This window comes from Haliotis rufescens, unplaced genomic scaffold (genome assembly GCF_023055435.1).
Source record: "Haliotis rufescens isolate VD_foot unplaced genomic scaffold, xgHalRufe1.0.p SCAF_44, whole genome shotgun sequence".
Classification (NCBI taxonomy): Eukaryota; Metazoa; Mollusca; class Gastropoda; order Lepetellida; family Haliotidae; genus Haliotis; species Haliotis rufescens.
This window is the reverse complement of record NW_025964157.1, coordinates 3,451,699-3,523,787: the sequence shown is the minus strand read 5'-3', so window position 1 is coordinate 3,523,787 and position 72,089 is coordinate 3,451,699. Positions and strand designations below refer to the sequence as shown.

Sequence of the window (72,089 nt, the reverse complement as noted above, 5' to 3'; positions counted from 1 at the left end):
TTTCCTTACTGTCTGGAACACTGACAGCTATCTGACTCTCACTTAACTTGGCTATTTGCCAAGGATAATTAGAAAGCAGAAGCTGATTATCAAAGGATTTGAAGTTTGATGTGTAATATGTTTTGAGTCTCTTGTTATTGTAATCTGCAACTACCATCACTTTCGCGCCATCAACAGTCAACACTGTGACGTCACACAACCAAGGATCCTCCCCGTCCCCATCTTCCATGCAGTCACACAGTCCTCCATCTCATCAGCCATCCCTACAGCACAGCAGATGGATACAATACGATACATGGGACAAGTCTAGGGACAGCTAGAGTTATTTTTCACACACTGAGCAAGTAGGCTGGTCCAGTATGAAGGCATTAATCTGACAACCACATGACAACAGCCACAGTGAACAAAGAATTCTTGGACTCATTTGGTCGTCTATTGTCTTTAAATTCAAGAAACTGTTAACTACTACCTGGGTCACTTGCACAGAGCGACCATTGCGTGAAGACCATCGTCATCGTAACTCTCATACTTTAACACAGACTTACAATGGTCTTAGGGCTAAGACAAACGTAACTCTCATACTTTAACACAGACTTACGACAGTCGTAGCGCTAAGATCAATTTGTGGATCGGGACCCAGGACTGTAACAAGACACCACACATAAAATATCATAACCAAAATGTATCCTTGACAGTACATGAGCTCTGTTCCACATGTCTACTGGTCTTAGTCACATTACAACAGTCCAACAAAAGTCACGATATTAACAAACACAACGAGCAAAACACGGCGACTCCAAATCCAAGTCCTAGAGGCAAGGGCGAACATTGTCTTCTCTCAGCGTTAATTCCTACCAAGTTGCCTTGTTTTGTTATTCATGACAACAACATGATAACTATGAAGATACACACACTTGAACTGGAGTTAGTTCAACTAAATCTGATTGTATGTAAAAGTATTCGGGCTGGCTATCGATACAGATCATAGAGATCGATAATTGTTAACGAAATATTGATCAATTATCGATAAATATAAGTAACTTTAAGCAAATACGCAAAAAAGAGTCTGAAAGAAATCAACATATGTCACCCTACTGGTGAGTGGTGGCACATTTATGCAGGGATTACTTTGTGGACATTTGAGATGAACAAAACAGTTACTTTCCATCTTCAGCAATTGACATTATTGACAATAACAAGTCTGTTTTGGTAAATCTAATCTTCTTTTCATCCAAAAAGTTTTTGTTGATTTTATCAATTTTCATATCGATAATCATTAATATTTTTTCTCTTCAATTATAATTCTGATTATTGATCTTTTTTGCCAGCCCTAAAAAACACACCATTTTAATGCAATTGTACATTATTTGAAATCCATTTTCAAACTGGTTTGGTGCTCTTTAATTTTCTAATCTAGCATTTGGCACCTCTTGATCTCAGCTTGTATCTGACCTGAGACACTCAGAATATCGGTTGTGAAATGTACAGTTCAAGGGTCATCATGAGGTCACAGAAGCAAGACCTGGAAGCAGTTTTGTCTTGTTTCAGCCACGATGACCTGTGGTCAGTGTTGACCTCTCAGGGGGAGGCTGTGATCCCCTTCAGGGCAAGCTCCTCCTTCACTCCCTTCAGGTAGTCCGGGTCAGGGTAGCCGTACCTGGAACAGATGCACCTTAGAGCTGCAACACCAACTTACAAACCTCTAACTGTGTCACTCTGTTATAAATACAGGTTTGACTTTTCTGGGGTAAACCTGCGAAGGAGTTATTCCCTCAGTATGCCCGGGTAAGCAGGCATTCTGTGAAATTTAACGTTTTATAAACTTGCCTCTTGATGTGAACACAATTGTGTTGATGATTGGTTAAAAGTCAGAAATTTGTTTTAAACATGAAAATTCCATGAGGTGAATAGAACCTGCAACCTCACATATCGTGTCAGGTTTTGTAAACCACTGTTTTCCCACTGAGCTACTGGGGCAGGTGATGAGAATTTGTTCAGATTATCCTGTCATGACTCTAGTTAGTCCAGGCTCCGCGTGTTTTTTCTCACGCACGCTTTGAGCGAATTCCTTTTATACCCTGCTACACTGTAATGTTTCACTATAAGATATGTCAATGTTTTCTCATTTTTCCTGGTATTTCTTGCATTTAGACGGTTCATAAGTAGGATATAAACTCCCCCCTCGGTCTTGACGGAGAATGTGAGCCCGGGGAGTCAGGAAATTGGGTCAAGCCGAAGACCCGGATTCGATTCCCCACATGGGTACAATGTATTAAGCCCATTTATACACTGAAGCACATGCTACATGTGGTGTCTCCTTAGGAAAGTGACTTATCTAAAAAATATGCCTCTGTTCACCTGCAGTGAATGGATACACGGTAGGATGAGATGGTGATGTGACTGTTAACCAATCTAGCACCTCATTAGGCAGCTTGGTTGTATTCTCCCCAGGGGGCTGAGAATGTAGTTTGAGTGCACGCTAATCCAAGACCTGGGTAATAACAATGCAGTGGCATTAGGGCTCACTAGGTGAATGGAAACTGGCGCATTATTGATGGACTTTCCATTATTCTTAATTATGACCTCCCACCTAGTGGTGTAACGATACATCGAACTATCGATTGATTGCGATTGCTCGTCTCACGATAGTACACTATCGATTGCAACTTGAAACAATCGATACTATTGGCGATAGTTTGTCTAACTATCGATAGTTTCGATACTTAATTTGTTTGGTACATTTACTTTCTTAAAAAAAACAGAAACAACTCCTATGATCATCTAACCTCTGTCGTGCTTTCGTTTGGATTGCACTACTTTGACTGCTTGATTTAGAGTTACGTCCCTTAGCTACTCGTCGTTAGGCAACATTGACAAGATGGCGGACGCCACATGTCAGTTTTTGTCAACTTTGTTTCCTAATTGATATGTTGAATTGCATTTAGTCATTCAGTGAATGTCAATGTGACAATTAAAGAGTTTTACAGTTTGTATAGTCAAATACAAGTCATTCAATCACATTCATACGCATTGGTACTAAAACACTGCAGTAACCTAAGACTTTACCAGTTACATGAAGTGAAATTTTGTATTAACATGTTTTTGAGAGGTCAATTTGAACTTGTTTTCTTCTCATTTCTTGTTTTCTTTACAAATAGTATCAGAAAGTTATAATTATTTTGATGGTGTCAGTCAAAATGCTGAAATATATGCTGCTAAAGCCTGCTATAATTGCAAGTGAAAACTATCGCAATAGTATCGCAATAGTAGGGCCACTATCGCATTAGTATCGCTATAGTTGTTATAACTATCGCAATAGTATCGCAATAGTAAAAAATGCCTCAATAGTCACCCCTACTCCCACCCCCATGTATATACATGCCACCGTGCCTCAGTGGATAGATTGAGTGAGTGAGTATGGTTTTACACCACTTTTAGCAATATTCCAGCAATATCACGGCGGGGGACACCAGAAATAGGCTTCACACACTGTACCAATGTGGGGAATCAAACCCGGTCTTCAGCCTGACAAGCGAATGCTTTGACCACTAGGCTACCCCAGCATGCCTCAAACACATGATCAGTTATACTACACTTTGCAAATCACCAAAGTACCCCCAGAAAATAGACTTCCAGTGTGATTACCTCAACATTCTCATGGTATCACAGCCTTTTTTTTTCTATTTTGATCTTTATCAAGTTAATCATGACAAGGGGTGGTCTGGTGGTTAAAGCGTTCGCTCATCCCGCCGAAGACCCGGGTTTGATTCCCGACATGGGTACAATGTGTGAAGTCCATTTCTGGTGTCCCCTGTCGTGAAATTGCTGGAATATTGCTAAAAGCAGCGTAAAACCTCACTCACTCACTAATCATGACAAACCCTTCCCAATGAAGCCCTGAATTGTGAACAAAAATCTTTAAAGGAATCATTAGTTAGGACTTACTCTGAAGACCCCCCTTTCATACTCGTCTTATGATGTATGTCGTTCCAGGTGATGACGCCACAGTGGCCTGTAGTTCGAGAGTCTCCGATGGTGAAGGTGACACCAGCATCGAACGCCTTGTACAGCAGCCTCAGTACCTCCCATCCTTCATCATTGTACGGTAGGTAGGCTGTTCTATGAATGCCGGAGTACCTCCTGCCAGGATCTGGGTGATCGGACTGCAGTGACATAAAATATTGTCAAGGCACTAGAGCTCACCTGGATGTGTAGTCTAAAAAGTCACAAAGCCAGCCACTCAACGAAAAATGTTGTAAACATTGATAATAAATATTTTCTGCATAAATACCGTGGACTAAAACCATAAAATGTTTGAACAAAATATGATGCAGATATGCTTTGTTTGTTTGCACTCATCAATATTCCAGCTATATATGACGGCGGTCTGTAAAATAATCGAGTCTGGACTGGACAATCCAGTGATTGACATCATGAGCATCGATCCACGCAATTGATGACATGTATCAACCAAGTCAGCGAGTCTGACCACCCGATCCTGTTAGTCGCCTTTTACGACAAGCATGGGTTGCTGAAGACTTAATTCTACCCCAGAATCTACACAGGTCTGCAGATGTGCATTTTGATAGACATAGAACTTAATATCAAAGTTATAAACACTCCCGTTTAAGTAACATCCATCTTCCTGAGGCAAGGGAGTTAGCGGACTGTAAAAGTCCTGTTTCCACCCTTGCCGAACTAGACTGTAATTATAGAGTTAAATTTTAGCTGGACTAATGAGCATGATGAGTCCATGCTAAGTCCAAAGTGATATGAGAGGTGGAGTATGATTGGCACATAGAAGGGACATAATTCGTAATATCCAGTGGTGTTCCTACAATCGAGCTCAGAAGTTCCAGCCTAGTTCAGCAAGGGTGGAAACTGGACGTTTATAGTCAGTTAATTCCCTCACCTCAGGAAGATGAGTAACATCATTTCCGGTCTGGGAAACTATGAGGACAACTTTGAAACAGAAAGTCCAAAGCTTCAAGCTACCATAGGAAAAAAAAAGAATTTAAAATAATATCTGTCTTCACCCATTTCCCGATAACAGCGGCTGTCTGCTAAGTAACATAAAGAAATACCTACGTTTTCGAAGCTTCGTTTGAATAACACGTACATCGAAGCCTGCCAAGTGACACACCATTAGAAAGCTAATTTTTTTATCTACATGACAGTTACCTCTCTCAGAGGGTCAAATTCATTGATTTTTCCGTAATCGCCAAGAGATAATGTTTTAAAATATTTTGTTGCATTTCTCAAACTTCACTCGCAAATGCAACCAAATCACTCACAACTTCCAGCCCTGATAATGAATCTAAAGTTTTGTCAAATTCCATTATGACATTGTGTATACTAAGTTGTGTCAAATTTCAATCATAAATACTGTGGGACCTTGACCTTTTCACCCTATCATATATCAAAACATTATCCAAGAGGTACACAGGCATGAAGTCTCTCACATGTGTCATAGCTAAGTGGGGGCGGTCGGGTAGCCCAGTGGTTAAAACGTTCACTCGTAAGCCAAAGACCCGGGTTAGATTCCCAGCATGGGTACAATGTGTGAAGCCTATTTGAGCTGTCGCCCGCCATGATATTGCTGGAATATTGCTAAAAGCGGCGTAAAACCTCACTCACTAACTCATAACTTAGTAGCTGAGATAACCAATTGCGAAGGTAATGACAGCGGAACATAGATTCTAGCCAACAAATTAAACAGGGAGTATTTCAGTATAAAAATGCCTGAGTTTTCTGAACACCAGACCTTCCTGTTGTAGGCCTCCTGGAAAGTCATAAGTGATGGCAATCACTCCTCAAGCATCTTCATATCCTGGAAGGGTATCGTGGTGTATTTTATGAGCCATCTTCCCACCTTTGGGCTGGTTCCCCTTCACAATACCATACAGCTTCCCACATTCAGGACAGGCTGGCTTCACCTTGAACGCCCGTCTGATACAGTCTGCACAGAAGGTGTGGCCACATTCCAGTTTCTTGGGGACAGTGATTGTGTCCATACAGGTGCAGCATGTGTCATCTGTTGCCGTGGCAGCGCCAAGAGTTCCTGCTCGGCCAAAATTTGTTGGCAAGCCCTGGAACTTATTATCATCATCACCATAATGTCCTTGTCTGAAGATTTCACGATCAACAATACTCTTCCCTCTGACTTCCACATCCTTTCCCATCATGGGTTTGATTCTTGGACTGCTGCTTCCTCCAGAACTGGTCCCAGTTCGTGATTTCAGTTTTACATCCAGTGTTGCCCCCATGCCTGACCTTTGCCTGTGTTGAATGCCTGGCTGTTCTGCTCTAGATCTTGTTGTACCCATGTCCTCCCCTCTCAGAGTCCCCTTCCTTTTATCATCCAGCCATTTCTGGATCTCATCAAGTTCTTCCTTTGGAGATCTAACCAGATCTCTTAGCATAGACTTGTAGTTAGTGGTGTGATGTAGAACAGGGGAAGTCTCGAGGTCACTCACATCATGGACGACTTGAACCTCCCCCAGCTGTAGCTCATCAACTGCTTCACTCAGCTTGTCCAGGTCGCGTGTCAATACAACCCTTCCTGCTGCTGGTCTGTTGTCCGTGTCTCTGTTGTCTGTAGACGTCTCACCCACTGACTCATAGACGGCATACATGTCCATCTCACAGTTGGACGTCACAGCATTGGCTGTTAACTCATACTGCTGCTGGTACATCTGTAGCTCGATCTCCTGGGATTTTATATCTGCTTGTAACTCATGTAATTGTTCATCAGTAGCTTTGTCGATGTCATGAAGGAGTTGCTTCTCTTTTCTTATAATAGCACGCATCACTGTTTCCCGTGCCTTTGTGACTTGATCTTTGAGGGTTTGTGAATTACTCTTCACATCTTGAATTGTAGATTTTCTCCGGGTTATGTTATTATTCGTAGCCGCCATGTTGATTCTGAGCTGCTTTATTTTGCTTGTCAGTTGTTCCTTCACAAGAGGGGTCATACTCTCTATTGTATCAACATCCTTACATGCCCTGTGTTTTATACTGCAGCATATCGTGCATATTGCCTGCTTGCAGTCTTTACAGAACAACTCTATCGGTTTGTCTCTGTGGTCTTGACACATGAAGCGACGCTTGACCTTTGTCTTGGTGTGATCAGACAAGTGAGCTACTTCATGGTCACACAACAATGGCATCATGTTGTGCAACTGGAGACATCCTTCACAGTACACAACATCGCAGACAGAGCACCAAGAAGAGGCGGGAGTTGTCTTTCCTTGTTTTGTACAAACACTGCACACATGTTCCTCCACAGCTAAAACAAACAAGTGTGTTTTTATTTCATTTGTCAGAAACATGATAAGAATCGGACATTATCTAAGGATACAATAACATTAAACACATTAGTTTTGTCATAAACGTACACGCACATAATGTAGGTGAATATATCACATAACACAGGTTGTAATTAGATACTATTGCTGTAGGAATCCCTGGTCAGTATCTGAGCTAGTGTTTATCATAACCAGAACGGGTGTATAGCGCCATTTAAGTTGGGAGTCCAAAATGACAAGAGAGTCTACAATAAGATGTTTATAAATGTTAACGTTAGAGGTGCTTTGTCACAGTGGAGGGTCAGCTCTGCGAATTGCACCGTCTTAATGACAGGGCCAACCGTGTGTCCTCATCGATTTGAAAAGATGTCAGAGACCAGATTTATATTAAATAGAAACGCAAGGTGTTTGTTTCTTGCTGTTATAACACGTTTGGTTTATGAAATCCGACACAGACAATAACGATATATGAGCTAACTTCTGTTTTAGGTTCGAGAACAACCCACATAGCCATTGCTCCTTTGGTTTTAGAACAAGTGGAGCTAACAAAAGGCCATCAGAGTTTGAAAAGAAGTATAACCTTTCCGGCGCTTGGGGTTAATTCAATTAACAACTTTTTTTACATATTTTTTATGGGGCTACGATGCGACAATGTGACATACTTTCACCTTGAAAATCTCGCGTTGTTGCATTGTCACCCTTTAGTAAAACTGTATTCAATGCGGGACGACAAATGGTCAAAATGTGGCATTGTCGCGCTTTTGGTAATTTTGACACTTTTGCTTGTTTTTGGTAGGACGACAATACGACAACGACAACGTGACAATGTCCATTCTGGTTTTCCACAGAACCGATCTAATATCCATAAGTCCAAGAATGTGCTCTTTTGTCTTGGTATTTGTTTTGAACACTTTGAAATAATTATCCGCCTCAACACCTTGGATTTTATTGAAAAAAATAAATTGTCCCAGAAAATTATTGACAAAACCTTATTGTGCTTCTGATATACGCGCAACTAAGATCAACTCCACATATGAAAATCATACAAAATTAATTACTAGCTTGTAAACAACATTTACAAGGAGTGACGAGTACCAAGGAGTAGGTGAATACATTGTATGTAATTATATTTAGTTATGGCACTATATGTTTGAGTTACATTAGATTTCATCGGTAGGTCAGGCTGTAATTTGTTTGTCTTTGTGAGATACTTACCCTGCATTAAATCTGTTGACATGAAGTCATAATAAGCCATTCTATGAGCGAATTCTCGTTTATGTCCGCATGTGAGTGTGTTTATATATTTCAAACCAAGGTATATTAGTCAGGCAGTACAATACTAAGCTGATTACCCTTTGTGCCGGGTCCAAAGTCATCCATCAGCCCCTGCATGACGTGGCTTGGTTTCAGCTGACTGACCCACTCCTCTACTGGACTGTCAGGGTTGGTCACACTCGTCTGTTGTCTACAGGAGGGACATGGTATGGACTTGGCTTGTACTGCTTCCGGCTGTGTGTAGGTGTATTTTAGCAGACAGGACTTACAGAATGTATTATGACAGTGAAGTGTGGCTGGGTCTGTGAACACCTCAGAACAGATGACACAGGTGAGGTGGTTCTCTGTTAGCTTCTTAGCGGTCGCCATCTGAAGCAAATCGGACAGCTAAATGAAGTATAGATGGAAGTGTTGTAGACATAATCATAAAACATGTACATGACCGCATTAACCCCGACGTCCAAAGACGTAACATCTTTACAAGTAGTGAGACGGGAGAGAAAAGGAGACGACCAACTGCATTGTATATCTGTGGTGCTGTCTGTGGGTAAAGGGGGGTAACTCTTGTTGTCATACTCTACCCTGAGCAGTGAACATGAGGAATGAATACTATGTTTTGAAAACTTGATCAACTGTCGTTTCTGTTATGGACCAATTTCCACAAACACAAAGGCATTTTTTATGTTAGTGAAATATCAATAGTGTCACACTCTTTGTCATAGTAGGGTCAGTGGAGGATAAGTTCAATATTTCGTTATAGCACAGTGACTCTTTTTTTCACTATCATATTTAATAAGATACATTTTCATATGAACTTCCATAAGCATTTAATAGATCTTTCATTTTGTATTCTGTCCATGGAGGTTCTGCAACATAATTAACCACTATAATTCTGTGCTTGGTAAGAAGCAACTAAATCGAGGATTGGATGGCGTGAACACAGCTTTGTGTCACACTTTCTGTCTGAATTATTGCTCATTCCGGGCCGAGACAAGACTATTTACAGATCGCCAGGCTTGAACATTGATGAATGCCTTAACGGGGGACACAACAATGGCGTACAGGATTGTGTTGTGTACAACTGTTCTTATCACAACATGGACCACGGGATCGATCACTGCATCATCTATGGAACATACGATGTCTACACTGGATTCTGTTTCAAAGGTGAGATATGTATGAATGTACAGGACAGAGCAACCTTGTTAACATCCCCCAAACTGGACAGTATCCCGAAGTTAGGAGACACCCGTTTGTTTCACTGCTATTGGTTGCCGGTGTCACAGATTCGAACCCGAGACATACTAGTGGGGACTTCGCAGGATTGGAATCAGCAATTATACATCAGATTAAGGAATCTGAAGACAGATTATCAAGAGACATACGATCTTTGAGAGAAGAACTTCATTCAATCAAGGCAGAGGTGAACTGAGAACGGAAATCAGAAGTCAGTGTGAACAGAGAAGAACAGGTTATTCTCAGACTAGATGTTGACGAAGTATCCAACAAAGAAGATGAACTGTATTACTGGTCTGACAGTATTTGTGACCTAGATTCCAGAGTAGAACATCAGGAAAGACAGAGCAGACGAAATAATTTGATTGTATTTGGGGTTCCAGAGGTCATAGAGGAATCTTATAAAGTGTGCAAGGAAAAGATACCAGACATTTTTAATAGAACCAGACATCAGAACACTTTTCTGAGGCCGAGTTACAGGATCCAGACACCCACACACGGAAGGCACACGTCCACAAGGTCATCTACACATTAATAACAATGATTCCATAAAAAAACACGGTTATATGATCATAGTCCTTGTTTCACAAAGCAATCTTAGCGGTAGGCAGGCACATACACACAAACACGCACACACACACACAAACACACACAAACACACACACACACACACACACACACACACACACACACACACACACACACACACACACACACACACACACACACACACACACACACACACACACACACACACACACACGCACACACACACACATATATATGCCTACCGCTAAGATCACGGAGTCGCTCAGGACCCTAAGACTATCCAATAATACCTCCTGAGCATGCCCATACAGGTTACGACTACTGTACCAGTTAAAACCACCAATAACATAAAATGAGGAGCAAACGAAACTATATTTCCCAGTTATTTTTCATATGTTTGCTTTTCAGTTGAAAATATACTAAGTTAACGATATTATATTCAAAACTTTCTACTGGCACTTCAGCACACAATGAATACCTCTACATGGTTTTATTTAAAAAAATATAATTTGATTATAAATGTTTACAAATGTACAAAAGAAATCGCATAATACACAGATGCTGATGGGTATATTACACATCTTATCTATGAAAATCAATATATTTGCTTTTTCGGCTCAAATATACAACATTTCAAACATGGTGGGGGTCATGTGGTTGCAAATGTATTTGTTATCCCAGTCTTCATTGAACAAATGGCACTCGTGAAGAGCAACCTCCTCGTGGTGAGTGCTGGGTAATGCGAATAGCTCTTCCCCCGTGTGGAACCGGGGCAGAATATTTCCACAGCCTCCCATTGCTTGTCGTATGAGGCGACTAAAATGGGCAACCTGTTTGCCGTGGGTTGCGTCCCTGTGTCGGCGGAGGACGGGAGTCTGGTAGTTGAGGGCACTGGTTCCTGGAACTGTTTTCCTTTGCCCAACACACTACTTCGACCCTTACTTCGCCTAGACGGGTGGTAAGATGGGCCCGGTCTTATCAATCGGCTGGTCATGCCAGGCCCTGTGCGTAATATTGTGTATGCACAACTGTGTTGTATTTTGATGTCTATTTTGGTCTTGGCCGTGAATAACTTGTGTGAATTCTCCATTTTTGATTGACTAAATTGCCTAGAGTCTTCCGCCAGAAGGCGGTGGCTCATGGGCCAATCTGGTGATGTTGACCTCTGTATTCTGTATGTCTCCAGTTTCTTGTCATGGACTGAACCTTCCTGGCACTACATCTGGTAGATAAATATAGCTATTCACGTCATATTTGCTGGAGTATACCATCCCTGTATCCCTGGTGTTTGCATCCTGGATATCCGGTGCAATATAACACCGTCCTTGTTGACACTCGATGGGGGGTGGGGAACAGGGGTGCTGAATCATTTTCTTTTCACCATGGCTCTCCCACAATCTGGTTCATCTCGTAATGAAAAAAAGAGACGTCTAGAGGAAATTGAAATTTCAACTGGAAATCTTTCACAAACTATTGATTCCTGGGCAAAATTCCTGGTGATTGAGGCTACTGATAACTTACCTATCAAATTGAATCCTTTTGCTGTTTCTAAGGCTGTGTCCGGGATTTGCGGTGAAGTCAAGAACGTCACCCGTCTCCGTAGTGGTTCGCTTCTTGTGGAGTGTGCACGGAGACAGCAATCTCTCAATCTTTTATCTATCTCTACATTTGCCAATCTTGAGGTTGCTGTGTCTGTGCACAGAACATTAAATTCTTGTCGAGGCATTGTTCGTGACAGGGCTCGTTGTCTGTCCGACATGTCTGAAGAAGAAATTGCTACGGAGTTGGAAGACCAGGCTGTTACTGCAGTTAAATGTTTTACATTCAAGAAGGACGGTGTCATCACCAATACAAACACGTATCTAATGACGTTTGCTCGTACAACCCTTCCCCAGTCAATTAAAGCAGGTTATTTCCACATCGGAGTGGATGTGTATGTCCCCAATCCGCTCCGATGCTACAAGTGTCAACGTTTTGGTCATGGCTCCAAATCCTGTCGTAACTCGGTTGTTTGTCATCGTTGCGGTGCCAACCATGAGAGCACTGACTGCGAAAATGATTTGAAATGTGCAAACTGTTCTGGCCCACATGTTGCTTCATCTAAATCTTGCCCTGTATGGCAGATTGAATCTAAAATAATGAAACTGAAATGTGAAAGGAACATACCCTACCTGGATGCAAAGAAACTATTGAAAGATCAGACCACAACTACATCAACTATTTCTTACTCCGCTGCAGTCTCACGCCCCGTAACAACATCATCTATTTCGTGTTCAACCTGTTGCTACAATTCCAAATTCCACTATTTCCACACCTATTCCTGCCATCAGTCAATCAAGTTCAGGATCTCAGACTGAGATTCAGTCTGAGACACAATCCCAAACGTCTGGGAAACAACCAGCAAATCTGAAAAATAAGAGAAAAAGAAATTGAGTAGAAAACAGCCACCTATTGTCCCTTCACCTTCAGAGGTTCCTTTACAGAACTCCTTTGGGCCTCTGGACATGGAGGTTACTCTGTCCTCACAGGACAGTCGGGGGAGTAGTTCCTCCTCACATTCACGCGAGCGATCTCCAATTGAGCCACCATGACTCAATTGTCTAATATAATGCAATGGAATTGCAGAGGACTTAGGCATAATTTTCATGAACTGCAGTTATTAACAAGTGATTTAAATAGATCAGCAATTTGTTTACAAGAGACGTACCTTAAAAATACTGATAAGTTTGATTTAAAGCAATATAGTTCATATCATTCCTTCTCTCCTCCAGGAGATAAAGCTACTGGAGGTGCTCCTATTTTAGTGCGGCGGGGCGTTGTTCACAGTCCTGTTCCGCTTGACTCGACTCTGCAAGCAGTTGCAGTTAGACTTACACTGCATATTGCCTTCACACTTTGCTCCTTATACATTCCTCCTTCTTCAAGTCTTCAGCGAAATGATCTACAAAAACTATATGACCAACTCCCAAAGCCCTGTGTCATCATGGGTGATCTAAATGGGCATAATCCTCTATGGGGAAGTTCAACCATTAATCAAAAGGGAAAAGTGATCGAGGATTTTTTTTCCGATAACGATCTTTGCATTTTTAATGATGACTCCGACACTTACTTACACCCTGCTACTGGTACGTATTCATCTTTAGATCTGTCTTTGACGGATTCAGTTTTGTTAAATGAATTCTCATGGTCCGTCCACGATGACCTATGTGGGAGTGACCATTTCCCCACGGTGCTTAAGCCCATTAATCCAGCTGTTGACCCACCTTCACCTCGATGGAATTTTGTGAAGGCTGATTGGCTTTTATTTCAATCTTTATGCAAAGATAGATTACAACCTACGTCTTTTCAGAATGTTACTGACCCAATTCAGTTGTTTTCAGATCAACTGAATGAAATTGCTAATGAATCCATACCTAAGTCCTCTGTCAACCTACGTGTTCGTAAACCATGGTTTGATGCTAATTGCAAACAAGCTAGGAAATGTCGTAAGAAGGCGGAGAAGTACTTCCGTAAACATCCCACTGTCCATAATTTAAATACTGTTAAAATTTCAAATGCCAAGGCAAGACGTCTATTTAAGCTAAATAAACGTCAATCCTGGCAGACTTATGTCTCCAAAATTAACTCCCGTACCCCTATGTCCAAGGTATGGAACATGATCAAAAAGATCAAAGGCAAGGGATCAAATTCTACAGTTAACCATCTGAAGGATGGCGATACTTTGTTAACTGATAAATCTGCCATGGCCAATAGCATTGGTGAAACTTTATCTCATCATTCTTCTTCATCTAATTACGCTCCTGAATTTCAAAAATATCAGCTCCAACAGGAGAAGAAAAAAGTAAATTTTACATCTGATAATGGTGAAGATTACAATAAGGTATTTTCACTACATGAGCTATATACTGCCTTAGGGCAAGCTCATGATACAGCAGCAGGTGCTGATAATATTAATTATCAGCTGCTGAAACACTTGCCCGAATCATGCCTTGAAACTATGTTAAATATATTCGATGATATTTGGTCATCTGGGATGTTTCCAGCTTCATGGCATAATGCCATTGTTATCCCCATTCCCAAACCTGGGCGGGATCATTCTGATCCATCAAATTACCGACCTATATCTCTCACTAGCTGCGTTTGTAAAACTATGGAACGCATGGTAAATAATCGATTAGTGTGGTACTTGGAAACAAATAATCTTCTTACCAATATACAATGCGGTTTCCGGAAGAACAGAAGTACTATCGATCACTTAGTGCGTTTAGAATCATTCGTTAAAAATTCCATTGTAAATAGACAACACGCTGTATCGATCTTTTTCGATTTAGAAAAAGCTTACGATACAACATGGAAACATGGTGTTTTAAAATATCTTCATGATTTTGGATTAAGAGGCCGTCTGCCTCATTTTATATCACAGTTTTTAACAGACAGGCAATTTCAAGTCCGCGTGGGTTCTACCCTGTCTGATCATTATAATCAGGATCAGGGTGTCCCACAAGGCAGTATTTTGTCTGTCACTTTATTCAGTATAAAAATTAACAGTTTGTCAAAAGTTTTAAATGATTCAGTTGATGGATCACTTTTTGTGGATGATTTTAATCTATCTTGTCGGGGTAAAAATATGCACACAATCAAAAGGCAATTACAATTATGTCTCAATAAAATTCACAAGTGGTGTCTAGAAAACGGGTTTAAATTTTCCAAATCAAAAACTAATTGTATACATTTCTGCAGAAAATATAAGCCACATAAGGACCCTGAACTTTGGCTTTGCCTTGGAGCTTTTAGAACGTCTCCCATTCAGAGTCTCTATATAGAAGCAGATGAGCCTTCTCTTAAACAACGCCGTTTAAAATTATCTTTACAATACATCACTAAATTATATTCTAATCAGTCCAATCCAGCTTTTGAATGCATATTCCATCCTCTCTACGAAGATCTTTACAATAAGAAATCAACACTTACTCCACCACTCGGAATCAGAATAAAATCTGCAATATCAGCTTCTAATATTCAACTCCAAGATATAGCTCCTTCTAAACTTTTCTCATCTCCTCCTTGGCAAATGGTAAAGCCAGAGGTAGATCTTACATTAACAAAACTAAAGAAATCAGACACTAATGAATTAATTTACCAACAAGAATACAGTCAATTAAGAAACAATTATGACACTTATAAATCTATCTTTACAGATGGATCCAAGGATGGTGGCGCAGTTGCTAGTGCCACCGTCATTGGATCTAGAACAATATCTTCACGTTTACCTGATAACAGTTCCATATTCACTGCAGAAGCAAACGCCATTTTTACAGCACTTAAATATATCAGTAATCAAGCTAAACATAAACAATTCATACTGTTTTCAGATTCTCTTTCATGCCTTCAGGCGATTAAAAATATGTCATCAAAACATCCACTTTTAATCCAAATTCTCGAATTATTTAATGATCTTGCTACTGGCCAATATGACATCGTCTTTTGTTGGTTACCAAGCCATGTTGGTATCATTGGTAACACAATGGCCGATGCTGCTGCAAAAGCAGCCCTCAACAAATCTGTGACACCACTTCTGATCCCATACACTGATTTTAAACCCATGATTCGATCTTACATCCGAGATCTTATGCAACAGAAGTGGGACGCCCAAGTAGGTATCAATAAATTACATGAAATTAAACCAAATATCGGCTACACCTACTTGGGCTGTCAGTCCAGATTTGAAGAGGTCATTATGCGACGATGTCGTATTGGACATTCAAGATATACACATGAGTATCTTTTGAATGGTGAGGATCCTCCGTTTTGCATCCCTTGTGATGAAAGAATCACAGTCAAGCATGTCCTGCTTGATTGTATTGATTTTTCCATCACAAGGGATAAATATTATCATGTAAAAACAGTAAAGGACCTTTTTAATCACGTACATTCTCATTTAATATTGTGCTTTTTAAAAGAAATTGAATTAATTCATAAATTTTGATGTCCATAATAAGTTTTTAGACATTGGTAGTGCTAATTAATAACTTAGATTGTTAGTGGCTGTACCCTCGAGGGGGGTTGAAGTAGCGTAAAATTATTGTCCCCCTAAGAGGGTATGTAAGTCCCAAATCATTCGAAGTATTTTCATGCATGCCAGGCTTTTAAACGTAGTATTTTTGTCATTTTAATCTTAGGCTTAACTGATCAATTATCGTCAGTGACTGTAGGGTGATATAAATCCTGCCAGGGCCCATGCAGGAAGCAAAGGTACTATAAGTCCCCATGGTCCCTGGTGTGGTGGTCTCCCTTTAGTTACTAACGATCTCTAGCCCATTTTTATATTGTGTTGTTCCTTAATACTTAATGCTTTTAAATGTTCCACAACTAGTTTTAAATCTTATCTGTGATATTCTAGTTATCATACTGTCCTTCGATGACAGATTTTTATAAAGTTTAAATATATGTATATTTCATGTCTTACTTCTCGTCACGATATGGTTGAAATATTGCCGATGTGACGTAAAGCATTAACTCACTCACTCACACGATCTTTTTCGATTTAGAAAAAGCTTACGATACAACATGGAAACATGGTATTTTAAAAGATCTCCATGATTTTGGATTAAGAGGCCGTCTGCCTCATTTTATATCACAGTTTTTAACAGACAGGCAATTTCAAGTCCGAGTGGGTACAACCCTGTCTGATCATTATAATCAGGATCAGGGTGTCCCACAAGGCAGTATTTTGTCTGTCACTTTATTCAGTATAAAAATTAACAGTTTGTCAAAAGTTTTAAATGATTCAGTTGATGGATCACTTTTTGTGGATGATTTTAATCTATCTTGTCGGGGTAAAAATATGCACACAATCGAAAGGCAATTACAATTATGTCTTAATAAAATTCACAAGTGGTGTCTAGAAAACGGGTTTAAATTTTCCAAATCAAAAACTAATTGTATACATTTCTGCAGAAAATATAAGCCACATAAGGACCCTGAACTATTTCTGAATGGCACTCCTATCAAAGTTGTTAAGGAGGCCAAGTTCTTGGGACTTATTTTTGATAACCACTTAACTTTTCTTCCACATATTAAATACCTAAAAGCTAAATGCCTGAAGGCACTCGACTTATTGAAAGTAGTTTCTAATTCAAAGTGGGGAGGGGATCAAACAACTCTCTTACACTTATACAGGTCAATAATCCGTTCAAAACTTGATTATGGCTCCATCGTCTATGGTGGAGCCTGCAAAAGTAATTTACAAAAACTCGATACCATCCATCATCAAGGCCTGAGGCTTTGCCTTGGAGCTTTTAGAACGTCTCCCATTCACAGTCTCTATATAGAAGCAGATGAGCCTTCTCTTAAACAACGCCGTTTAAAATTATCTTTACAATACATCACTAAATTATATTCTAATCAGTCCAATCCAGCTTTTGAATGCATATTCCATCCTCTCTACGAAGATCTTTACAATAAGAAATCAACACTTACTCCACCACTCGGAATCAGAATAAAATCTGCAATATCAGCTTCTAATATTCAACTCCAAGATATAGCTCCTACTAAACTTTTCTCATCTCCTCCTTGGCAAATGGTAAAGCCAGAGGTAGATCTTACATTAACAAAACTAAAGAAATCAGACACTAATGAATTAATTTACCAACAAGAATACAGTCAATTAAGAAACAATTATGACACTTATAAATCTATCTTTACAGATGGATCCAAGGATGGTGGCGCAGTTGCTAGTGCCACCGTCATTGGATCTAGAACAATATCTTCACGTTTACCTGATAACAGTTCCATATTCACTGCAGAAGCAAACGCCATTTTTACAGCACTTAAATATATCAGTAATCAAGCTAAACATAAACAGTTCATACTGTTTTCAGATTCTCTTTCATGCCTTCAGGCGATTAAAAATATGTCATCAAAACATCCACTTTTAATCCAAATTCTCGAATTATTTAATGATCTTGCTACTGGCCAATATGACATCGTCTTTTGTTGGTTACCAAGCCATGTTGGTATCATTGGTAACACAATGGCCGATGCTGCTGCAAAAGCAGCCCTCAACAAATCTGTGACACCACTTCTGATCCCATACACTGATTTTAAACCCATGATTCGATCTTACATCCGAGATCTTATGCAACAGAAGTGGGACGCCCAAGTAGGTATCAATAAATTACATGAAATTAAACCAAATATCGGCTACACCTACTTGGGCTGTCAGTCCAGATTTGAAGAGGTCATTATGCGACGATGTCGTATTGGACATTCAAGATATACACATGAGTATCTTTTGAATGGTGAGGATCCTCCGTTTTGCATCCCTTGTGATGAAAGAATCACAGTCAAGCATGTCCTGCTTGATTGTATTGATTTTTCCATCACAAGGGATAAATATTATCATGTAAAAACAGTAAAGGACCTTTTTAATCACGTACATTCTCATTTAATATTGTGCTTTTTAAAAGAAATTGAATTAATTCATAAATTTTGATGTCCATAATAAGTTTTTAGACATTGGTAGTGCTAATTAATAACTTAGATTGTTAGTGGCTGTACCCTCGAGGGGGGTTGAAGTAGCGTAAAATTATTGTCCCCCTAAGAGGGTATGTAAGTCCCAAATCATTCGAAGTATTTTCATGCATGCCAGGCTTTTAAACGTAGTATTTTTGTCATTTTAATCTTAGGCTTAACTGATCAATTATCGTCAGTGACTGTAGGGTGATATAAATCCTGCCAGGGCCCATGCAGGAAGCAAAGGTACTATAAGTCCCCATGGTCCCTGGTGTGGTGGTCTCCCTTTAGTTACTAACGATCTCTAGCCCATTTTTATATTGTGTTGTTCCTTAATACTTAATGCTTTTAAATGTTCCACAACTAGTTTTAAATCTTATCTGTGATATTCTAGTTATCATACTGTCCTTCGATGACAGATTTTTATAAAGTTTAAATATATGTATATTTCATGTCTTACTTCTCGTCACGATATGGTTGAAATATTGCCGATGTGACGTAAAGCATTAACTCACTCACTCACACGATCTTTTTCGATTTAGAAAAAGCTTACGATACAACATGGAAACATGGTATTTTAAAAGATCTCCATGATTTTGGATTAAGAGGCCGTCTGCCTCATTTTATATCACAGTTTTTAACAGACAGGCAATTTCAAGTCCGAGTGGGTACAACCCTGTCTGATCATTATAATCAGGATCAGGGTGTCCCACAAGGCAGTATTTTGTCTGTCACTTTATTCAGTATAAAAATTAACAGTTTGTCAAAAGTTTTAAATGATTCAGTTGATGGATCACTTTTTGTGGATGATTTTAATCTATCTTGTCGGGGTAAAAATATGCACACAATCGAAAGGCAATTACAATTATGTCTTAATAAAATTCACAAGTGGTGTCTAGAAAACGGGTTTAAATTTTCCAAATCAAAAACTAATTGTATACATTTCTGCAGAAAATATAAGCCACATAAGGACCCTGAACTATTTCTGAATGGCACTCCTATCAAAGTTGTTAAGGAGGCCAAGTTCTTGGGACTTATTTTTGATAACCACTTAACTTTTCTTCCACATATTAAATACCTAAAAGCTAAATGCCTGAAGGCACTCGACTTATTGAAAGTAGTTTCTAATTCAAAGTGGGGAGGGGATCAAACAACTCTCTTACACTTATACAGGTCAATAATCCGTTCAAAACTTGATTATGGCTCCATCGTCTATGGTGGAGCCTGCAAAAGTAATTTACAAAAACTCGATACCATCCATCATCAAGGCCTGAGGCTTTGCCTTGGAGCTTTTAGAACGTCTCCCATTCACAGTCTCTATATAGAAGCAGATGAGCCTTCTCTTAAACAACGCCGTTTAAAATTATCTTTACAATACATCACTAAATTATATTCTAATCAGTCCAATCCAGCTTTTGAATGCATATTCCATCCTCTCTACGAAGATCTTTACAATAAGAAATCAACACTTACTCCACCACTCGGAATCAGAATAAAATCTGCAATATCAGCTTCTAATATTCAACTCCAAGATATAGCTCCTACTAAACTTTTCTCATCTCCTCCTTGGCAAATGGTAAAGCCAGAGGTAGATCTTACATTAACAAAACTAAAGAAATCAGACACTAATGAATTAATTTACCAACAAGAATACAGTCAATTAAGAAACAATTATGACACTTATAAATCTATCTTTACAGATGGATCCAAGGATGGTGGCGCAGTTGCTAGTGCCACCGTCATTGGATCTAGAACAATATCTTCACGTTTACCTGATAACAGTTCCATATTCACTGCAGAAGCAAACGCCATTTTTACAGCACTTAAATATATCAGTAATCAAGCTAAACATAAACAATTCATACTGTTTTCAGATTCTCTTTCATGCCTTCAGGCGATTAAAAATATGTCATCAAAACATCCACTTTTAATCCAAATTCTCGAATTATTTAATGATCTTGCTACTGGCCAATATGACATCGTCTTTTGTTGGTTACCAAGCCATGTTGGTATCATTGGTAACACAATGGCCGATGCTGCTGCAAAAGCAGCCCTCAACAAATCTGTGACACCACTTCTGATCCCATACACTGATTTTAAACCCATGATTCGATCTTACATCCGAGATCTTATGCAACAGAAGTGGGACGCCCAAGTAGGTATCAATAAATTACATGAAATTAAACCAAATATCGGCTACACCTACTTGGGCTGTCAGTCCAGATTTGAAGAGGTCATTATGCGACGATGTCGTATTGGACATTCAAGATATACACATGAGTATCTTTTGAATGGTGAGGATCCTCCGTTTTGCATCCCTTGTGATGAAAGAATCACAGTCAAGCATGTCCTGCTTGATTGTATTGATTTTTCCATCACAAGGGATAAATATTATCATGTAAAAACAGTAAAGGACCTTTTTAATCACGTACATTCTCATTTAATATTGTGCTTTTTAAAAGAAATTGAATTAATTCACAAATTTTGATGTCCATAATAAGTTTTTAGACATTGGTAGTGCTAATTAATAACTTAGATTGTTAGTGGCTGTACCCTCGAGGGGGGTTGAAGTAGCGTAAAATTATTGTCCCCCTAAGAGGGTATGTAAGTCCCAAATCATTCGAAGTATTTTCATGCATGCCAGGCTTTTAAACGTAGTATTTTTGTCATTTTAATCTTAGGCTTAACTGATCAATTATCGTCAGTGACTGTAGGGTGATATAAATCCTGCCAGGGCCCATGCAGGAAGCAAAGGTACTATAAGTCCCCATGGTCCCTGGTGTGGTGGTCTCCCTTTAGTTACTAACGATCTCTAGCCCATTTTTATATTGTGTTGTTCCTTAATACTTAATGCTTTTAAATGTTCCACAACTAGTTTTAAATCTTATCTGTGATATTCTAGTTATCATACTGTCCTTCGATGACAGATTTTTATAAAGTTTAAATATATGTATATTTCATGTCTTACTTCTCGTCACGATATGGCTGAAATATTGCCGATGTGACGTAAAGCATTAACTCACTCACTCACACGATCTTTTTCGATTTAGAAAAAGCTTACGATACAACATGGAAACATGGTATTTTAAAAGATCTTCATGATTTTGGATTAAGAGGCCGTCTGCCTCATTTTATATCACAGTTTTTAACAGACAGGCAATTTCAAGTCCGAGTGGGTACAACCCTGTCTGATCATTATAATCAGGATCAGGGTGTCCCACAAGGCAGTATTTTGTCTGTCACTTTATTCAGTATAAAAATTAACAGTTTGTCAAAAGTTTTAAATGATTCAGTTGATGGATCACTTTTTGTGGATGATTTTAATCTATCTTGTCGGGGTAAAAATATGCGCAAAATCGAAAGGCAATTACAATTATGTCTTAATAAAATTCACAAGTGGTGTCTAGAAAACGGGTTTAAATTTTCCAAATCAAAAACTAATTGTATACATTTCTGCAGAAAATATAAGCCACATAAGGACCCTGAACTATTTCTGAATGGCACTCCTATCAAAGTTGTTAAGGAGGCCAAGTTCTTGGGACTTATTTTTGATAACCACTTAACTTTTCTTCCACATATTAAATACCTAAAAGCTAAATGCCTGAAGGCACTCGACTTATTGAAAGTAGTTTCTAATTCAAAGTGGGGAGGGGATCAAACAACTCTCTTACACTTATACAGGTCAATAATCCGTTCAAAACTTGATTATGGCTCCATCGTCTATGGTGGAGCCTGCAAAAGTAATTTACAAAAACTCGATACCATCCATCATCAAGGCCTGAGGCTTTGCCTTGGAGCTTTTAGAACGTCTCCCATTCACAGTCTCTATATAGAAGCAGATGAGCCTTCTCTTAAACAACGCCGTTTAAAATTATCTTTACAATACATCACTAAATTATATTCTAATCAGTCCAATCCAGCTTTTGAATGCATATTCCATCCTCTCTACGAAGATCTTTACAATAAGAAATCAACACTTACTCCACCACTCGGAATCAGAATAAAATCTGCAATATCAGCTTCTAATATTCAACTCCAAGATATAGCTCCTACTAAACTTTTCTCATCTCCTCCTTGGCAAATGGTAAAGCCAGAGGTAGATCTTACATTAACAAAACTAAAGAAATCAGACACTAATGAATTAATTTACCAACAAGAATACAGTCAATTAAGAAACAATTATGACACTTATAAATCTATCTTTACAGATGGATCCAAGGATGGTGGCGCAGTTGCTAGTGCCACCGTCATTGGATCTAGAACAATATCTTCACGTTTACCTGATAACAGTTCCATATTCACTGCAGAAGCAAACGCCATTTTTACAGCACTTAAATATATCAGTAATCAAGCTAAACATAAACAATTCATACTGTTTTCAGATTCTCTTTCATGCCTTCAGGCGATTAAAAATATGTCATCAAAACATCCACTTTTAATCCAAATTCTCGAATTATTTAATGATCTTGCTACTGGCCAATATGACATCGTCTTTTGTTGGTTACCAAGCCATGTTGGTATCATTGGTAACACAATGGCCGATGCTGCTGCAAAAGCAGCCCTCAACAAATCTGTGACACCACTTCTGATCCCATACACTGATTTTAAACCCATGATTCGATCTTACATCCGAGATCTTATGCAACAGAAGTGGGACGCCCAAGTAGGTATCAATAAATTACATGAAATTAAACCAAATATCGGCTACACCTACTTGGGCTGTCAGTCCAGATTTGAAGAGGTCATTATGCGACGATGTCGTATTGGACATTCAAGATATACACATGAGTATCTTTTGAATGGTGAGGATCCTCCGTTTTGCATCCCTTGTGATGAAAGAATCACAGTCAAGCATGTCCTGCTTGATTGTATTGATTTTTCCATCACAAGGGATAAATATTATCATGTAAAAACAGTAAAGGACCTTTTTAATCACGTACATTCTCATTTAATATTGTGCTTTTTAAAAGAAATTGAATTAATTCACAAATTTTGATGTCCATAATAAGTTTTTAGACATTGGTAGTGCTAATTAATAACTTAGATTGTTAGTGGCTGTACCCTCGAGGGGGGTTGAAGTAGCGTAAAATTATTGTCCCCCTAAGAGGGTATGTAAGTCCCAAATCATTCGAAGTATTTTCATGCATGCCAGGCTTTTAAACGTAGTATTTTTGTCATTTTAATCTTAGGCTTAACTGATCAATTATCGTCAGTGACTGTAGGGTGATATAAATCCTGCCAGGGCCCATGCAGGAAGCAAAGGTACTATAAGTCCCCATGGTCCCTGGTGTGGTGGTCTCCCTTTAGTTACTAACGATCTCTAGCCCATTTTTATATTGTGTTGTTCCTTAATACTTAATGCTTTTAAATGTTCCACAACTAGTTTTAAATCTTATCTGTGATATTCTAGTTATCATACTGTCCTTCGATGACAGATTTTTATAAAGTTTAAATATATGTATATTTCATGTCTTACTTCTCGTCACGATATGGCTGAAATATTGCCGATGTGACGTAAAGCATTAACTCACTCACTCACACGATCTTTTTCGATTTAGAAAAAGCTTACGATACAACATGGAAACATGGTATTTTAAAAGATCTTCATGATTTTGGATTAAGAGGCCGTCTGCCTCATTTTATATCACAGTTTTTAACAGACAGGCAATTTCAAGTCCGAGTGGGTACAACCCTGTCTGATCATTATAATCAGGATCAGGGTGTCCCACAAGGCAGTATTTTGTCTGTCACTTTATTCAGTATAAAAATTAACAGTTTGTCAAAAGTTTTAAATGATTCAGTTGATGGATCACTTTTTGTGGATGATTTTAATCTATCTTGTCGGGGTAAAAATATGCGCACAATCGAAAGGCAATTACAATTATGTCTTAATAAAATTCACAAGTGGTGTCTAGAAAACGGGTTTAAATTTTCCAAATCAAAAACTAATTGTATACATTTCTGCAGAAAATATAAGCCACATAAGGACCCTGAACTATTTCTGAATGGCACTCCTATCAAAGTTGTTAAGGAGGCCAAGTTCTTGGGACTTATTTTTGATAACCACTTAACTTTTCTTCCACATATTAAATACCTAAAAGCTAAATGCCTGAAGGCACTCGACTTATTGAAAGTAGTTTCTAATTCAAAGTGGGGAGGGGATCAAACAACTCTCTTACACTTATACAGGTCAATAATCCGTTCAAAACTTGATTATGGCTCCATCGTCTATGGTGGAGCCTGCAAAAGTAATTTACAAAAACTCGATACCATCCATCATCAAGGCCTGAGGCTTTGCCTTGGAGCTTTTAGAACGTCTCCCATTCACAGTCTCTATATAGAAGCAGATGAGCCTTCTCTTAAACAACGCCGTTTAAAATTATCTTTACAATACATCACTAAATTATATTCTAATCAGTCCAATCCAGCTTTTGAATGCATCTTCAATCCTCTCTACGAAGATCTTTACAATAAGAAATCAACACTTACTCCACCACTCGGAATCAGAATAAAATCTGCAATATCAGCTTCTAATATTCAACTCCAAGATATAGCTCCTACTAAACTTTTCTCATCTCCTCCTTGGCAAATGGTGAAGCCAGAGGTAGATCTTACATTAACAATACTAAAGAAATCAGACACTAACGACTTAATTTACCAACAAGAATACAGTCAATTAAGAAACAATTATGACACTTATAAATCTATCTTTACAGATGGATCCAAGGATGGTGGCGCAGTTGCTAGTTATCTAGAACAATATCTTCACGTTTACCTGATAACAGTTCCATATTCACTGCAGAAGCAAACGCCATTTTTACAGCACTTAAATATATCAGTAATCAAGCTAAACATAAACAATTCATACTGTTTTCAGATTCTCTTTCATGCCTTCAAGCAATTAAAAATATGTCATCAAAACATCCACTTTTAATCCAAATTCTTGAGTTATTAAATGATCTTGCTACTGGCCAATATGACATCGTCTTTTGTTGGTTACCAAAGCCATGTTGGTATCATTGGTAACACAATGGCCGATGCTGCTGCAAAGGCAGCACTCAACAAATCTGTGACACCACTTCTGATCCCATACACTGATTTTAAACCCATGATTCGATCTTACATCCGTGATCTTATGCAAAAGAAGTGGGACACCCAAGTAGGTATCAATAAATTACATGAAATTCAACCAAATATCGGTTACACCTACTTGGGCTGTCAGTCCAGATTTGAAGAGGTCATTATGCGACGATGTCGTATTGGCCATTCAAGATATACACATGAGTATCTTTTAAATGGTGAGGATCCTCCGTTTTGCATCCCTTGTGATGAAAGAATCACAGTCAAGCATGTCCTGCTTGATTGTATTGATTTTTCCATCACAAGGGATAAATATTATCATGTCAAAACAGTCAAGGACCTTTTTAGTCAAGTTAATTCTCATTTAGTATTGCACGTTTTAAAGGAAATTGATTTAATACATAAATTTTGATGTACATAATATGTTTTTATATATTGGTAGTGCTAATATATAACTTAGATTGTTAGTGGCTGTACCCTCGAGGGGGGTTGAAGTAGCGTAAAATTATTGTCCCCCTAAGAGGGTATGTAAGTCCAACATCATCAATGTATTGTTATGTATACCAGAATTTTAAAACGTAGTATTTTTGTCATTTTAATCTAAGGCTTAACTGGTAATCTATCGCCAGTGACTGAAGGAATGATATAAATCCAGCCAGGGTCCATGCAGGAAGCAAAGGCACTGTAAGTCCCCATGGTCCCTGGTGTGGTGTTCTCCCTTTAGTTACTGACGATCTCTAGCCCATTTTTATATTGCGTTTTTAGTAGTTGTGGGCAGTACTCTGGAACCGCTCCTGGCTTCTGATTGGTCGAGTGGATCACGTGACCTCTGTGACGTCACATCCGGTCACGTGACCTGCGCATGCGCGCGGGGCATGATGGGACATGCGTGCGCATCCAAGATGGCGTCGCATCCGTTTCCGGTGGCGCGCGCATCCAAGATGGCGTCGCATCCGTGTCCGGTGGCGCGCGCCTTCAAGATGGCGTCGCATCCGTGTCCGGTGGCGTGCGCCTCCAAGATGACGGCGCATCCGTGTCCGGTGGCGTGCGCCTCCAAGAGGGCGTCGCCTCCGTGTCCGGTGGCGTGCGCCTCCAAGAGGGCGTCGCCTCCGTTTCCGGGGAGGAGGAGGGATGGGGGAAAAACCCGGAGAAGCGCACGTAAAAGGTGAACAGGATCGACATTGAAAGAAGCGCGTCAAAAATCTTTTGTTGTTGTTGTTGTTGTTGTTCTACACATAGACGTGGGGGCGGGGGTGGTGGTGGTGGTGGTGAAGGGAGGGTGGTGGTGAAGGGAGGAAGGTGGGAGGAGGCGGGGGTGGGTTCACGGTGTGGGGATTGGAGGGTCGTCAAAGCAAAGGAGGAAAGCTGTCTTTCGGGAGAGATGGGTGGCCCTGAAAAGGGCCGTTGGAAAACAAACAGGAAACAAGCTGGACAAGGGTTGTCACCTTGATTACATTACTTTCCTTGATCTCGATACTAGATAATAATACGGACCACCCCAACAGTCGGGTATGTCAATTCCACGTTGAATAGTTTGTTGTAATGCTGACATAGCCTCAGACTTGTTCTGAAACCAGTGTGGGCTCTGCGATAGGATCGTCTCCGATTCACCCCGTGGGTAGCCCACTATTGTCCACGAATAGACTTTCATCCTCCGCTGGCATTGTTGGCTGTTGGTCTGGCACGTCAGACAGCTGCATCGAGACGACATGGTTGATCTCTCTTTCAGTGCTCGACTGTGACGGTGTGCGTGGCTTCGCTCTTTTTATAGGAGAGCCACTGACACCCTGCTCCCTGATTGGTCGAAAACGTATCGTGCTGATGGGTTCGTTCCGACACTTGGTCTGAGCCCCGGTTTTCTAAATCGGACCGACCGTTGTGTTTCTTTTTTTTTCATAAGAAATTGTATGGGTAATGGGAGAGATAGGAAGAAAAAAATAACAGATAAAAGAGAAAGGTCATGCTTGAAAAGATCAGTTGACTGGTGTCAGTCAGCCAGAACACAGGATGGCATCACATGATGATGAAGAGGTCATGACCAGCCCTTTGACCCTACGCCATCCTTTTACGATGTTCATTGCGGGACCCACGGGATCAGGAAAAAGTTCCTTTGTGAAATCATGTATGGAGCAGATGCATCGCCCCGAGGTGTTGGATACGTCACCCCATCGCATCGTGTGGGTGTACAGCGAATGGCAACCGCTTCATCATGAACTGGAAGAGATGGCAGACCGCTTAGGGGTCGCTCTTGAGTTTGTCCACAGCATGAAAGAAGCGGATCGTGCCTTGCCCGAAAAAGGGGTGGCCCCACATTGGCTGGTCATCGATGATTTGCTGGGGGACAATACGAAAGAAGAAGAAACCGAAGTGCTGCGATGGTTCACCAAGAAAAGTCATCACCGAAACACATCTGTGCTGTATCTCACTCAGAACTTGTTTGCTCAATCGCCGCAACATCGCACCATCAGTCTGAATGCTCACTACATGGTCCTCTTTAAAAATCCGAGAGATGCATCGCAGATCGACAGTCTGGCTCGCCAGGTGTTTCCAGGCAAAGTTCCTTTTCTGCGTGAAGCCTATGAAGACGCTACCCGAGAGCCTTACACTTACTTGTTCTTGGACTTGAAGCCCACCACGTTGCAAGACCATCGCGTACGCGCCCGCCTGTTTTCGAGATCCGAATTACCCCTCGTGTATGTGCCGATCCTATGAGATGAAGAGACTTTCATAAAAGGAGGTGAACCCTCAGACCTTCCATCAGTTGACCTACATCCATCATGGGGCAAAGACGGAAACAGGTTCATCCTACGAAGGGAAAGAACAAAGACAAAGAGATGGTGAATGATGTCTATGACAGTATGGTCTCCCCCTCATCGCTACAGGGACTTGTGACCTCTGTATTTCACAAGACTCCTTCACCTCCAGGATCGTGTCCCTCTTCAATGGTACCCGTGAATATACATCGTCAGCAGCAGCCATCACCACGTCCTTCAACATCATCAGCACCTTCGCCACCCTCGTCACCACATGATCTTCAACGCTTTCAACCTCTGAAACAGCAACAGCAGCAGCAGCAGAAGTCCAAGCCAGGTCCGTCTTACTCTTCGATGGTACCCTTGAACAAGCATCGTCAAGAACAACAACGGCCTTCCTCATCAGCACCCTCACCCCCACTCGATCTTCAACGCTTTCAACGTCTGCAGCAGCAGGAGCCCCCACAAAGGAAGAAAAAAGACAAGAGACCGTCTATTTTTCCGACAAGGGATGCGACAACCCTTGCCGTCAAAGGAAGAAATCGTCTTTTGCAGTGGTTTGCGTTTGTCGTGCGGAACCTGAGAGCAGGACACATCCCATTGAAAGCTCAACATAAGACGTGGTTGCAGAGACATCATGATACCCTGACTAAAATTGTCAATCCACGTCTGCCTATGGATGAACGTCTTGACTACCTGATGCAACGCAGTGGTAGTGGAACACTTGCAGGGGTCTTGACACGCATTCTGTTGCAATGGCAACATTATCTTCAAGCACCACTCCTCAAACAGGGTAACACCAGGCGTCACCGACCTACAACAACAACGATGACTACTAAGCCAAAAGATAAGGCTCATGAAAATGTCATGAAAGCATATCAAGCTGATGCTCTCAGACGATTGGTGCACATGCGGACCCAAAGAAAGTCCAAGAAGGCAGATCAACAGTTGCAACTCCCTCCTGCCACTGCCTGATAAAAGAGAGAAGCTGCAGATCAGGTGACTCATTCAGGCTAACACCTCCATGCAAGAAAGATGTCTCAGTGCCTCAGGAAACAGAAACATGCTCTGTGTCATTTGTGTGCTGCCGCTCCAGCGATGCGCAAAGCCATTCTCAAACATGCTCCTACTGATCTCATCCGTGCCCTTTGTGAATGTGTGGTGAACTTGTATGCAGGCAATATTCCCATGACCACGACGCAACGTCAAAACTTGCAACGACACGGTAAAGTCTTGAATACGCTCATGAAAAAACAAGTACCTCTAAGCAAGAAACGTAAACTTCTTCAACATGGAGGAGGATTATTAGGAGGACTCATACCTCTTATTGGTTCTGCCCTAGCCTCTTTGTTTGGAGGAAAGTAATAAATGGTCTGACACCGGGAAGGTTGGGATCAGTGTGTGGTGTGCCACCATGAAGTACGCACGCAAGATGGTGTTGGTGTCTGAAGACACATGGCAAAGTCTACAGGCCACCAAACAACGTCATCGTCAGACACTTCATACCCCTCTCTTGGAAAAGAAACGTCTCCAAAATTTGGAAGAGATGGACGCGTTGATGCAGAGGTCACAGCAGCCTTTTCACATGCGGGAACAAGAATACAACCAACTGTTGCAACACATGCTAGAGTTGCAGCGCCAACAGCACAACAACAACAACAACAACAGCAACAACAACATCATCAAACCACTGCAACCCAAAGTGACACCACCACTACCACCGTCATCACCATCAACAATGGACACCACAGGTAGACCTGCCCCTCCTCAACAAGTGATAGACGAAGTGGTCATGAGTGTTCCTAAAGCCATGTCCAGTAAAGCCATGAATTTGATGACAAGGATTCAAAACAATCCCGACTTGAGTTGGACTCCAGAGGGAACCCTGACCGTGGAAGGGAAACCTGTCCCTGGCACACACATGGTGGACTTGATCAACGATTTAGTGCGTCACCGGAAAACCAAAGAGGGACCTGCAGGTTGGACCATTTTGAGTCACCATTTGGCCAACAGTCATGTCCCTCATGAAATAATTGGAAATCCTCAACGATGGCAATGGATGCAGAAGCAGCAGCAGCAGCAACACCATCCTCATGCCACACCAGAAACACCCAGAACCCAGTTCTCCCTCCCCACGTTCTCCCCGCAAAGTCACAAAGAGAGAAGAAGAAGAAGGAGGCGGCAGCTGGATCCACAAGCGGAAGAAGAAGACGAAGAAGAAGAAGAAGATGAGATGCCACCCCCACCTCCTTCGTGGCAACTGGATCCACCAGTGGAGCGTATGAAATCAACCCCATGGTTGATGACTCCACCTCCATCTGATACCAAACAGGACAGAGTCATCAACAGGCGAGGTTCATGGATACCCTTTAGCACCACCTAAGAAAAAATAAATCTCTCCCCTTCTCTATAAAAAGGCCATTCATGTCGGAAGTGGCATCAGTCTGAGAGAAATGAAGCGACAGACCAAGACGCGACAGCGCATTCTTCCCTCTGCTGCTGCTGCTGCAGGGAAACAAAACAAAGGATTTCCTACTTCCCTTTGGACGGCCTGGTTGGAAAAAACTTACTTTCATCCTGATCATCCTGCAAGTTTTGGAGGCTGGCGACCTTTGTGGAAAGCAGCACGCATCCACGCTCAAGATGCAAGAACCAGTAAAAGCAGGAAGAAAACCATGCCATCGCAAAGTCAAATCAAGCGTTGGTTGCAAACCAAAAGTACCTACACCTTGCACAAACCAGCCAGACGCTCCTTTCCGAGAGACCACTATCGTGTGGGAGGGGTCGATGAACTGTGGCAAGCAGACTTGAGTGACATGATTGCCTTTCAAGACGACAACGAAGGATTCAAATATCTGCTGTGCGTGATCGATGTGTTTTCAAAGATGGCATGGGTGCAACCCCTGAAGGCCAAGAGCAGTTCTGCTTTGACCGAAGGTTTTCAAACCTTGCTGATGCAACAAGCCAAAGATCGACTCCCTGCTCAATTGCAAACAGACAAAGGCAGAGAATTTGTCAACCGTCCTTTCCAGGCTCTCATGACGAAGCATGGCATTCATTTCTACACCAGTCAAAATCCTGAAACGAAAGCAGCCGTGGTGGAACGGTTTCAAAGGACTCTGAAAAATAAAATGTGGCGATACTTTACACAGCATGGGACCAGACACTATTTGAAAGTCTTACCCCAGTTGATCAAGTCGTACAACCGTCGTGTGCATCGGACCATTGGCCAGCGACCTGTGGACGTCCTCCCAGGAGATCCCCTGTCAGAAATTCGGGTGTTAGACTACATGGAGGAAAAACAACAACAACAACGGCTTCAGCGCAAAAAGAAAATAACAACACAAAGACCGTCGTCCCCCAAGACAAGATCCCCCTCTCTTTTACTGCCGGGCACCCGTGTACGTCTGAACAAAACCAAAGGCACCTTTGAGAAAGGTTATCTCCCCAATTGGACCACTGAACTGTTTACGGTGGATCGGTTGGTGACTGGGAGAACACCTCCTGTGTATCGGATCAAAGATGATCATGGTGAAGTCCTCCAAGGAACTTTTTACCCTGAAGAAATACAACCCATCTTGAAAACAGACGATGTGTATGCCGTGGATCACGTGCTGAAAAGACGTCCAGGACCGAAACAGGGTCAAGAAGAGGTCTTGGTGAAATGGACTGGCTACCCTGCCAGTTTTAATTCGTGGATCCCTGCAGATCATTTACAGATAAAATAAGGAGCATGCTGTCTCTCAGACTCATTCAGAGGGTGGACACACGCGATGACAGAACCGCCGCCACCACCACCACCACCACCACCATCATCACCTCTACAGAGAAGCCTCTCAGCATCCGTGGGTACCGATGAACCACCCCTTGCTGCTGCACCTCGTCATCACCAGCGCCGACACTCACCTTGGTGTTGTTTTGGCATGACGTTACCCCGCAGTGAAGTCGTGTTTTTTGCTCAGATCATTGTGATATATGGCGTGATCATCATGAGCATGGTACAGTTGGCCTTGGATCACGGAGAGAAACAGTTGTGGACAGCCCTGCTCTCCAGTTGTTTGGGATACATACTTCCACCACCCACCTTGGCCACCTCACCAGGCATACCCACGACGACCCCGTCCACCAGAAGACTTCAACTTGATACCTCATCCACCCAGAGTTTTCTACCCTAACTCACGTCATCATGGCTGCCACCTTTTTTTCGAAACAAGACTTTTACATGACCCTGCCCAGTGATGCCTCCATGGACATCTATCCAAACAACACCGTCAATGCGTATGAAATCAAGTTGCCTTATCCTCTGCATCTGGACAGTCAACAGTGGGAGGTGGGCGTCAGCGAAGTTCACTTTCCGATGACATGGTACAACGTCGCTCCACCCTTTGACTGGTTTGCGCTGAACCTCAAACTGAAAAAAGACACCCTTGTGTATGAAAGCGCGGGGAGCCCTATACCACACCCACAGTATGGTGTCGTCCATTATGAAAGCAAGAAGATTCCTATCGAGAAAGGCGTCTATTCATCTGAAGATTTGGTGAAAACCCTCAACCGTTTGATTCAGGAACATATTACGGATGTCTTGAAAGAACAGCCCTCAGACAGCGTCCAAAGTGATGGGAGACGGTTTGTCATTGATGTCAAGTATCCCGCAGATAGTCTTCGATTTGACATGCTTGAAGATGGAAAGGTGCGATTCCAAGCCCCTCAAGAAGTAGCAATCAATCATCCTCTCATGGGAAATACTGGTGGACCACTCTATTCCACGGAAGTGATCATGCCAAGTCCACTCTCGAGAATGCTCAGATTTGTTCAACTACCGCTCCTCGGTGAGGAGGACTATAAAACCTACACAGAGACGCCCGTTCCCATGACTGCCTTGGCCAATTGGCAAGTGGGGGCTACTCCCATGGCCGGTGGCTATGTGGAAATCACAGGTGACACAAAAGCACATCGTCTGTCAGGATTTGATACTGTGTACATTTACACCAACCTGGTCGAAGATCAAATTGTGGGCAATACGATGGCTCCCTTGCTGATCTACGTGCCTGTGTCAAAGAAGATGATGCAAGACAGTGTGGTGATTAAAAGCCCTCAGCACATTCACTACCTTGGGTTGCGTCATGGTTCCTTTGACGGTATTAAACTCTATATCATGGACGACACAGGGCGACCCGTGCCATTTCAAATGGGGAAAGCCATCGTGACACTTCACTTCAGACGCCGCTACTAACGCAGAAAGCAACATGTTGGGACACGCATTGGCACACCAGATGAATCGAGGACAGTTCGGCCAGCGTGGGAGTGGTATCAAAGTATACAAAGGACGTTATCATCAACGCGGCAGTGGTCTTGGAGGTATCTTGAAGATGGCGTTGCCTTTCCTTAAATCCTTAAACATCGCGGCACAGCAGCTTTGATGGATGTCTTGGAGGAACGTGAGGAGCCGAGACCCCCTAAAAGCCGTAAAGTCGTCCCAACCACCACCACCACCACCCACCAGAAACAGCGTAAAAGGAAAAGAAAAACGGTTTAAAGGTCAGTCCTCATCAGACTTTCAACCTGACCAGACGTCCTTCAAGGCAGAGAAAAGGGTGAAACATCCATCATCATGATGCGCCGAGATGCTTGCGAATGTTCAAAGGCCCAGTTGGATCTCTTTACTGTACCCCCTGTGTCCACCTCTGTGCAAGAGGGTCAGTGGATTCGCTATAGTCCCTTGGCACCACCCTCTGTAGCAGGACCACTCCAGTTTAACATTTCCAATCCCGTGAACGCTTACATTGATTTGAAACAGTGCTACCTGAGAGTATGTCTACGTGTGACGAAAGATGATGGCACGGATACCGTTCTAGCGGATAACCCTGTATCGACAGTCAACAATGTGATGCATTCCCTGTTTCGCGAAGTGCGGCTGCAAGTGGGACACAATCAGTTGGAGATCACACCCTCCATGGGCACTTACCCTTACAGAGCCTACTTGGAAACCCTTCTGAGTTATGGTACAGGAGCCAAAACATCTCACCTTCGATGTCCTGGATGGTTCACCGACGATGCTGGTAAAATGGACGTCTTCAATCCTGATGCAGATGCGAACACAAGAAACACAGGTGTCAGAACGCGCCGCGATCTTATCGTACCCACCAAAGAAGTGGAACTTACAGGCCGTCTACACTGTGATCTGTTTCTTCAAGACCGTTATCTGCTGGATGGTGTCCCTATGAAACTGGAATTGCTACGAAGTCCCGATGAGTTCTTCTTCATGTGTGCTGCTGATGGTGTGTACAAACTAGCGCTGACCAAAGCCGAATTCTATGTCCGTCAGCTCAACATCGATTCTGCTGTCCGAGAAACACACGTGTCCAGTCTGAACGCTGGGGTGACTGCCAAGTATCCCCTTTCACGTGTGCATGTGACTGCCCATGACATCCCGAGAGGCGGTAGGGACTTTCACAAGGATCACCTCATCGGTGGCCAATTACCAAAACGCGTGGTCCTGGGACTGGTGGACAATAGTGCCTACGTAGGAAGCAAAGAGAAGAACCCGTACAACTTCAAACACAATCATGTCACCATGATGAAGCTCAAAGTCAACGGTCAGGAAGTCCATGGCACGGAAATGAAAAGCGACTTCAGCAACAACAGTGCCCATTTGAAACAAGTCTACATGAATCTGTTCCGAAACACGGGACAGCTATGGCGACCTGAGACCTGCGAACTGACTCCCAAGGCCTTTACTCAAGGTTACACCTTGTGGGTGGTGGATCTCACACCAGACCTTGGCGCTGATGAAGGCATCAACTACCCTCGACACACTGGCAAGTTGGGTTTGGAAATCCAGTTTGGACAAGCTCTCGAGGACCCAGTCACCCTCATCTGCTATGAGGAATACGAAAATGTTCTGGAAATAGATCGTTTCCGGAATGCGATGATGGTATAAAAAGAGCAGCGACAGACGGTCATGCCACACTTTTTCTCCTCCTACAAGGAACCATGGATGAACCACTCGGGTTGAGCACCTTGGATTTAGAAGCCCTCGTGGCTGATGACGAACCACTTCATGCCATCTACCGGGGCACCCTGGCCAGAGATGACTTTGCCAGACTGGGATGGCAACAGGATGACCCCTTTTACCCCAAAGCCTACGTGATCAACACAGATTTAAGCGATCAACCTGGCACACACTGGGTGAGCATCTATCGTCCAGCTCCTGGATCCGTGGAAATGATGGATAGCTATGGACTGTATTCATTACCCCTGTTTAAAGAGACTTTGAATCGCATGGGTCAGATTCAACAACGATGGAATACACGCCCCTTACAACATGGATACAGCACGTTGTGTGGCGTGTACTGTCTCTACATGTTGACCTATCGCGTGCGTGGGTGGACTTTTAATCAAGTGTTAGATACGTTGGACTGGAAGGACACCGCCAAGAATGATGCCACGGTATTAGCATGGTTTCATACCAAAGTGTCTACCTCCGTTCCTGTGGATGAGATGCCTGCCTTTCGACTGAGTTCCCAGACGCGTACCCTACATCAAAAGAACCAACCTTTCTGCCCTTATTGACCTGACACTTGTTCACTGAACCTACGATCACCTGACTGTCAACATTCCTGATTGAGGAGTGTACATACGTCCACTGCGTTTTAGGAATGTACATACGTTCACTATCAAAGTGGCAAAAGTTCTTTTTTTCAAACTGTACATACGTTCACATACGTGTACATACGTTCATGTTCACAAAAGTCACAGGGACGCCCCTAATCCTGTGACTTTTGTTTTGTTGTGTTGGTTCATGTGAGCGGGGGATTAAAAAAAAGTTGAACCCATAGTCGTGTTGTGTTGTCTGTAGGATGAAGAAAAACAAAACAGGATCGCCATCTCACCCAAAAGACAACTATCCTCCTTTGCTTTGACGACCCTCCAACCAACACCATGACCCGTCTCCTCCTTTCCTCCCTCCCTCCTCCTCCTCCTCCTCCCACCTTCCTCCCTTCACCACCACCCTCCCTTCACCACCACCACCACCACCCCCGCCCCCACGTCTATGTGTAGAACAACAACAACAACAACAAAAGATTTTTGACGCGCTTCTTTCAATGTCGATCCTGTTCACCTTTTACGTGCGCTTCTCCGGGTTTTTCCCCCATCCCTCCTCCTCCCCGGAAACGGAGGCGACGCCCTCTTGGAGGCGCACGCCACCGGACACGGAGGCGACGCCATCTTGGAGGCGCACGCCACCGGACACGGATGCGCCGTCATCTTGGAGGCGCACGCCACCGGACACGGATGCGACGCCATCTTGAAGGCGCGCGCCACCGGAAACGGATGCGACGCCATCTTGGATGCGCGCGCCACCGGAAACGGATGCGACGCCATCTTGGATGCGCACGCATGTCCCATCATGCCCCGCGCGCATGCGCAGGTCACGTGACCGGATGTGACGTCACAGAGGTCACGTGATCCTCTCGACCAATCAGAAGCCAGGAGCGGTTCCAGAGTACTGCCCTCAACTACTGTTGTTAATTCTTTCTGCTTTTATATGTTCGTCAACTAGTTTTAATACACTCTGTGATATTCTAGTTATTGTACTGTCCTTTGCTGACAGGTTTTTTTATAAAGTATATATACTTATTTGTTAATAATGTATTAATTCTCGTCACGATATGGCTGAAATATTGCCGAGGTGACGTTAAATATTAACTCACTCACTCACTCATTGAACAAATTTATTTTTACATAAAATTAGACAGCCGCTGATTGCTTTTTATAAACTGTTGCAGGAATGAGTGATGGTTGACAGACATAATTAATTTTAACAGTTCTTTCAATTTTCAATTGCATGAAACACAAACTCGGTCTGCTTTAGCTTCCCCCTCAGTTCATATTGTAGTCACCATTTTGGGTCTGACAAACAAAGAATAATGTATGACAATTTTATAACTGACTGGAGGAGAGAAGTGTTACAGACAGTAAACGAGGGAATGGACGAAATATACTGAGGCATTACGGTACCTTAAAATAACAATACGGGGCTGAACATAATGTTAGAACTATTCTCCCAAGAAGTTAAAGAAGCGCTCTTGCAACATTCCGATGTGGAGTTACTGTACCTTTAAATAACAATACGGGGCTGAACATAATGTTAGAACTATTCTCCCAAGAAGTTAAAGAAGCGCTCTTGCAACATTCCGATGTGGAGTTACTGTACCTTTAAATAACAATACGGGGCTGAACATACAGCTGTAATGTAAGAACTATTCTCCCAAGAAGTTAAAAAACCGCTCTTGCAACATTCCGATGTGGAGTTTCTCCATTTTGTTTCTATGGAGTTGAGGATGAAAAACAAATCAATTCTCATCATGGACGTTTACTCCGTTGAAAAGATTCTGTAAATGGTAAGCTGTCACTCCAGTGAGTGAGTATTGTTTTACGCTGTTTTTAACAATATTCCAGGAGTATCACGGCCCACTTGCACAAAGCTATCTTAGCGCTGTGACAATCTTAAGTCTATGGAAGAGTATGGAAAATCGAACCCGGGTCTTCGACGTGACGAGCGAACGAATTAACCACTAGTTTACCCCACGAATTCTACACAGTATACACGCTCTTAAACATAGGGGATCATGAAACATAAATGTTAATACCAAGTATTTGAACAAAGATTATTGCTGACGACAAACGTCCTTTACAAGAACGTTTATCTAAGACAAATTGTTATGGATGAGCAACTTCTTTATTATAATTGGGCGACGTTTCGGTGTAGATTCTAACACCGTTATCAAGCAAATGATAGAATCTAAACCGAAACGTTGCCCAATTGTTATAAAGAAGTTGCTCATCCATAACAATTTTGTCTTAGTTACCATTCCAACTTCTAAATGCCACTCAAAGAAGCACGTTTATGTCTGCATAATTTACACCAAACACATTCTATAGTTTGCACATGCTTCACTCAGAGGCACCCATACGTGCGTAGGGTGTCATTCCTGATTTTGACACTTTCAAGGAAGGCCGATTAATCTCCGTGGACCATTATTTCTGCCAATCTCAATGATTCTGCTTATCATACAATTGTGATTTACTTCATTCATTGTTTGTGTACGAACGCGCGATACGGCGTCTGCAACACGCGGATCGCCTACGGGCTATTGGCTTGCTGGAAACTAGCGGCCAGCCTGCAGTGGCCAATACGTTCCATGTGTCACGGTCTGTGATTAGCAGACTATGGAACTATGGACTATTGGCATGCTGGAAACTAGCGGTCAGCTTGCAGTGGCCAATACGTTCCATGTGTCACGGTCTGTGATTAGCAGACTATGGAACAGGTACAACAAACCCAAATTGTTGACGATCGACCCCGTTCATGGCCATCCAGGTCAATGACAAGAGTACAAGATCGACTGACCAGAAATAAGGCTCAACGAAATAGAGGTCAAACGGCGAATCCAATAGCTGCAAACATTCATCAGGTTACTGGAGTGCTGGTTACGGGCCACATACCCATGTCAGGAATCGAGCCCGGGTCTTCGGCGTGACGAGCGAACGCTTTAACCACTAGGCTACCCGACCGCCCTCTACATCATATGAAAAGCACAACTGTTATACATGTCAATATATCATATTTGTATCACATGGAATACAATCTATTGTGGTACAATCCGTAACGATAGGAGCAGAGTTGCGTCCCTTAGGCGTACCAGGAAATGATCGAGGTTTCAAATCCTGGTTCGCCCTGATTTTGTTCCTAGTTTTTTCAGCGCCCTACCGGTTTTCGAAGAGCCGCTAAATCAAATTCACTCACTCATTTAACACATGTACTCTGATTTTTACCAGTTTATAAAGAGATAAATGCATTTTAAATTTGACTGGAATGAACAAATGTCCATCTAAACGTACGAAATTTTAACTGTAATGTTTGAGATTAAGTTACGTAAGGGAGGTTGGGGCAGATTTCTGAAGTTTATTTCCTTCTGCCGGTTAGAAGAATTTGACAGTTATAGAACGGACGGAGGATGGAAGGTGGGCAGTACGCTTACTACAAGTTCATTTAGACATTACCCGTGAAGATCCGGGGTAGAATAGGTCTTCAGTAACTCATCCTTGCGACTATGCTTCCCGTAAGAGGCGACTAACGGAATCGGGTGGTCAGGCTCGCTGACAATGTAGATGCATGTCATCGTATCCCAATTATCGAAAATTGCGTGGATCGATGCTAATGATTGTCTGGTCCAGACTCGATTATTTACAGGCCGCCGTCATATGGCTGGAATATTTCTGAGTGCGGCGTTAAACAACAAACAAACAAACAAACAAATCGTTTAGACATTCGATCCTGTTGATTTGATATGATAGTTACGGAAAGATAGACATTGCTGCTGTATAAACGTACCTTCGTATACATGTACGTTGAGGAACACAAACTCACCCGACTTAATGCAATCAAATGTTACCTCTCCTCACCAAAGACACATATTACAATGGGCTGCACACAAAACTATTAATTTAATGTTCCTCGTGCACATTGTTGCCCAAGGAGAAGAGGGAGATGGGACATTTATGTTTGTTAAGTTTTTATTATTGAAAACAAAAGAGATGCGGAGTTACAAACGGATATGTCGGATATATTGTTTTGAATGTGACGTGTCTTTTCGCCATAACCTCTAAGGAGGTTGTACTTTTGTTTAGTAAGACCTCATCTTATGAGGTTTTACTTTTTCCGGGTACGATCTGATAAGTATAGAAGCATGTAGTTTGGACTTAGTGTTTCAAACTTCCAATGTTCTAAAACGCAAGACAAGAAATGAAACGTGTTCATTATGGATAACGGGAATCAGGCCAACAACCTCTTGATCAGTTGTCAGACACTCTAGCCATTAAACCACACAACTGGTTGAAGGTAGGTGGTTCGTTTGAAGGTTGTTTTTTCCCCTTCAGTTTGCTAATAATCGTTTTATATTTTCTAGTCTCTTACGGGTATTAATTACCAAAATGTCATTTAATTCAACATTTAGGGTCATATCTAGTACATCAAAACTTTTTGTGTGGACAATATTTGATACTGCTGCCTGACATAGAACCTTAGTTTTGTTAATATTGATCTTTGGACCAGACATTTTTTAATGTATCAAGTATATTAAGCGCAATACATAAACTTTGTTCAGATCCATCTAAAAATAAGTCTGTATCATCAGCTTATTGATCAATTTTGTATTCATTATCATTTATTCTGATAGGAGCCTAATATTTTCGCTGATACATCGCCCTGATATAAAAGCTGTTTGATTTTCATGTATTAGTGTTGGCAATGATCTTCAAATACAATTTGCTATGCAGCAACTTAGGATTTTGTACAAAGTATTTAATAGAGTAATGGGTCTCCAATTTTTAAGTATTCTTCTATCTTTATTGGGTTTAGGTATGGTAGTTATAACACCTCTTTTCATAGTGTCAGTCGATTATTCTCAAAGGTATCCTTTATAAATCTATAAACCCAAACAGATATCTGTCGAGAAAAAAATTCAAAATTCAACTGAGAACCCCTCTATACTTGTGGATTTATTACTTTTCATTTTATGGACTTCTTCTGCTATTTCTTCTTTTTGTAAGGGTAATTCAAGTTCATCAAACATTTTATTATCAATTCGGGGAGTGATTATATTTTCAAGGTCTCTTAAGTCATTATGTTCAACCTCAGATGATATTGAATATAGTGAATGGTAGAATTGTTTTTGTTCTTCAAGTATTTGTTTACAGTTAGTTATTATATCTCCATCATCATTTAAAATTGAATATATTGTTTTGGAAGTATAAACTCTATTTTCTAATTTACAAAAAATATTTTGTTGGTTTTTCGCCTTCCTCATACCAGTTATTTCTATTTCTTATATTAGTTCCTTGAATTTCTTCTTCTTTAATTTTTTCAAATTTATATTTTAATTGGCTTAATTCATTTAATTTCTTTTCATTGATGTTTTGGAAATACTATCCTCTATCTCAGAAATATTATTTTCAAGTTTTTCACGTTCTTTATTTTTATTTTTTTTAGAAATGCAGAGACAAAGATAGATTTTCCTCTAATTTTCATTAACAATGTTTCTTGGAAGAGAGAATCGTTTATTGATAATTTCAAATCTTCGTCATCAACAATGTTATCATTAATAGAAGATTTGTCTTTGTATTCATTTTTAGTCTCTGCAATTGTATTTTTGACAAGATCAATATAATGTTTTTAATATAAAAGAGAGGTATTAAATTTCCAATATCCTTTACCCTATCTTTATTTCCAGCATTTGTTAGAGTAAGGAAAATAACGGAGTGATCCGATTTGTATTCTGGCAAAATTGATGAATCTATTGTCATATCTAATAAATCTTGGGAGATTATGAAGAAGTCTAACCTTGCTTGTTGGCGGGGATTTTTTTCCACCACGTACATTTTTCTGAATCTTTATTTAGTTGTCTCCAAACACCCAGAAGATCTAGTTCTTCAATTTTATCCATTAATAATTTTCTTGCTTTTGGATTATTTACATGTTTGTAGTTTTCAAGATCTACATTTGGGTTTAACACTAAATTCTAATCCCCACAAATGACCGTTGAGCTATTGTGAAATTCGGCCATTTTAAAAAAAATAAGCTTATAAAATTCAGGTTTATCGTCATTTGTATCGTCATTGTATTGTGCCCTCTTCTATGTATGAATGCTTTAAAATCTTAAGGCCGAAAGTGATGCAGGTCTCGGACGTTTACCACTTCGGTGAAACTCACGAGCACGGGTATGGTGCTGACAAACCTAGAAACATAATCGGGGCGAACCGGGATTCGAACCCACAATTACATGGTTAAGGGACGTAACTCTGCACAGCGAATCGCGGCGCCTCAGACGACTGGGCCATCCGTGCCCCCTTACCACACTTAGAAGAACTTGGGTAATGGTGAAATAATTTGTTGCGGATATAACATGATGTAAGAGGGATATATCTACAAAACATTTAGTCATTTGAGCAGATTGTTTTGCTGGGAAATATATAGGGGTCTGTGACCTTTGGACAATGGCCAAACCTGTTGTGATAAAGTATTTGCAGAAAAAAACAACGCTTAAATCTTGGACTCAAACACGTGTTCTAAGTTTCATCGATAAAAAACAACATGGAATTAAACTTTAATAAGCAATTTATTCTTCACAACTGACACCAGGCAGGAGCAGAAGGCGTGGCATGTCCCGTGTGTCCAGACAGAGACAGTTCAGGTATGTGTAGGTTTTGAAGTTTGTTATATGAGTAATATATGTAAAAAAAATCTCCATTTTACGTTTTCACTAATCTTAGTGCCTTCATTTTGGACTACGCTGTAATAAGGGACCGTTTAAGTCAGTGGGAAGTAAAGGTGAAGTGAATGAGTTAAATTTCTACTCACAAAAGGACACTATGGCTTCGTGTATTGATAAAAAGGCACATGTAGTTTCAGGTTTATACATAGGCCATATATAGTTTCAGGTATATACACAATGTCACTATATAGTTTCACGTACATACAAAATTTCACTTTATAGTTTCACGTATATACAAAATTTCACTTTATAGTTTCACGTATATACAAAATGTCACTATATAGTTTTATGTGTGCACAACACCACTCTGTAGTTTCATATATACACAACACCACTCTGTAGTTTCATATGTACAAAACACCACTCTGTAGTTTCATATATACACAACACCACTCTTTAGTTTCATATATACACAACACCACTCTTTAGTTTCATATACACAAACCACTCTGCAGTTTCATATATACACAACACCACTCTGTAGTGTCATATATCCACAACACCACTCTGTAATTTCATGTATACACAACACCACTCTGTACTTTCATATATACACAACACATAGATACACAACACCACTCTGTAGTTTCCCGAATAACAAAAGGCGCCATTCCAGCAGTTGCCTCATTAACAAGCAATTGTTTATGAGTTATGCGTTAAAATTACATGTGAAGTCCAAATTTTTGCCTTGGAATCGAAAATTATAAGAAATAAAAATATCATAAATAGCAAAGTTCAGAACTTGTCTTGATTTTTTTGCCATGTTTTATATGTGAAACATTGTGAACAGCTGAAAAAGAAACCCTACTCTCATTTGAACATACATGTATGTCCTAAGTGCTGACGAGGAAATGATGATTTGTTTACAAATTCCTGTAAGCGGCGCAGAATTTGAATACTTTTACATATCTGTCAGATGTAACATACAGCAGGCCGTCAGCATCAAGACAGACACCACGAGGATCTTTGAGACCATCCTGTTGTGTGAGGACATATCTGACAAACTGTCCCGACTCTGTCAGCTGAATCACCTTGTGGGAGTATGTGTCCACAAGCAGGATATCTCCTGTGCTGGTTGATGTGATGCCACAAGGAGCTCTGTCTCCTGTAGGAGTGTAGGTGAAAACAGCGTCCCCTTCACTGGTAACACATACAAGGGATTTTACTGCTTCTTCACTGACTATCAAGTTGTTGTTCCTGATGATATGGATGTAGTCTGGACTCCCTATCACTCCCGTGTTGATAGACCTCAGTATCCTCCCTGTCATGTCCAGTATGTCCACAGAGTGAGACTGTCCCCCTGTACCTGCCGCCAGCTGTGAAGAACTCAGACAGGCTAGAGCCCAGTACTCCTTGCTTGTCTTGATAGTTGACAGTAATACAGGACCTGGGGTAACATTCACTGTAACTATTTCCTGACTGTCTGGAACACTGACCGCTATCTGACTCTCACTTAACTTGGCAATTTGATAAGGACAATTAGAAAGCAGAAGCTGATTATGAAAGGATTTGAAGTTTGATGTGTAATATGTTTTGAGTCTCTTGTTATTGTAATCTGTAATTGCCATCACTTTCGCACCATCAACAGTCAACACTGTGACGTCACACAAGTCAGGATCCTCCCTGTCCCCATCGTCCTTGCAGTCAATGGTGTGATGTAGAACAGGAGAAGACCCAAGGTCACTCACTCCATGGACGACTTGAACCTCCCCCAGCTGTAGCTCATCAACTGCTTTACTCAGCTTGTCCAGGTCGTGTGTCAATACAACCCTTCCTGCTGCTGGTCTGTTGTCCGTGTCTCTGTTGTCTGTAAAAGTCTCACCCATCGACTCATAGACGGCATACATGTCCATCTCACAGTCGGACGTCACAGCATTGGCTGTGAACTCATACTGCTGCTGGTACATCTGTAGCTCGATCTCCTGGGATTTTATATCTGCTTGTAAGTCATGTAATTGTTTATCAGTAGCTTTGTCGATGTCACCAAGGAGTTTCTTCTCTTTTCTTAAAATAGCACGCATCACTGTATCGCGTGTCTTCATGACTTGATCTTTGAGGGTTTGTGAATTAATTTTCACATCTTGAATTGTAGATTTTCTCTGGGTTATGATATTATTCATAGCTGCAATCTTGATTCCGAGTTTCTCTATTTTGCTTGTCAGTTGTTCCTTCACAAGAGGGGTCATACTCTCTATTGTATCAACATCCTTACATGTCCTGTGTTTTATACTGCAACAAATCGTGCATATTGCCTGCTTGCAGTCTTTACAGAACAACTCTATCGGTTTGTCTCTGTGGACTTGACACATGAAGCGCCGCTTGACCTTTGTCTTGGTGTGATCAGACAAGTGAGCGACTTCATGGTCACACAACCCTGGCATCATGTTGTGCAACTGGAGACATCCTTCACAGTACACAACATCGCAGACAGAGCACCAAGAAGTGGCTGGAGTTGTCTTTCCTTGTTTTGTACAAACACTGCACACATGTTCCTCCACAGCTGAAAAGGCAAATGTTCTTGATTTCATTGGTCATAAAACATGATAAGAATCGGACATTATCTAGGGATATAATAACATTAAAGACGTTACTTTTGTCATAAAGGTACACGCCCATTATGTAGGTGAATATATCACATAACACAGGTTGTAATTAGATATTATTGCTGTAGGAATCCCTAGTCAGTATCTGAGCTAGTGTTTATCATAACCAGAACGGGTATATGGCGCCATTTAAGTTGGGAGTCCAAAATGACAGGAGAGTCAACAATAAGATGTTTATAAATGTTAACGTTACAGGTGCTTTGTCACAGTGGAGGGTCAGCTCTGCAAATTGCACCGTCTTAATGACAGGGCCAACCATGTGTCCTCATCGATTTGAAAAGATGTCAGAGACCAGATTTATATTAAAAAGAAACGCATGTTTTTTTCTTTCTGTTATAACACGTTTGGTTTATGAATTCCGACACAGACAATAACGATATATGAGCTAACTTCTGTTTTAGTTTCGAGAAACAACCCACATAGCCATTGCTCCTTTGGTTTTAGAACCAGTGGAGCTAACAAAAGACCACCAGAGTTTGAAAAGAAGTACAACTTTTTCTGCGCGTGGTATTAATTCAATTAACGCCTTTTTTACATATTTTTGATGGACCTTAAAAAATGTCGGGTTGTTGCATTGTCACCCTTTGGTAAAACAGTATTCAAAGCGCGACGACAAATGGTCAAAATGTGGCGATGTGGCAATGTCCTGTTTTGGTAATTTTGACACTTTTGCTAGTTTTTGTTAGGACGACAATGCTGACATTCTGGTATTCCACAGAACCCATCTAATATCCATTAGACCAAGAATGTGCTCTTTTACTTTGGTATTTGTTTTGAACACTTTGAAATAATGATCCGCCTCAACACCTTGGATTTTATTGAAAAAAATAAATTGTCCCAGAAAGTTCTTGACAAAACCTTATTGTGCTTCTGATATACGCGCAACTAAGATCAACTCCACAGATAAATATCATAACAATTATTTACTAGTTTGTAAACAACATTTACAAGGAATGACGAGTAGCAAGGAGGTAGGTGAATACATTGTATGTAATTATATTTAGTTATGGCACTATATGTCTGAGTTACATTAGATTTTTCATCGGTAGGTCAGGCTGTAATTTCGTTTGTCTTTGTGAGATACTTATCCTGCATTAAATCTATTGACATGAAGTCATAATAAGCCATTTTATGAGCGAATTCTCGTTTATATCCGCGCAAGAGTGTATTTATATATCTCAAACCAAGGTATATTAGTCAGGCAGTACAATACTAAGCTGATTACCCTTTGTGCCGGGACCAAAGTCGTCCATCAGCCCCTGTATGACGTGGCTTGGTTTCAGCTGACTGACCCACTCCTCTACTGGACTGTCAGGGTTGGTCACCTTCGTCTGTTGTCTACAGGAGGGACATGGGATGGACTTGGCTTGTACTGCTTCCGGCTGTGTGCAGGTGTATTTCAGCAGACAAGACTTGCAGAATGTATGATGACAGTGAAGCGTGGCAGGGTCTGTGAACACCTCTGTACAGATGACACAGGTGAGGTGGTTCTCTGTTAGCTTCTTAGCGGTCGCCATCTGAAGCAAATCGGACATTTGAAGTATAGATGGATGTGTTGTAGACATAATCATAAAACATGTACATGATCGCATTAACCCTGACGTCCAAAGACGTAACATCTTTACAAGCAGTGAGACGGGAGAGAAAAGGAGACGACCCACTGCATTGTTCTGTGGTGCTGTCTGTGGGTAAAGGGGGGTAACTCTTGTTGTCATACTCTACCCTGAGCAGTGAACATGAGGAATGAATACCATGTTTTGAAAACATGATCAACTGTCGTTTCTGTTATGGACCAATTTCCACAAACACAAAGGCATTTTTTATGTTAGTGAAATATCAATAGTGTCACACTCTTTGTCATAGTAGGGTCAGTGGAGGATAAGTTCAATGTTTCGTTATAGCACAGTGACTCTTTATTTCACTATCATATTTGATAAGATACATTTTCATATGAACTTCCATAAACATTTGATAGATCTTTCATTTTGTATTCTGTCTACGGAGGTTCTACAACATATTTAACCACTATGATTCTGTGCTTGGTAAGAAGCAACTAAAACGTGGATTGGATGGCGTGAACACACAACCTTTGGCCTGGTCAGCTGTGTGTCGCTCTTTCTGTCTGACTTATCGCTCATTCCGGGCCGAGATTTGACTATTTACAGATCCCCAGGCTTGTGTATGGATTATTTTGTATGGAATGTATTTATTTTGTAAAATCCACGTGAAAACATGATCATCAATCTGACTTCAGCTAACTCCTCAACATGTGTCACAAACACTGGTCAATTCCACATGTATGTAGTGTATGTATGTTTCTTCTACTATTTCAATATTGTTTGTTTCCCCACTCACTCCCTCGCTTACTCACTCTCACACGTACTTGCTATTGATCCACCGCACTCCTTTATACACATAGACATGAGGATATATTACACACGCGACATTGTGTGGATGTTGTGGATGTTGTTCAAGGGGACCTTGACCTTGACCTCATTTCTACTTTCGTTTTAACGGGTCACTATGACCTCAGATAAATGTAGGCAAAACCTTGTCTCCCTAGCTGGTGTTAGTTTATGTTGATAACAGTACATTTGATAACAGTAAATCTTATCCTTAATCCGCGATGTAGATTCAGCTGCTAACTGACGTGATACAGAAATATATGGATTTAATCATTGTTGACTCCTGTCGCATAGATCTACATCGATATAAAGCTTTCTGTGTTCACCTGAAACCGAGGTGCTTGCAGGTTTACATTATAACACAGGTAACGCAGCTATGTACTGATAGCGAATGTAAAATCTGTATTTGTGTGTGAAATGTTATGTAACTACGTGACATACCGATATTACAATGGGCGCGTCTTCTCTCTGAAGGCGTCTCACTTCCTGGTTGCTGGCTCGTGTCACGTGACATAACTTAGTCTCACGTGATCCGCTGACGGCAGGTATATACATGTATCAAAGCAACTATTTACGACTCTATGGTTTGGTTATTAAAGCAAAACTAATAATAGTTTACACATGTGTTTGTGACCACTCAGAATAAATCGTGCTAAAATTGACATACATAGTTTCTCATATTATCTAGTGAACCAGAGTATATTTGCGACATCATATGAAAAGCACAACTGTTATATACGGTGGCCCATAAGGGACATGGAGTATGATTTCAGTTGTATCACAAATTGTGTTAATTTGCAAAAGGTAACGATAAAAGTAAGTGAAATATCAAAATATTGAAAAACAGACTCCATGTCCCTTATTGGCCACCGAAGTTATACATACAGTTATACATATATCGTAGTTGTATCATACGGAATACAATTTGTTGTGGTACAACCCGTAACGATAGGAGAAGAGTTGCGTCCCTTAGGATAAACTGGAACAAATTATATTTGTTCTCAAACCGTGTCTGATGATTTTGCTATTGAGACTATAAGTTGTGTTAAATCATTTAACTTATGGACTATGGACGATGGGCGATGGGAAAAGAAAGTATACACTTGATAAATGGATTTGAAATTGTGAGCCCCGTGTTCCCTGAGACGTTGTGCGCACGTCACCTGTGAGATACTCATTGATATGATGCGTGTGATATTGCCTTTGATTATCGTATCAAATACATCATCATGGAATAACCGTTCCTTGTTTGTTTTATTTGTAGCCTCCCTCACACGTGTGTGTACTTTCTTTAGCCCGGCATTAACGGCGGACTTTCAATATAAATAACCCTGGTACAGATAAACTAGTGATCAACTTTGTGGTATAGATATACATCAAGAAGAATACCCAGCACTATGGGGAAAGTGTTGAAGTATGGAGAGCCCTGATCAGCACGTTTGTGACCCAAGTTCACAGGCAAGGGGAAAGATTTCACCTCCACCTCTGTGTCCGCCTTAACGGTGGACACAACAATGGCGTACAGGATTGTGTTGTGTACAACTGTTCTTATCACAACATGGACCACGGGATTGATCACTGCATCATCTATGGAACAAGAGATGTCTACACTGGATTCTGTTTCAAAGGGGAGATATGTATGATTGTACAGGACAGAGCAACCTTGTTAACATACCCCAAACTGGACATTATGCACGAAGTTAGGAGACATCCGTTTGTTTCACTGCTATTGGTTGCCGGTGTCATAGATTCGAACCCGAGACATACTAGTGGGGACTTCGCAGGATTGCAATCAGCAATTATACATCAGATTAAGGAATCTGAAGACAGATAATTATAAGACATACGATCTTTGAGATAAGAACTTTATTCAATCAAGGCAGAGGTGAACTTAGAACAGAAGTCAACAGAAAAGGACAGGTTATTCTCAGACGAGATGTTGACGAAGTATCCACCAAGTAGATGAACTGTATTACTGATCTGGCAGTATTTGTGACCTAGAGTCTAGAGTAGAGCACCAGGAAAGACAGAGCAGACGAAATAATTTGATTGTATTTGGGGTTCCAGAGGGAATAGAGGAATCTTATAAAATGTGCAAGGAAAAGAACTAGACATTTTTTATAGAGCCAGACATCAGAACACTTTTCTGAGGCCGAGTTACGGATCCAGACACCCACACACGGAAGGCACATGTCCACAAGGTCAGGGCGTGTAAACATTCCTTGTAAGGTCATCTACACATTAGTAACATGATTCCATAACAAAACACTGTTATATGATCATAGTCCTTGTTTCACCAAGCAATCTTAGCGGTAGGCAGGCACAGACACGCGCGCACACACGCACACACACACACACACACACACACACACACACACACACACATGTACACATATATATGCCTACCACTAAGATCACGGACTCGCTCTGGGCCCTGTTCGACAAAGCGATCTTAGTGCTATGACTGCTAAGCCTTTGTTAAAGTATGGGAGCTACGATCATCTTAGCACTAAGATCACGGAGTCGCTCAGGACCTTAAGACTATCCAATAATACCTCCTGAGCATGCCCATACAGGTTACGACTACCGTACCAGTTAAAACCACCAATAACATAAAATGGGGAGCAAACGAAACTGTTTCCCAGTTGTTGTTTTCATATGTTTGCTTTTCAGTTGAAAATATACTAAGTTAGCGATATTATATCCAAAACTTTCTACCAGCGCTTTGTAAGCACACAATGAATACCGCTACATGGTTTTATTTCTTAAATATAAATTGATTTAAAACCTTTACAAATGTACAAAAGACATCGCACGATACACAAGTGCTGATGGGTATATTAAACATCTTATCTTTGAAAATGAATATATTTGATTTTTCGGCTCAAATATACAACATGTAAAACCTGGTGGGGGTCATGTGGTTGCAAATGTATTTGTTATCCCAGTCTTCATTGAACCAATTTATTTTTACATACAATTAGACAGCCGCTGATTACTTTTTATAAACTGTTGCAGGAATGAGTGATGGTTGACAGACATAATTAAATTTAACTGTTCTTTCAATTTTCAAATGCATGAAACACAAACTCAGTCTGCTTTCGCTTCCCCCTCAGTTCATATTGTAGTGACAAACAAAGAATAATGTATGACAATTTTATACCTTACTGGAGGAGAGAAGTGTTACAGACAGTAACCGAGGGAATGGACGAAATATACTGAGGCATTACGGTACCTTTAAATAACAATACCGGGCTGAACATAATGTTAGAACTATTCTCCCAAGAAGTTAAAGAAGCGCTCTTGCAACATTCTGATGTGGAGTTACTGTACCTTTAAAAAACAATACCGGGCTGAACATAATGTCAGAACTATTCTCCCAAGAAGTTAAAGAAGCGCTCTTGCAACATTTCGATGTGGAATTACTGTGCCTTTAAAAAACAATACCGGGCTGAACATAATGTTAGAACTATTCTCCCAAGAAGTTAAAGAAGCGCTCTTGCAACATTCCGATGTGGAGTTTCTCCATTGTGTTTCAATGGAGTTGAGGATGAAAAACAACTCAATTCTCATCACGGACGTTTACTCCGTTGAAAACATTCTGATACAAATGGTAAGCTGTCACTCCAGTGAGTGAGTATTGTTTTACGCTGCTTTTAACAACATTCCAGGAATATCACTGCGGGGGACACCTGGGCCCGCTTGCACAAAGCTGTCTTAGCACTGTGACTATCTTAAGTCTATGGAAGAGTACGGAAAATCGAACCCGGGTCTTCGACGTGACGAGCGAACACTTTAACCACAATCTACCCCACCGCCCAACTCCAATTCGAAATGATACACGAATTATACACAGTATACACGCTCTTAAAATAGGGGATCGTGAAACATAAATGTTAATACCAAGTTTTTAAACAAAGGTTAGTGCTGACGACAAACGTCCTATACAAGAACGTTTATCTAAGACAAAATTGTTATGGATGAGCAACTTTTTTATTACAATTAGGCGACGTTTCGGTGTAGATTCTAACACCGTTATCAAGCAAATGACAGAATCTACACCGAAACGTTGCCCAATTGTAATAAAGAAGTTGCTCATCCATAACAATTTTGTCTTAGTTACCATTCCAACTTCTAAATGCCACTCAAAGAAGAACGTTTATGTCTGCACAATTTACACCAAAACACATTCTATAGTTTGCACATGTTTCACTCAGAGGCACGAATACGTGCGTTGGGTGTCATTCTTGATTTTGACACTTTCAAGGAAGGCCGATTAATCTCCATGGACCATTATTTCTGCCAATCTCAATGATTCTGCTTATCATACAATTGTGATTTACTTCATTCATTGTTTGTGTACGAACGCGCGATACGGCGTCTACAACACGCGGATCGTCGACGGGCTATTGACATGCTGGATACTAGCGGTCAGCCTGCAGTGGCCAATACGTTCCATGTCAAATTGGATATTGAAAATGTTATGAATGATGCTCCAGAAATTTCACACATTGAAAACGCATAGAGATTTTTAAAGGACATGTAACCCATATTAATGAACAAGTGAACGTTTGAAATGCAACATGAGGATGTGTGTAGACTAGTTATCAGAGTTCAAATCTCCGTCTGATCACAAAAACACATCTTCCTCATTTAAACTATACCTCAAAATACAAATTTAATGTACGCTTTTCAAAAGTCAAAACATTTATTACATCCTTTTTTGTATCCAGATAGAGTTGTGTAATGTTATAGTGATATTTACTGTTACTTCAATCAATCAGAAATACTATACATCAGTACAAATAACTGATACCAATGAGGACACAAGTAAACCAATTCTCAAAGCATCCATGCACTACTATAGCCTCCACAAATAGCTGAACGCTCGTTGTGTTATATATTTGTTCAGCACACGTTGAAGCCTCGATGAGCTATGTTGTTTAACTGATAATCTAGAGGCTTGAACCATACCTAACTACGTGAACAGGTTTCTCATTTAGTTCTGTCATTGTGAGTGAGTGAGTCGGGTTTTACGCTGCTTTGAACAGTATTCCAGTTATATCACGGCGTGTCAGCTTAATGTGGGAGGAAAGCCCGAAGTGATGCAGGTCTCAGACGGTATCCCCTTATTGGTAAAACCCAGGAGCACGGGTATGGTGCTGACAAACCTAGAAACATAATCGGGGCGAACCCTGTCACAATGCGTTCCTTTAACAAATGTCCTTTACAAATCAGGTCAGATTTCTACACGTGAAAGATCGTCCTCTGTTTAATGACTGACATGGTGAATTACGTTTACAAGAGCCGATCTGGACTTCTTGTCGGTTGTCAATTTTGTATATCTTCAACTGTGTATGGAGATAAAAATTACTCCATTTTAAAATTCAGCGGCGCAGATTTTGAATACTTTTACATATCTGGCAGACGTAACATACAGCAGGCCGTCACCATCAAGACAGACACCAACAGGATATTCCAGACCATCCTGTTGTGTGAGGACATCTCTGACAAACTACCCCAACTCTGTCAGCTGAATCACCTTGTGGGAGTGATAGTCTACAAGCAGGATATCTCCTGTGCTGGTTGTTGTGATACCTAGAGGCCATGTCAGAGCTCTGTCTCCTGTGGGAGTGTAGGTGAAAACAGCGTCCCCTTCACTGGTCACACATACAAGGGATTTTACGTCTCCTTCACTGACTATCAAGTTGTTCTTCCTGGTGACGTGGATGAAGTCTGGACTCCTTATCACTCCCGTGTTGATAGACCTCAGTCTCCTCCCTGTCATGTCCAATATGTCCACAAAGTGAGACTGTCCATCTGTACCCGCCGCCAGCTGTGAAGGACTCAGACAGGCCAGAGCGTAGTAATCCTTGCTTGTTTTGATGGTTGACAGTAATACAGGACCTGGGGTAACATTCACTATGACTATTTCCTTACTGTCTGGAACACTGACAGCAATCTGACTCTCACATAACTTGGCTATTTGCCAAGGATCACTAGAAAGCAGAAGCTGATTATGAAAGGATTTGAAGTTTGATGTGTAATATGTTTTGAGTCTGTTGTTATTGTAATCTGCAACTACCACCACTTTGATGCCATCAACAGTCAACACTGTGACGTCACGCACCAAAGGATCCTTCCCGTCCCCATCTTCCTTGCAATCAATGGTGTGATGTAGAACAGGAAAAGACACAGGGTCACTCACATCATGGACGACTTGAACCTCCCCCAGCTGTAGCTCATCAACTGCTTTACTCAGCTTGTCCAGGTCGTGTGTGAATACAACGCTTCTTGCTGCTGGTCTGTTGTCCGTGTCTCTGTTGTCTGGAGACTTCTCACCCACCGAATCATAGACGGCATACATGTCCATCTCACAGTTGGACGTCACAGCATTGGCTGTGAACTCATACTGCTGCTGGTACATCTGTAGCTCGATCTCCTGGGATTTTATATCTGCTTGTAACTCACTTAATTGTTCATCAGTAGCTTTGTCGATGTCTCCAAGGAGTTGCTTCTCTTTTCTTAAAATAGCACGCATCACTGTTTCTCGTGCCTTCATGACTTGATCTTTGAGGGTTTGTGAATTACTCTTTACATCTTGAATTGTAGATTTTCTCTGGGTTATGATATTATTCGCAGCTGCAATGTTGATTCCGAGTTTCTCTATTTTCTTTGTAAGTTGTTCCTTCACAAGAGGGGTCATACTCTCTATTGTATCAACATCCTTACATGCCCTGTGTTTTATACTGCAGCATATCGTGCATATTGCCTGCTTGCAGTCTTTACAGAACAACTCTATCGGTTTATCTCTGTGGACTTGACACATGAAGCGACGCTTGACCTTTGTCTTGGTGTGATCAGACAAGTGAGCTACTTCATGGTCACACAACCCTGGCATCATGTTGTGCAACTGGAGACATCCTTCACAGTACACAACATCGCAGACAGAGCACCAAGAAGTGGCAGGAGTTGTCTTTCCTTGTTTTGTACAAACACCGCACACATGTTCCTCCACAGCTGAAAAGGCAAATATACTTGATTTCATTTGTCATAAAACATGATGAGAATCGGACATTATCTAGGGATATAGTAACATTAAAGACGTTACTTTTGTCATAAAGGTACAGGCCCATTATGTAGGTGAATATATAACATAACACAGGTTGTAATTAAATATTATTGCTGTTGAAATCCCTGGTCAATAATGAACTACTGTTTATCATAACCAGAACGGGTGTATAGCGCCATTTAAGTTGGGAGTCCAAAATAACAGGAGAGTCAACAATAAGATGTTTATAAATGTTAACGTTACAGGTGCTTTGTCACAGTGGAGGGTCAGCTCTGCGAAGTGCACAGTCTTAATGACAGGGCCAACCGTGTGTCCTCATCGATTTGAAAAGATGTCAGAGACCAGATTTATATTAAATAGAAATGTAAAGTGTTTGTTTCTTGCTGTTATAACACGTTTGGTTTATGAAATCCGACACAGACAATAACGATATATGAGCTAACTTCTGTTTTAGTTTCGAGAACAACCCACATAGCCATTGCTCCTTTGGTTTTAGAACCAGTGTAGCTAACAAAAGACCACCAGAGTTTGAAAAGAAGTATAACCTTTCCGGTGCATGGGATTAATTCAATTAACGCCTTTTTGACTAATTTTTGATGGGGCTACCATGCGACAATGCGACATACTTGTTGCGTTGCGTTGCGTTGCGTTGCGTTGCGTTGTTGCAACAGGTAAAACACTATTCAATGGGTGACGACAAATGGTCAAAATGTGGCGATATGGCATTGTCGCGCTTTTGATAATTTTGACACTTTTGCTTGTTTTTGTTAGGACGACATCACGACAACGTGACAATGTCCATTCTGGTATTCCACAGAACCGATCTAATATCCATAAGTCCAAGAATGTGCTCTTTTGTCTTGGTATTTGTTTTGAACACTTTGAAATAATTATCCACCTCAACACCTTGGATTTTATTGAAAAAAATAAATTGTCCCAGAAAATTCTTGACAAAACCTTATTGTGCTTCTGATATACGCGCCACTAAGATCAACTCCACATATAAAAATCATAACAATTATTTACTAGTTTGTAAACAACATTTACAAGGAGTGACGAGTACCAAGGAGTAGGTGAATACATTGTATGTAATTATACTTAGTTATGGCACTATATGTTTGAGTTACATTAGATTTCATCGGTAGGTCAGGCTGTAATTTGTTTGTCTTTGTGAGATACTTATCCTGCATTAAATCTATTGACATGAAGTCATAATAAGCCATTATATGAGCGAATGCTTGTTTATGTCCGCGCAAGAGTGTGTTTATATATCTCAAACCAAGGTATATTAGTCAGGCAGTACAATAATAAGCTGATTACCCTTTGTGCCGGGACCAAAGTCGTCCATTAGCCCCTGCATTACGTGGCTTGGTTTCAGCTGACTGACCCACTCCTCCACTGGACTGTCAGGGTTGGTCACATTCGTCTGTTGTCTACAGGAGGGACATGGTATGGACTTGGCTTGTACTGCTTCCGGCTGTGTGTAGGTGTATTTTAGCAGACAGGACTTGCAGAATGTGTGATGACAGTGAAGTGTGGCTGGGTCTGTGAACACCTCTGTACAGATGACACAGGTGAGGTGGTTCTCTGTCAGCTTCTTAGCGGTCGCCATCTGAAGCAAATCGGACAGCTAAACGAAGTATAGATGGATGTGTTGAAGACATAATCATAAAACATGTACATGATCGCATTAACCCTGACGTCCAAAGACGTAACATCTTTACAAGCAGTGAGACGGGAGAGAAAAGGAGACGACCCACTGCATTGTATATCTGTGGTGCTGTCTGTGGGTAAAGGGGGGTAACTCTTGTTGTCATACTCTACCCTGAGCAATGAACATGAGGAATGAATACCATGTTTTGAAAACATGATCAACTGTCGTTTCTGTTATGGACCAATTTCCACAAACACAAAGGCATGTTTTATGTTAGTGAAATATCAATAGTGTCACACTCTTTGTCATAGTAGGGTCAGTGGAGGATAAGTTCAATATTTCGTTATAGCACAGTGACTCTTTATTTCACTATCATATTTAATAACATACATTTTCATATGAACTTCCATAAACATTTGATAGATCTTTCATTTTGTATTCTGTCTACGGAAGTTCTACAACATATTTAACCACTATGATTCTGTGCTTCGTAAGAAGCAACTAAAATGTGGATTGGATGACGTGAACACACAAACTTTGACCTGGTCAGCTTTGTGTAACCCTTTGTGTCGGAATTATTGCTCATTCTAGGCCGAGACATGACTATTTACAGATCGCCAGGCTTGAACATTGCTAAATGTGGATTATTTATATCCTGACATTGACAAAAACATCACAGGTTAAGTGAAGGAATGAAGGTTTCCTAACAAAATGTGAGTTGCATGGATCTGAGTGAGTGAGTGAGTGAGTTGGGATTAACGCCGCTTTTAACAGTATTCCAGTTATATCGCGGCGTGTCAGCTTAATGTTAGAGGAAAGCCCGAAGTGATGCAGGTCTCAGACGTTTACCACTTCGGTGAAACCCACGAGCACGGGTATGGTGCTGACAAACCTAGAAACTTAATCGCAGCAAACCGGGATTCGAACCCACAATCATAGGTTTCTGGCGTGCCCAAGGGACCTTAGCGATTCGCGGCGCCTCAGACGACTAGGCCACCCGTGCCCCCGCATTGATCTGAATATTGTAAGACATCAAGTGGCGGTTGATTCTTTGTCTTTCAAGGTCACTTGCCACTCTGGCAGTGTTTGGACTATTTCGTATGGAATGTATTTATTTTGTAAAATTCACGTGAAAACATGATTATCAATCTGACTTCACCTAACTCCTCAACATGTGTCACAAACACTGGTCAATTCCGCACGTATGTATTGTATGTATGTTTTTTTTCTACTATTTCAATATTGTTTGTTTCCTCACTCACTCACTCGCTTACTCACTCACACACGTACTTGCTATTGATCCACCGCACTCCTGTATACACATAGACATGAGGATATATTATACACGCGACATTGTGTGGATGTTGTGGATGTTGTTCAAGGGGACCTTGACCTTGACCTCATTTCTACTTTCGTTTTAACGGGTCACTATGACCTCAGATAAATGTAGGCAAAACCTTGTATTTGTATCACAAATTGTGTTAATTTGGAAAAGGTTACGATAAAAGTAAGTGAAATATCAAAACATTGAAAAACAGACTCCATGTCCCTTATGGGCCACCGTAGTTATTTATACATGGCAATATATCGTAGTTGTATCATACGGAATACAATCTGTCGTGGTACAACCCGCAACGATAGGAGAAGAGTTGCGTCCCTTAGAATAAACTGGAACAAATTATATTTGTTCACAACTCGTGTCCGATGATTTTGCCTTTGAGACTATAAGTTGTGTTAAATCGATTAAGTTATGGACTATGGACGATGGGCGATGGGAAAAGAAAGTATACACTTGATAAATGGATTTGAAATTGTGAGCCCCGTGTTCTTTGAGACGTCGTGCGCACGTCACCTGTGAGATACTCATTGATATGATGCGTGTGATATTGCCTTTGATTATCGTATCAAAAACATCATCATCGAATAACCATTCCTTGTTTGTTTTCTTTGTAGCCACCCTCACACGTGTGTGTACTGTCTTTAGCCCGGCAGTTAACGGCGGACTTTAAATATAAATAACTCTGGTACAGATAAACTAGTGATCATTGATGTTTGAGAGTACAATACAGAGAGGAAATTTATTTGAAAAAAATCAACTTTGTGGTATAGATATACATCAAGAAGAACACCCAGCACTATGGGGAAAGTGTTGAAGTATGGAGAGCTCTGATCGGTTCACAGGCAAGTGGACAGATTTCACCTATATCTCTGTGTCCGCCTTAACGGGGGACACAACGATGGCGTACAGGATTGTGTTGTGTACAACTGTTCATATCACAACATGGACCACGGGATCGATCACTGCATCATCTATTGAACAAGCGATGTTCACACTGGATTCTGTGCCGCCAACGTGTTTCAAAGGTGAGATATGTATGAATGTACAGGACAGAACAACCTTGTTAATATACCAAAAACTGGACAGTATCCACGAAGTTAGGAGACATCCGTTTGTTTCACTGTTTCACGGTTGCCGGTGTCATAGATTCGAACCCGAGACATACTAGTGGGGACTTCGCAGGATTGCAATCAGCAATTATACATCAGATTAAGGAATCTAAAGACAGATTATCAAGAGACAAACGATCTTTGAGAGAAGAACTTCATTCAATCAAGGCAGAGGTGAACTAAGAACAGAAGTCAGAAGTCAGTGTGAACAGAGAAGAACAGGTTATTCTCAGACTAGATGTTGACGAAGTATCCAACAAAGTAGATGAACTGTATTACTGGTCTGACAGTATTAGTGAGCTAGAGTCTAGAGTAGAACATCAGAAAAGACAGAGCAGACGAAATAATTTGTTTGTATTTGGGGTTCCAGAGGGAATAGAGGAATCTTATAAAGTGTGCAAGGAAAAGATACTAGACATTTTTAATAGAGCCAGACATCAGAATCCTACAGTACACTTTTCTGAGGCCGAGTTACAGGATCCAGACACCCACACACGGAAGGCACACGTCCACAAGGTCAGAGCGTGTAAACATTCCTTGTAAGGTCATCTACACATTAGTCCTTGTTTCACAAAGCAATCTTAGCGGGAGGCAGGCACAGACACGCACAGACACGCACTCACACACACACACGCACACACACGCGCACACGCACGCACACACACGTACACATACACACACGCACACATACACACACGCACACATACACGCATACACACGCACACGCACGCACGCACGCACGCACACGCAAGCACGCACGCACACATACACGCACACACACGCACGCACACGCACATATACACGCACGCACGCACACGCACGCACGCACGCACATATACACACACACGCAAACATACACGCACGTACACACACGCACGCACACACGCGCACACGCACACACACGCACACACACGCACACATACACGCACACACACGCACACATACACGCACACATACACGCACGCACACACACGCACGCAATATTCCAGCAATATCACGGCGGGGGACACCGGAAATGGGCTTCACACATTGTACCCATGTCAGTAATCAAGCCCGGGCTTCGGCGTGACGAGCGAACGCTTTAACCACTACGCTACCCGACCGCCCCCCCCGACATCATATGAAAAGCACAACTGTTATTCATGTCAATATATCATATTTGTATCATATGGAATACAGTCTATTCTGGTACAATCCGTATCGACAGGAGCAGAGTTGCGTCCCTTACGCGTACCAGGAATTGATCGAGGTTTCGAATCCCGGTTCGCCCTCATTATGTTCCTAGGTTTGTCAGCGCCGTACCAGTTTTCGAAGAGCCGCTAAATCAAATTCACTCACTCATTTAACACATGTACTATGATTTGTACCAGTTTATAAAGAGATAAAAATGCATTTTAAATTTGACTGGAATGAACAAATATCAATCTAATCGTACCAAATTTTAACTGTAATGTTTGAGATTAAGTTACGTAAGGGAGGTCGGGGCAGATTTCTGAAGTTCATTTCCTTCTGCCGGTTAGAAGAATTTGACAGTGATAGAACGGACGGAAGACGGACGGCGGGCAGCACGCTCACTACAAGTTCATTTAGACATTACCCGTGAAGATCCGGGGTAGAATAGGTCTTCAGTAACTCATGCTTGCGACTATGCTTGTCGTAATAGTCGACTAGCTGCATCGGGTGGTCAGGCTCGCTGAGAATGTAGATGCATGTCATCGTATCCCAATTATCGAAAATTGCGTGGATCGATGCTAACGATTGTCTGGTCCGTCATAAAGCTGGAATATTGCTGAGCGCGGCGTTAAACAACAAACAAACAAATCATTTAGACATTCGATCCTGTTGATTTGATGTGATAGTTACGGAAAGATAGACATCACTGCTGCATAAACGTACCTTCGTATACATGTACGTTGAGGAACACAAACACACCCGACTTAATGCAATCAAATGTTACCTCTCCTCACCAAAGACACATATTACAATGGGCTGCACACAAAACTATTAATTTAATGTTCCTCGTGCACATTGTTGCCCAAGGAGAAGAGGGAGATGGGACATTACATGCGGAGTTACAAACGGATATGTCACGGAAATTGGCCATTGTTTTGAATGTGACGTGTCTTTTCGCCATTACCTCTAAGGAGGTTGTACTTTTGTTTAGTAAGACCTCATCTTATGAGGTTTTACTTTATCCGGGTATGATCTGATAAGTAGAGAAGTTTGTAGTTTGGACTTAGTGTTTCAAACTTCCAATGTCCTAAGACCAAAGACAAGAAATGAAACGTGTTCATTATGGGTGACGGGAATCAGGCCAACAACCTCTTGATCAGTTGTCAGACACTCTAGCCATTAGACCACACAACTGGTTGAAGGTAGGTGGTTCGTTTGAAGGTTGTTTTTTTTCTTCTCCAATTTGCTTATAATCGTTTTAAATTCTGTAGTCTCTTACGGGTATTAACTACCCAAATGTCATTTAATTAAATATTTAGGGTCATATAAAGTACATCAAAATTACCATTGTGCCAATCTAACTTTTTGTGTGGACAATATTTAATACTACTGCCTGACATAGAACCTAACCATAGGACCTTAGTTTTGTTAATATTGATCTTTGGACCAGACATTGTATAATGTATCAAGTATATTAAGCGCAATACGTAAACTTTGTTAAGATCCATCTAAAAATAAGTCTGTATCATTAGCATATTGATCAGTTTTGGATTCATTATCATTTAGTCTGATAGGAGCCTAATATTTTTGCTGATACACCGTCCTGATATAAAACCTATTTGGTTTTCATGTATTAGTGTTGGCAATAAACTTTAATACAATTTGCTATGCAGCAACTTAGTATTTTGTACAAAGTATTTAATAGAGTAATGGGTCTCCAATTTTTAAGTATTCTTCTGTCTTTATTGGGTTTAGGTATGGTAGTTACAACACCCCTATTCATAGTTAGTGTCAGTCGATTATTCTCAAGGTATCCTTTATAAATCTATAAACCCAAACAGAGATATCTGTCCAGATATTTTTAAAAAATTCAACTGAGAACCCATCTATACTTTATTACTTTTCATTTTATGGACTACTTCTGCTATTTCTTTTTTTTTGTAAGGGTAATTCAAGTTCATCAATTATTTTTTTTTAAATTCGGGGAGTGATTATATTTTCAAGGTCTCTTAAGTCATTATGTTCAACCTCAGATGATATTGAATATAGTGAATGGTAGAATTGTTTTTGTTCTTCAAGTTTTTGTTTACAGTTAGTTATTATATCTCCATCATCATTTAAAATTGAATATTTTGTTTTGGAAGTATAAACTCTAGTTTCTAATTTACAAAAAATATTTTGTTGGTATTTCGCCTTCCTCATACCAGTTATTTCTATTTCTTATAGTAGTTCCTTGAATTTCTTCTTCTTTAATTTTTTCAAATTTATTTTTTAATTGGCTTAATTCATTTAATTTATTTCCATTGATGTTTTGGAAATACTATCCTCTATCTCAGAAATATTATTTTCAAGTTTTTCACGTTCTTTATTTTTTATTTTTTTTAGAAATGCAGAGACAGAGATAGATTTTCCTCTAATTTTCATTAACAATATTTCTTGGAAGAGAGAATCGTTTATTGATAATTTCAAATCTTCGTCATCAACAATGTTATCATTAATAGAAGATTTGTCTTTGTATTCATTTTTAGTCTCTGCAATTGTATTTTTGACAAGATCAATATAATGTTTTTAATATAAAAGAGAGGTATTAAATTTCCAGTATCCTTTACGCTATCTTTATTTCCAGCATTTGTTAGAGTAAGGGAAATAACGGAGTGATCCGATTTGTATTCTGGCAAAATTGATGAATCTATTGTCATATCTAATAAATCTTGTGAGGTTATGAAGAAGTCTAACCTTGCTTGTTGGCGGGGTTTTTTTTCCACCACGTACATTTTTCTGCATCTTTATTTAGTTGTCTCCAAACATCCAGAAGATCTAGTTCTTCAATTTTATCTATTAATAATTTTCTTGCTTTTGGATTATTTACATGTTTGTAGTTTTCAAGATCTACATTTGGGTTTAACACTAAATTCTAATCCCCACAAATGACCTTTGAGCTATTGTGAAATTCGGCCATTTAAAAAAAAATAAGCTTATAAAATTCAGGTTTATCGTCATTTGTATCGTCATTGTATTGTGCCCTCTTCTATGTATGAATGCTTTAAAATCTTAAGGCCGAAAGTGATGCTGGTCTCGGACGTTTACCACTTCGATGAAACTCACGAGCACGGGTATGGTGCTGACAAACCTAGAAACATAATCGGGGCAAACCGGGATTCGAACCCACAATTACATGGTTAAGGGACGTAACTCTGCACAGCGAACGCGGCGCCTCAGACGACTGGGCCATCCGTGCCCCCTTACCACACTTAGAAGAACTTGGGTAATGGTGAAATATTTTGTTGTGGATATAACATGATGTCAGAGGGGTATATCTACAAAACTTTTAGTCATTTGAGCAGATTGTTTTGCTGGGAAATATATAGGGGTCTGTGACCTTTGGACAATGGCCAAACCTGTTGTGATAAAGTACGTATTTGCAGAAAAAAACAACGCCTAAATCTTGGACTCACGTGTTCTCAGTTTCATCGATAAAAACAACATGGAATTAAACTTTAATAAGCAATTTATTCTTCACAACTGACACCAGGCAGTAGCAGAAGGCATGGCATGTCCCGTGTGTCAGAGACAGAGACAGTTCAGGTAAGTGTAGGTTTTGAAGTTTGTTATATGAGTAATATATGTAAAAACATCTCGATTTTACGTTTTCACTTGTCTTAGACAAAATATTGGAATATATTAATTAAACAAATTAAAAAACCCCAAGAAAGCAGTGAAGCTGATCATCCAAATCCAGCCCCACCCTGGTATCAGTGTTATTATGATGATGATAAATGATTGGAACGCAGTGACAAACTGAATCAGTGCCTTCATTTTGGACTAAGCTGTAATAAGGGACCGTTTAAGTCAGTGGGAAGTAAAGGTGAAGTGAATGAGTTTAATTTCTACTCACAAAAGGACACTATGGCTTCGTGTATAGATAAAAAGGCATATGTAGCTTCAGGTATACACATAGGCCATATGTAGTTTCATGCATATACAAAATGTCACTATATAGTTTCACGTATATACAAAATGTCACTATATAGTTTCACATATATAAAAATTGTCACAATAAAGTTTCCATATATACAAAATGTCACAATATAGTTTTACGTATATACAAAATGTCACTATATAGCTTCACGTATATACAACATGTCACTATATAGTTTCACGTATATACAAAACGTCACGAAATAGCTTCACGTATATACAAAATGTCACTATATAGTTTCACGTATATACAAAATGTCACTTTATAGTTTCACGTATATACAAAATGTCGCTATATAGTTTCACGTATATACAAAATGTCAGTATATAGTTTTATGTGTGCACAACACCACTCTATAGTTTCATATATATATCATGGTTAACATTTATTCTAAAGTTATCTTATAATAATTAGATCTACATCAAGTGCTTTTATGAATTATCATGGAACTGGGTTTAGTATTCCCCTCTGTCTAGCCATCCATTTAGCATAGGACACAACCAATCATATATCAACCAATCACATTCCTTTTTATTGTTCAATTTTTTGTTAAATACATACTGTAGCCAAGTTTAGTCAGAGAAGGGGTTTGACTCTCTTACCAAGCAGACCTCTCTCCCACAGCCCAGAGTGTGTACCGACTCTCTGTGGCACCCTCAGTTATTATCTAAGTATATTGTAAATTGTTAATTGTTCTTGTAAATAAAATTAGTCTTCTGTGATATATACACAACGCCACTCTGTAGTTTCATATATACAGAAGACCACACCATAGTTTCATATGTACACAACACTACACTATAGTTTCATATCTACACAACACCACTCTGTAGTTTCATATATACACACCACCACACTTTAGTTCCATATATACACAACACAACTCTGTAGTTTCATATATACACAACACCACTCTGTAGTTTCATATATACACAACACCACTCTGTAGTTTCATATATACACAACACCACTGTGTAGTGTCCTATATACACCACACTCTGTAGTTTCACATATACACAACACCACTCTGTAGTTTCATATATACACAACACCACTCTGTAGTTTCATATATACACAAGACCACACTATAGTTTCATATGTACACAACACTACACTATAGTTTCATATCTACACAAAACCACTTTAGTTTCATATATATACACCACCACACTTTAGTTTCATATATACACAACACCACTCTTTAGTTTCATATATACATAACACCACACTATAGTTTCATATATACACAACACCACTCTGTAGTTTCATATATACACAACACCACTCTTTAGTTTCATATATACACAACACCACGCTATAGTTTCATATATACACAACACCACTCTGTAGTTTCATATATACACAACACCACTCTTTAGTTTCATATATACATAACACCACTCTGTAGTTTCATATATACACAAAACCACTCTGTAGTTTCATATATACACAACACCACTCTTTAGTTTCATATATACACAACGCCACTCTGTAGTTTCATATATACACAACACCACTCTGTAGTTTCGTATGTACATAACACCACTCTGTAGTTTCCGGAATAACAAAAGGCGCCATTCCAGCAGTTGCCTCATGTACAAACAACGCTTTGTGAAAATATTGAATCGTTTATGAGTTATGTGTTAAAATTACATCTGAACGAAGTCCAATTTTTTGCCTTGGAATCGAAAATTATAAGGAATAAATATATCATAAATAGCAAAGTTCAGAACTTGTCTTGATTTTTATGCCATGTTTTATATGTGAAACATTGTGAACAGCTGAAAAAGGAACCCTACTCTCATTTGCACATATGTCCTAAGTGCTGACGAGGAAACGATCATTTGTTTTACAAATTCCTGTAAGCGGCGCAAAATTTGAATACGTTTACATATCTTCTGGAAGTAACATACAGCAGGCCGTCAGCATCAAGACAGACACCATCAGGATATTCCAGACCATCCTGTTGTGTGAGGACATCTCTGACAAACTGCCCCGACTCTGTCAGCTGAATCACCTTGTGGGCGCTAGAGTCTACAAGCAGGATATCTCTCGTGCTGGTTGTTGTGATACCCCGAGGATATGACAGAGCTCTGTCTCCTGTGGGAGTGTAGGTGAAAACAGCGTCTCCATCACTGGTCACACATACAAGAGATTTTACTTTCCCTTCACTGACTACCAAGTTGTTGTTCCTGGTGACGTGGATGTGGTCTGGATTCCCTGTCACCCCCGTGTTGATAGACCTCAGTATCCTCCCTGTCATGTCCAGTATGTCCACAGAGTGAGACTGTCTCCATGTACCTGCCGCCAGCTGTGAAGGACTCAGAGAGGCTAGAGCGTAGTACACCTTGCTTGTTTTGATAGTCGACAGTAATACAGGATCTGGGGTAACATTTACTGTAACTATTTCCTCACTGCCTGGAACACTGACAGCTATCTGACTTTCACTTAACTTGGCTATTTGCCAAGGATAATTAGAAAGCAGGAGCTGATTATGAAAGGATTTGAAGTTTGATGTGTAATATGTTTTGAGTCTCTTGTTATTGTAACCTGCAACTACCGTTACTTTGATGCCATCAACAGTCAACACTGTGACGTCACGCACCGAAGGATCCTCCCCGTCCCCATCTTCCTTGCAGTCAATGGTGTGATGTAGAACAGGATAAGACTCGGGGTCACTCACTCCATGGACGACTTGAACCTCCCCCAGCTGTAGCTCATCAACTGCTTTACTCAGCTTGTCCAGGTCGTGTGTGAATACAACCCTTCCTGCTGCTGGTCTGATGTCCGTGTCTCTGTTGTCTGAAGACGTCAAACCCACCGAATCATAGATGGCATACATGTCCATCTCACAGTTGGACGTCACAGCATTGGCTGTGAACTCATACTGCTGCTGGTACATCTGTAGCTCGATCTCCTGGGATTTTATATCTGCTTGTAACTCACTTAATTGTTCATCAGTAGCTTTATCGATGTCACCAAGGAGTTGTTTCTCCTTTCTTAAAATAGCACGCATCACTTTTTCCCGTGTCTTTGTGACTTGAACTTTGAGGGTTTGTGAATTACTCTTCACATCTTGAATTGTAGATTTTCTCCAGGTTATGTTATTATTCGTAGCCGCCATGTTGATTCTGAGCTGCTCTATTTTGTTTGTCAGTTGTTCCTTCACAAGAGGGGTCATACTCTCAATTGTATCAACATCCTTACACGTCCTGTGTCTTATACTGCAGCATATCGTGCATATTGCCTGCTTGCAGTCTTTACAGAACAACTTCACCTTTTCATCTCTGTGGACTTGACACATGAAGCAACGCTTGACCTTTGTCTTGGTGTGATCAGACAAGTGAGCTACTTCATGGTCACACAACCCTGGCATCATGTTGTGCATCTGGAGACATCCTTCACAGAACACAACATCGCAGACAGAGCACCAAGAAGTGGCAGGAGTTGTCTTTCCTTGTTTTGTACAAACACTGCACACATGTTCCTCCACAGCTAAAAAGACAAGTGTTCTTTGTTTCATTTGTCATAAAACATGATAAGAATCGGACATTATCTAGGGATATAATAACATTAAAGACGTTACTTTTGTCATAAAGGTACACGCCCATTATGTAGGTGAATATATCACATAACACAGGTTGTAATTAGATACTATTTTGCTGTAGGAATCCCTGGTCAGTATCTGAGCTAGTGTTTATCATAACCAGAACGGGTGTATAGCTCCATTTAAGTTGGGAGTCCAAAATGACAGGAGAGTCAACAATAAGATGTTTATAAATGTTAACGTTACAGGTGCTTTGTCACAGTGGAGGGTCAGCTCTGCGAATTGCACCGTCTTAATGACAGGGCCAACGATGTGTCCTCATCGATTTGAAAAGATGTCAGAGACCAGATTTATATTAAATAGAAACGCAAAGTGTTTGTTTCTTGCTGTTATAACACGTTTGGTTTATGAAATCCGACACAGACAATAACGATATATGAGCTAACTTCTGTTTTAGTTTCGAGAAACAACCCACATATACCATTGCTCCTTTGGTTTTAGAACCAATGGAGCTAACAAAAGACCACCAGAGTTTGAAAAGAAGTATAACCTTTCCGGCGCATGGGATTAATTCAATTAACACCTTTTTTACATATTTTTGATGGGGCTACGATGCGACAATCCGACATACTTTCACCTTGAAAAATGTCGTGATGTTGCATTGTCACCCTTTGGTAAAACAGTATTCAATGGGTGACGACAAATGGTCAAAATGTGGCGATGTGGCATTGTCGCGCTTTTGGTAATTTTGACACTTTTGCTTGTTTTTTTTAGGACGACAATACGACAACGTGACAATGTCCATTCTGGTTTTCAACAGAACCGATCTAATATCCATTAGACCAAGAATGTGCTCTTTTGTCTTGGTATTTGTTTTGAACACTTTGAAATAGTTATCCGCCTCAACACCTTGGATTTTATTGAAAAAAATAAATTGTCCCAGAAAATTATTGACAAAACCTTATTGTGCTTCTGATATACGCGCAACTAAGATCAACTCCACATATAAAAATCATAACAATTATTTACTAGCTTGTAAACAACATTTACAAGGAGTGACGAGTACCAAGGGGTAGGTGAAATCATTGTATGTAATTATATTTAGTTATAGCACTATATGTTTGAGTTACATTAGATTTCATCGGTGGGTCAGGCTGTAATTTGTTTGTCTTTGTGAGATACTTACCCTGCATTAAATCTATGGACCTGAAGTCATAATAAGCAATTCTATGAGCAAATTCTCGTTTATGTCCGCGCAAGAGTGTGTTTATTTATCTCAAACCAAGGTATATTAGTCAGGCAGTACAATAATAAGCTGATTACCCTTTGTGCCGGGACCAAAGTCGTCCATCAGCCCCTGCATGACGTGGCTTGGTTTCAGCTGACTGACCCACTCCTCTACTGGTCTGTCAGGGTTGGTCACATTCGTCTGTTGTCTACAGGAGGGACATGGTATGGACTTGGCTTGTACTGCTTCCGGCTGTGTGTAGGTGTATTTCAGCAGACAAGACTTACAGAATGTATGATGACACTGAAGTGTGGCAGGGTCTGTGAACACCTCTGTACAGATGACGCAGGTGAGGTGGTTTTCTGTTAGCTTCTTAGCGGTCGCCATCTGAAGCAAATCGGACAGCTAAAGGAAGTATAGATGGATGTGTTGTAGACATAATCATAAAACATGTACATGATCGCATTAACCCTGACGTCCAAAGACATAACATCTTTACAAGCAGTGAGACGGGAGAGAAAAGGAGACGACCCACTGCATTGTATATCTGTGGTGCTGTCTGTGGGTAAAGGGGGGTAACTCTTGTTGTCATACTCTACCCTGAGCAATGAACATGAGGAATGAATACCATGTTTTGAAAACATGATCAACTGTCGTTTCTGTTATGGACCAATTTCCACAAACACAAAGGCATGTTTTATGTTAGTGAAATATCAATAGTGTCACACTCTTTGTCATAGTAGGGTCAGTGGAGGATAAGTTCAATATTTCGTTATAGCACAGTGACTCTTTATTTCACTATCATATTTAATAACATACATTTTCATATGAACTTCCATAAACATTTGATAGATCTTTCATTTTGTATTCTGTCTACGGAGGTTCTACAACATATTTAACCACTATGATTCTGTGCTTGGTAAGAAGCAACTAAATCGAGGATTGGATGACGTGAACACACAAACTTTGACCTGGTCAGCTTTGTGTAACCCTTTGTGTCGGAATTATTGCTCATTCTAGGCCGAGACATGACTATTTACAGATCGCCAGGCTTGAACATTGCTAAATGTGGATTATTTATATCCTGACATTGACAAAAACATCACAGGTTAAGTGAAGGAATGAAGGTTTCCCAACAAAATGTGAGTTGCATGGATCTGAGTGAGTGAGTGAGTGAGTTGGGATTAACGCCCCTTTTAACAGTATTCCAGTTATATTGTGGCGTGTCAGCTTAATGTGAGAGGAAAGCCCGAAGTGATGCAGGTCTCAGACGTTTACCACTTCGGTGAAACCCACGAGCACGGGTATGGTGCTGACAAACCTAGAAACATAATCGCAGCAAACCGGGATTCGAACCCACAATCATAGGTTTCTGGCGTGCCCAAGGGACCTCAGCGATTCGCGGCGCCTCAGACGACTAGGCCACCTGTGCCCCCGCATTGATCTGAATATTGTAAGACATCAAGTGGCGGTTGATTCTTTGTCTTTCAAGGTCACTTGCCACTCTAGCAGTGTTTGGACTATTTTGTATGGAATGTATTTATTTTGTAAAATCCACGTGAAAACATGATCATCGAATTGTCTTCACTTAACTCCTCAACATGTGTCACAAACACTGGTCAATTCCGCATGTATGTATTGTATGTATGTATTTTTCTACTATTTCAATATTGTTTGTTTCCTCACTCACTCCCTCGCTTACTCACTCACACACGTACTTGCTATTGATCCACCGCACTCCTGTATACACATAGACATGAGGATATATTATACACGCGACATTGTGTGGATGTTGTGGATGTTGTTCAAGGGGACCTTGACCTTGACCTCATTTCTACTTTCGTTTTAACGGGTCACTATGACCTCAGATAAATGTAGGCAAAACCTTGTCTCCCTAGCTGGTGTTAGTTTATGTTGATAACAGTACATTTGATAACAGTAAATCTTATCCTTAATCCGCGATGTAGATTCAGCTGCTAACTGACGTGATACAGAAATATATGGATTTAATCATTGTTGACTCCTGTCGCATAGATCTACATCGATATAAAGCTTTCTGTGTTCAGCTGAAACCGAGGTGCTTGCAGGTTTACATTATAACACAGGTAACGCAGCAATGTACTGTTAGCGAATGTAAAATCTATATTTGTGGATGAAATGTTATCTAACTACGTGACATACCGATATTACGATGAGCGCGTCTTCTCTCTGAAGGCGTCTCACGTCCTGGTTGCTGCCTCGTGTCACGTGACATAACTTAAACCACGTGATCCGTTGACGTCCGTTGACAACCTAATAATAGTTTACACATGTGTTTGTGACCACTCAGAATACATCGTGCTAAAATGGACATACATAGTTTCTCATATTATCTAGTGAACCAGAGTATATTTGCAATATCATATGAAAAGCACAACTGTTATATATGGTGGCCCATAAGGGACATGGAGTATGAATATTTTTGTATCACAAATTGTGTTAATTTGGAAAAGGTTACGATAAAAGTAAGTGAAATATCAAACCATTGAAAAACAGACTCCATGTCCCTTATGGGCCACCGTAGTTATTTATACATGGCAATATATCGTAGTTGTATCATACGGAATACAATCTGTCGTGGTACAACCCGCAACGATAGGAGAAGAGTTGCGTCCCTTAGAATAAACTGGAACAAATTATATTTGTTCACAACTCGTGTCCGATGATTTTGTCTTTGAGACTATAAGTTGTGTTAAATCCATTAAGTTATGGACTATGGACGATGGGCGATGGGAAAAGAAAGTATACACTTGATAAATGGATTTGAAATTGTGAGCCCCGTGTTCTTTGAGACGTCGTGCGCACGTCACCTGTGAGATACTCATTGATATGATGCGTGTGATATTGCCTTTGATTATCGTATCAAAAACATCATCATCGAATAATCATTC

General features: G+C 40.6%; 3 protein-coding genes across 5 annotated transcripts; 1 reads left to right on the top strand and 2 right to left on the bottom strand.

Moving 5' to 3' along the window:
• The first annotated feature begins 34,325 nt into the window (after positions 1-34,325).
• Positions 34,326-35,654, top strand: LOC124117611 (uncharacterized protein F54H12.2-like). Its single transcript, XM_048383093.1, has one exon. The coding sequence runs from the start codon at positions 34,326-34,328 to the stop codon at positions 35,652-35,654; it is 1,329 nt and encodes a 442-aa protein (XP_048239050.1).
• A 7,221-nt stretch (positions 35,655-42,875) lies between these two features.
• On the bottom strand, positions 42,876-48,628 carry LOC124111525 (RING finger protein 207-like). The gene is made up of 3 exons (XM_048383073.1): positions 48,500-48,628; positions 46,879-47,170; positions 42,876-45,550 (listed from the first exon to the last, which is right to left on the bottom strand). Exons 1-3 carry the CDS (start codon positions 48,611-48,613, stop codon positions 43,914-43,916), a joined length of 2,043 nt encoding a protein of 680 aa, XP_048239030.1. The 5' UTR covers positions 48,614-48,628; the 3' UTR covers positions 42,876-43,913.
• Positions 48,629-50,350: 1,722 nt separating this feature from the next.
• On the bottom strand, positions 50,351-71,420 carry LOC124111529 (E3 ubiquitin-protein ligase TRIM56-like). 3 transcript variants are annotated; one of them, XM_048383076.1, is made up of 3 exons: positions 71,341-71,420; positions 69,255-69,546; positions 50,351-55,078 (listed from the first exon to the last, which is right to left on the bottom strand). In XM_048383076.1, the coding sequence occupies exons 2-3, from the start codon at positions 69,544-69,546 to the stop codon at positions 53,574-53,576; spliced, it is 1,797 nt and encodes a 598-aa protein (XP_048239033.1). In that variant the 5' UTR covers positions 71,341-71,420; the 3' UTR covers positions 50,351-53,573. The 3 variants fall into 3 exon arrangements, with proteins under 3 accessions (XP_048239033.1, XP_048239032.1, XP_048239031.1); XM_048383075.1 differs by lacking the exon at positions 69,255-69,546 and adding an exon at positions 56,451-56,742 and having other exon boundaries at positions 71,341-71,396; XM_048383074.1 differs by lacking the exon at positions 50,351-55,078 and adding an exon at positions 66,110-67,879.
• Positions 71,421-72,089: the final 669 nt, after the last annotated feature.

Coding starts and splice junctions, on each gene's coding strand:
- LOC124117611 (XM_048383093.1), top strand. CDS start 34,326: ATGATGCGCCGAGATGCTTGCGAATGTTCAAAGGCCCAGTTGGATCTC.
- LOC124111525 (XM_048383073.1), bottom strand. CDS start 48,613: ATGTATATACCTGCCGTCAGCGGATCACGTGAGACTAAGTTATGTCAC. Junction 47,171..48,499: donor ACGCGCCCATTGTAATATCG/GTATGTCACGTA, acceptor GATTTGCTTCAG/ATGGCGACCGCTAAGAAGCT. Junction 45,551..46,878: donor CTTTGGTCCCGGCACAAAGG/GTAATCAGCTTA, acceptor TTGCCTTTTCAG/CTGTGGAGGAACATGTGTGC.
- LOC124111529 (XM_048383074.1), bottom strand. CDS start 69,546: ATGGCGACCGCTAAGAAGCTAACAGAAAACCACCTCACCTGCGTCATC. Junction 67,880..69,254: donor CTTTGGTCCCGGCACAAAGG/GTAATCAGCTTA, acceptor TTGTCTTTTTAG/CTGTGGAGGAACATGTGTGC.